Source organism: Lactuca virosa, chromosome 6 (genome assembly GCF_052849685.1).
Source record: "Lactuca virosa cultivar CGN04683 chromosome 6, Lactuca_virosa_CGN04683_v6, whole genome shotgun sequence".
NCBI lineage: Eukaryota > Viridiplantae > Streptophyta > Magnoliopsida > Asterales > Asteraceae > Lactuca > Lactuca virosa.
The window spans coordinates 224,376,275-224,448,363 of record NC_136431.1 but is presented as its reverse complement, the minus strand read 5'-3'; the positions used below and the strand labels follow the sequence as shown (position 1 = coordinate 224,448,363).

Genomic DNA, 72,089 nt, shown 5'->3' with positions numbered 1-72,089 from the left:
AGATTGGATATATTTCCTCCACAGAGCCTTCGGTTGTCTTCAGTTTCTTGACGTAGTTATCATCGAAGGTAACATAATAGGTATCCTCTATTTTCTTTGAACGCTTGTTGAGAACCCTATATGCTTTGGAGGTTAAGGAATAGCCCAGATAGATTCCTTCGTCTGCTTTGACATCAAACTTGTTTCGGTGCTCCTTTGAATTGAAGATGAAGCATCTTGAACCAAACACATGGAAAAACTTAACATTAGGCTTTCGGTTGTTCAAGATCTCATAGGGAGTGATGGAGAAACGTTTGTTAAGATAAGATCTGTTCTGTGTAAAACACGCAGTAGCAATGGCATCAGCCCAGAAATATAGAGGTAGAGATGCGAAGCTCAACATGGTTTGGGCTGCTTCACATAAAAATCGGTTTCGCCTTTCGACAATTCCATTCTGTTGTGGAGTATACGGAGCCGAGAGTTGTGAGTTGTTCCCTTCTCTGCAAGAAAATCATCAAAGTCTTTGTTCTTGAACTCCAACTCGTTGTCGCTTCTTATGTTGCAAACTACCTTTCGTAGTTGAAGTTCTATCTGCTTGATAAAGAGTTTAAGTTTGGGAGTGGCCTCTGATTTCTGCTTCAAAAAGAACACCCAAGTAAACCGAGAGAAGTCATCCACAATGACAAGTATATACTTGTTACCGCCAATGCTTTCGATTGAAGATGGACCACATAAATCAATGTGAAGTAATTCAAGTGGTTCAATAACTTTTGTGTTGACTCGAGAAGGATGACTTTGTCGACTTTGCTTTCCCATTTCACATGCAGCACACATGTGTTCTGTATCGAACTTCAGAACAGGAAGACTTCGAACATGATCCCCAAGCACCAGTTTGTTGATGTCTTCAAAATTGAGATGGGAGAGTCTTCGGTGCCAAAGCCAGCTTTCGTTTGAATGAGCCTTCGTTAGTAAGCAGATTGCTGGTTTCCCTCGTATGGGATTGAGATTCAGAGGGTACATCTCTCCTTTTCACTTCGATTTCAGCAGAATATTATTCGTCTTCTTTTCAATAATCTCTGAGCCATCGTCATCGAATGAAACTTTTAACCCGGTACCAACCACCAGTTGAGAAACACCGATAAGGTTGTGTTGTAAACCTTCAACGTACGCCACTTTTCATATCGAGAAATCGCCATTGGTGATCATACCATAACCTTTAATCGTGCCAAAAGAATTATTACCATACTTGACACTTCCACCATTTGTAAGGGACCGAAACTCCCTCAGCTCTTCCCTTCTTCCTGTCATGTGACGCGAGCAGCCACTGTCTATGTATCATTCATCGTCAAACTGATCGTCACGTATAACCTGCAAAAATTAAGCTGATTTAGGAACCCAAAGTTTCTTGGGTCCTTGTGAGCCTTTTACAGAACAGGGAATTGTAAGAGAAACATCAACTATAAAGGTTCTTTTTATTAAGGTTGTTTCATCTTTTCTTTTTATGGTGAAAAGTTTGATGTTATTTGAGTTGATTACTTTAGGTGGAGTTTTTGAATTTGAGAATTTGACGTTGGCAGACTTTCGGTTCTCAAAATCAGGTTTAAACGACGTCTTCTTTGCGTTTTCTGGAGAGAGCTTTCCTTTTCCCTTTCTATCATTCTGTGAGTGACAGTGAGAACGAGAGAGATGAGATTTGGGATCAGAGTTAAAATTTCGGTCATTGCTCTTACATGGTTGAGAGCCGAAACTACTTTCCCTTCGGTTCCTCTCACTGGTTGGTCTAGAACCGAAACCACCCTTTTGGTTTCTCTCATCTTGAGGACCAAAACTTCTTGTTTGGTTGCTGTGCCTTCGTGGACCGAAACTCTGTTTTCGGTTGTTTTGATTCTGAGGACTGAAACTCTTCTTTCGGTTGTTTTCATCATGTTGAGCACGAGAAGTGGAGTTTGCTTTTCCTTCCTCCTTTGACGTAGAAGGCTTTTCATAGCGAACGTAATTAGGGTTTTGAGATCGCCAGAACTGTTTCCTTTCAGTGAGATTCTTCTTGTACCTCAAGTTTCGTTGATGTTTTCGGTCTAATACCTGTTTTGGATTTTTGTGGATGTTGGCCTTTTTCTTTGGTCTTTGAGCATGAGGCTCGCTCTTTAGCGAAGAGGTTTCGCTAGATACCATGACCGGATCACCTGAAGGAATTTTTTTACCACTTGTGCTGGGCACATCAAAGCGTGTAGGATCATTAAGTGGTTCTGCCACATACCTTCCTTTTACTCTCCATGATGTTTTCTTAGACAGAACTTCTGTTTCATCAGCGTTATCAATCGGTGCTGACCAGAAAAACTCATCACAGCCATCAGCATTATCTTCTGCTACTAATGCTGTCAGTTCAGCTGTCTGTTGCTGAGTAACTCCATAAACTTTATAAACTTGATTTGGAGTCGTTTGGACCTTTTGATATACAATAACCTTTTCCTTGAGGACTTTGGTCTTTTCTTTGGATAAACGAGCGAACTCAACGGAATTTTCAGAAATAAGATTTTTGTTGGTTTCGGGTTCGCTCTTGACAAATTTGGAACAGTCAACCTCATCTTCCACAGATATTATACTCATATAATCATGCTCATTGAATTCAGAAGTGTTTTCAATATCAATTTTATTTTCTGAACTCAACTTGGCATTCAAAGAGTCAAATTTCTGTACAGTTTCGGTTTTGATTTTTAATTTGTCATTTTCATCCAACAAATTTTTGAGCATGTCCTTATGGTCTTTTGACTTTATGAAGGACTCTATTTTGTCAAGACTAATTTTGTAAGCGGGAGAAATATCATCAGAAGAAACAACGTTTTCACAGTTATATGCATCGGCATCGATTTCATCCTCCTTTAACTCAGGAAAGGGTAAAATCATACGATGTATCTTCTTCCCTATTTCACAATCAAGATGCAATTGAGTAATGTTGGAATATAATCGTTTAGCAATTAAACAAAAAAAAATTTCGTTGTTTTAAAAGCTTTAAATTATCTCTTTGCAAATAAATTGTTTCATCCCTAGACCTAATCAACTCCTCCTTCTACTCAATCCACATACGCCTCTCCTCACTCTTCGATGATACCCTGCTGATTTGATCAGTTAGGTTAGAGTTTGTGACGCGAATTTGAGTTAAACTACCACTTATACTAGAAAATTTAGATTTTAATCCATTTAGTTCTTTTTCATAGTTTGTGATGGGAATTTGTAAGGAAACAAGAATAGATTGTACCTTCTTGATCAACTCATCGCATTCGTTGATCTGCTCATTGACAGGTTTCGCTGCAAAACACCTGTCTTGTTGCTCCTTTGCTTCATCCAGTCCCCCATCAGTGGTACAGCCTCTCATTTGTGACACCCCAGAAGTGACCATTAGACACTTTCCTGCAACGTCCTCTTCTTTCACCAACAAAGCCCTGCCATGAGTAGGCTTCCTCACTTCTTCATCTTCTGAATCAGTGGACCAAACTTCAACACCTACGAACTCATCGTCAACAATATTTCCCTGTACAATAAGAGAATTCATAGTGTTATTAGATCCAACTTTCTTCTTCTTGATTTCTTCCAATCGTCGTGTGAGGTTCGCTTCCTCGTCCTCATCTTCATTCTTTTCTGATATCTTTCTCAGCATACAATCTTTGGCGAAGTGATTTTTGCCTCCGCAGTAGTGACAATTAATGTCCGAGTCACCTCCAAGTTTTACTTCCTTCTTTGGTTCTTCGGTCTGAGAAACACTCTTCGGTTCCTCCTTTGCTTTCACGTCACTGTAGCTACCTTGCCAGTTTCGGTTCTTATTTGTTGGGAACCTTCTTTTGATGAACTTCTTGGGATTTGACACCATCAAATCATACTCTTCACTTGTTAGATCATATTCAAAAAGATCCAAATCTTCTTCTTCTTCAGCAGCATTCTTTCCTTTGGAGATTAGGGCCAAGGAACCCATGCTAGAAACCACATTCGTTTCTTTAGTCACGGCACTCTCATGTGACTTTAATATTCCCACTAGTTTTTCTTGAGAATAAGTCTTGAATTGTTCATGTGCCTTCACAGTAGACAACACAGCCATCCATTCGGGTCTAAGGCCATTCATGAATGTCACCTTCTGTTCAATGACTTTCCTTTTAAATCCCATGCTTTATCATCTTACTAAGGAGATGATTGAAGCGATCGAAGGCTTGAATAAGCTTCTCTTCAGGCTTCTGCTTGAAGTCACCAAATTCTGAGAGCAACAATGTTTGGATTGAATGCTCAAGATCTTCATCCGTAGAATACAATTCTTTCAATCTGTCCCATATTTCTTTTGCCGTTGTGCATGAGCTTACTAACCGAAACACGTGTTCGATTGTAAAGCAAACATAATCATTCTTAAAGCTTTGATGTTGCACTGAAACTTTTCCTTCTCATCTTGGGGAATGTCTTTCACATCATTGACGAGTTGATTGTACTCCTTTTGAGTTTTAACAATTCTTGAAGTGCTTGAGTGAGCGAATGGACCTACAGGAATCGCCTCCCAGATCAAGTATCCATTGTCTTCTGAGCAAATCACGTAGTCTTAAAAGTGATGTGTCCAGACCTCATAATCCTGAGTGTACAATATAGGAATCCTTGTCATCGATCCTATGTTGTTGGAAATATTGATTGGGTTTGACTGAGAATCATCCATGGACATGACGATGTTTGTTCAAAAACCTACTTAAGATCAGACTTGTAAATAATGTTTAGGTAAGATCGAATATTTAAAGAACTACATCAATAGCAAATGACGGCTCTAATAATATCAATCAAAGCGGAAAAACCCTAAGATCTTCTTGAACATAAGAGATGTGTATGAATTACACAGTCTCCTGCTCTGATACCAATTGATGAGTTGAAAAACTCTTAGATCGATTAGATCTTCAACAGGCTAAACAATAAAAGCAAACAAACATAGTAAACACGATATAGAATCAAGTAATGCTTAATGATTCAAATGCAGAGAGCCCAAAACCCGGAAAAGGTAAGCTTGGTTTTGTTTTCCTTTGGGTTCTCCTTAGGGATGTACTGAAGAAAAATCATCCCAAAGGATATGACCGTAGTTTACATCGTGGTCAGTGAAGATGCTCCATACGAGCTCAAGTAGTTTGAGGCCCATGTTGTCGATGCCTCTGGTTCGTCCTGAAAGGCTACGGATCACGTAGTGGCACACAAACTGCCATACCACAAGCAACTGGTTCTTTTTGAATTCCCCAATGCCCTTAATCTGCTTCTGGTATCCCATTTGATACAATTTGGAGGTGATGTCTGTAACACTGGGTGAGAAGAACTTCGTTGAGAGATGTACCAGTAGATTGATTGATGCAAGAAACTTATCTTTGGTGAAGATGACCAAAGAATCATATATTAACTTCAGATGAACTTCTTGAAGGTTGGTGAGGGGACGATGTGTAGAAAAGGCACACTTGAACAAAGTCGAGATGGGAACTACGTCAGTGAAAGCGTCGAATGGTCCAAACAAAGGATGATTGGAGATGAACTTGATCATGAGGCGAATTGAGTCATTGTATGAAGAGTGATCATCGAAGATTGCCCTAAAATTTCTAGACGCAATGATAGGCGATTGGTTCCGAGTAGCAGAATCAGAACCGGTGGGTTGAACAGAGGCTGAAGCTTTTGATTGCTTCTTGGAGATTCCTGATTTCACCATTTTGGAAAGAAAAAAAATTAAGGATCTTGCAGAGAAAGCTTTGAGTTGCAAGGGAGAAGAAGATGTTCGTCTTGAGAGATTTGAGAGCGTAAAGTTCTCTTGGAGAAGAAAAAGGTGTTTTATAGTGGCAGATTCCAAAAGTTATTGTTTTTACCCTAAAAAGTGATTAAGGGTAAAAAATTATCAGTCACAAAATCGAAAGGTTTTTTTTTCTTTTGTTCATTTTCGAAAAAGAGCATTTAATGAACTGTCAGACTCGACACCCCATGTCTGCTGAACGTGTGGTGAGGGGTGACAAATCGTTGAATAAAGGTGGAATTTGTAACAGATGTGACAATTTGGGGGTAAGTTGAAAAGACAGTTTAAGGAAAAGATTTTCTAAAGGATTTCTTTTATTGGAAATCGTTTTATTTTGGCATCATACCTAAAATAGGTCTGACAAAAGGTTTATTTGAAAAGAGAAGCTGAAACAATCATATGCGACAAAACGAATATTTTTTTATAATGTTTTTCTTATTTAATGAAGGAGCATTAAATAGCACACAATGTTTCAAGAGTTTATGAAAAAGAAACTGAAAGTCCAATCACTGAGATTGCGGTTTGAAACTTCATTGCGGATTGAGACCTCATTGCGGATGAAGAGATCATTGCGGATGAGTGGTAAGACAACTACAGTAGGAGAAACTGAGAAGAACACTTGAACACTATTAGAAATAACAATCAGTAAGGATCCTTGAAATATAAGTATGATATATGGTTACGGTATATGTGGTATATTACGGTACAACAGGTGTACTGTAGTATACAAGATATACCATAACTATGTAAGATAGATATATTTAGTTAGAACCGTAATGGTGACCAGGAGTAGTCTGCGGTACCTATCAATTCAAGAAGAATTGAGGATCCAGATTCATCATTCCTAACATTTGTAAGAAACTGTTGAGTTTTGTAGAGTCAAGTGCCTTTGTGAACACATCAGCAATCTCTTCATGAGTATGGACAAAAATTAGTTCGATGTTACCTTTCAGGATGTGATCTTTAATGAAATGGTACCGTAGCTCAATATGCTTTGTTTTGGAGTGATGAATAGGATTATGAGAAATCGATATAGCACTCTCTGAGTCACAGTAAATCGGTATCCGTAGCATCCTGTATCTGTAGTCCATAAGTTGCGTTTTCATCCACAAGACTTGTGAGCAACAGCTGGCTGCTGCCACATATTCAGCTTCTGCGGTAGATAGTGAGACACAACTTTGTTTCCTTGATGACCAGCTAACGAGTCTTTCACCGAGAAATTGACATCCACCAGAAGTGCTTTTTCTGTCCAATCTACATCCAGCATGATCCACATCAGTGAATGCTTGTAGGCTGAAGTCGTTCCCTGTGGGATACCAGAGGCCTAGAGATTTGCGGCCCGTTAAGTATCTAAGAATCTGCTTGGCTGCGGTCATGTGAGATACTTTAGGATCGGCTTGGTATCTTGCGCATACTCCTGTTGCAAAGACAATGTCTGGTCGGCTTGCGGTGAGGCACATCAAAGAGCCAATTATACCTCTATAAGTCTTCTGATCCACTGATTCGCCGGAAGGATCAACAGATATCTTATATCCCAAAGCCATGGGTACCTTGGCCGAAGAGCAGTTGTCCATTGAGTATTTCTTTAGTAGTTCAGTGGTGTATTTCTCCTGATGAATGAATATCCCTTGAGGGACTTGTTTCACTTGAAGTCCTAGAAAGATGTTAATCTCTCTATTCATGCTCATTTGGAACTTGTTGGTCATGAGCTTAGCAAATTCATCCACCATCCCCTGATCAGTTGATCCGAAGATGATATCATCCACATATATTTGTACAAGCATAAGGTGATTACCATTTGCCTTTCTAAATAAGGTGGGATCAATCACTCCTCTTTTGTATCCGGACGAGACAAGAAATTCAGAGAGAGTCTCGTACCACGCTCTTGGGGCTTGCTTTAGACCGTAGACTGCTTTTTCAAGTTTGTAGCAGTAAACTGGGAATTCAAGACTTTCGAAGCCCGGAGGTTGTTGAAGATAAACCTCCTCTTTTAATTCACCATTGAGAAAATCACTCTTCACATCCATTTGATGTACTTTAATGTTCTTGTGAGCGACGTATGCTAAGAAAATGCGGATGGCTTCCATTCGGGCTACTGGTGCGTATGTTTCATCATAATCAACACCTTCGAGTTGACTATACCCTTTAGCGACTAATCTCGATTTGTTTCGGACTACCGCACCAGATTCATCCAGTTTGTTCTTGTACACCCATCTAGTACCAACAACAGTGTGACCTTTTGGCTTCGGAATGAGCTGCCACACTTTGTTCCTTTTAAACTCTTCCAGTTCTTCTTGCATTGCTCCTATCCAATCAGGCTCCATTAATGCTTCTTTGATGGTTCTGGGTTAGACTGAAGACATGAACGCTGCATAGTGACAATGATCAGATAAGTCTTGTGAAGATCAAGTTTGGATGCCTGCTGATGGGTTTTTGATGATTTGTCCTGGTGGGTGGTCCTTCGTCCAGACGTGTAGACGAGGTTGAAGATGGTCAGCGGCTGCGGAGGAAGGAATATCTACAATATCTGAAGATTCTGCGATTGGAGACGGCAGTTCCCCCTGGACATGTGAACAACCCGCTGAATTGTCTTGAATTGGAAAGGTGGGATTGGAATTCTATTGGGCACATGATGGAGGTTCCCCCTGTATTGCGGACGGGAGTTCCCTTTGAACCTGAGAAGGTTCCCCCTGGATTGATGGAAGTGTGATAATCCTTGGATCAATTCTTGTGTCAATGTTCTCTATATCTTCATCATCTGAGTCAGAAGAAGCATTTGATGGTATGGATTCTCTGCGGATAGGGACTGGAACTACATCATCAAGTACTCAAACCTCGATGCTTGTTACTTGATCCGGAGTAGAGTTTTCCCCCTCAACTGGCGAGGTGGAAGTATCAAGTGATACTGCATCGGATAGAGATGGACCAGATACGTCAGCATGCTGCTGTTGAGCTTCCGGGGACACAAGGAGTTCAGATAACTTGGCTGTTTCTATGGGGTCGAAAAGATCGTCATAGTTAACTTTAACTATGTTTAGTGGACCCGAAGAGGCAGGAATACCACTTTCTAGGATTGCTTTGGTTTCGGTTGATGGAGCGGTGTTGCGGACGTAATAGTCATCGAATTTGACATCGAAGCTTTCAACTATTAGCCTTGTGCGTCTGATGAGAACCCTATAGGCAACTTTGTTTGTTGAGTAGCCAAGAAATATGCCTTCATCATACTTCGGTGCGAATTTGTTAAGATGATATCTGTTGTTGATCACAAAACATCTACACCCAAAGATATGGAAGAATCGGACATTTGGTTTGCGGTTGTTGAGGCCCTCATAAGGAGTTTTACTGAGACGCTTGCAGATGATCTTCCGGTTTTGAACAAAGCAAGCTGTGGGCACTACTTCGGCCCAGAAGTAGAGAGGAAGGTGTGCAAAGTTAAGCATAGATCGGGCTGCTTCTACCAGAGTTCGGTTTCTTCGCTCTACTACACCATTTTTTTGCGGTGTGTAGGGAGCTGAGAAATTGTGAGTAATACCCTTGGAAACCAAGAAACTGTTTAAGAGATGGTTGGTAAACTCGGTTCCATTATCACTCCGGATGCGGCGTACTGGTAACTTGATCTGAAGTTCAATTTCTTTGATAAAATTGATCAATATCTGCGGAGTTTTGGATTTGAGTCTTAGGAAGAAGACCCAAGTGAAATGAGTGAAGTCATCGACTATAACCAGTATGTATTTCTTGTGATGAAGACTGGCTATGGTAGAAGGACCGCAAAGATCAATGTGAAGAAGTTTCAGTGGTTCAGAAATGGAGGAATCAAATACCATTGGGTGACTTGCTTTAGATTGCTTGCCACATTCACATGCAGGACAGATTGTATCATTGCTGAATTTGAGAATTGGAAGACCTCAGACGAGTACTCCAGTGACCAGATTGTTGATGTATCTGAAGTTAAGATGAGCTAGCTTGCGGTGCCATAGCCAGCTGACTTCAGATACTGCTTTGGATAGAAAGCATTGTTGCGGTTTCCCAATGATCAGAGAGACGTCCAGAGGATACATGGTTCCTTCGGACTTGGATTTGATCAAACAAGTGCTTCTATCGCTGCTCATTACATAGCAGTACTCATTGTCAAATTCAACCCTGTGGCCCGCTTTACATAGTTGGCCTACACTGATGATATTGTGTTTAAGGCTTTCTACATAAGAAACCTTCTGAATAGAGAAGTTTCCCGTAGTAAGAACACCATAACCTCGGATTATCCCATTTGCATTGTTGCCGAAAGTGATGTTTCCACCGTTGCAAATAGGCCTGAAATCCCGAAGGTATTCTAACCTTCTGGTCATGTGCAAGGAGTAGGCACTGTCGATTAACCATTCTTCTTCTTGTTCCTCCTTGCACAAAGCCTGAGAATTACACGATTAGTTTAGGCATCCAAACTAGTTTGGAGCCTAGGATTAAAGATGACTTTCTGATTGATGCATGACCCATGGTTGCAGGGACAGGTTTCCTGTCAACTATTAGGCCTAGTCCTGGGTGTTTGTGAGTTTTTGGAGTATTGTGAGATTTAGAAAAGTTACGAGGTTTCTGAGGAGTATGAGATTTGACATGAGATAAATTTCTCTGACAATAACACTGACATACGAAAGATTTGTCATTTACCCTGACACTTTGTTTGGTCAACGGTTTAACGACGAGGTAGGCTTGTGACCAGTCCGAGAGTGGTATGAACTGACAATAGTGGTGTTGGTATTTGAAAAAGTACGTTTTGCAGGAGTGAGAGCACGAAAGGATTTCTTGGAAAGTGATTTCTGAAAACTGTGATGTGATTTTAAAAGTGTTGGAGTTGGTAAAATCCCTTTCCATTTTGGGTCATCTAAGGAATAGATTTGAAGACCATTGCTTCGAAAAGACTGTACTCTCTTTTGGGTTGTGTGAAAGGACTGTACTCTCTTTTGGGTTGTGTGAGATGTTTTTGTAATTGCTGTTGAAATTATACATTCCTTTTTGTATGTTTTCCTAACTGGAGAGTTTTTTGAAAAATAATGTGAGAAAACAAACTTTTCTGGACTCTTAGATTTAGGAAATCTGACGTGTTTTTTGTTTTATGAAAAAGTTTCTCGATTTTTGCTTTGGGATCGAATTTCCTCTTTGAAAGCCTTTTTAGCCTCGATTTTTGGAGAACCGCAGTCATTGGTATTCAGCTGCGGTTTCATGGAAACTTTTGATAATTTTTTAAAACGAGGGATAGATTCATCCGAACTAGAAGATTCAGGATTTTGAGAGCATTGACCCACTTCAAAGTTTTCTATGGGTAATTCAAGATGAATTGGCTGAAGAGACACATATCGCTTGACTGGGGACTGCGGTAAGGATGATTTGACTACCGCAGAATAAGACTGAGTTGGGACTTCTGTAGGATTCCTCTGCGATCCATGACTGCAGTGAGAGATACCGCGGTCTGAGGGCAGGAATGCAAAGTCCTTTGAGACATCGGGACTTTCTATGATAATTTCCTCATCAACAACTGATGAAGTCTGAGAATTGGGAATCTGATTACTTGAGTGACCCGGAAATTCAGGCAAAATTTCCTCAATGACACAGTTGTTACTTAGATTATGAAGTCTACCGAAGTGAGTTTTGATGTCTTCGGGAAAGGTTTTGTCATTGACTGGGAAATGGAATTCTCGCTCAGGAGGGACATAAAGTCGGTCATTGTTAATCCGGGGTGAGGAATCCTTTGCGGTAGGATATCCATTGGACCAACCCCAATTATAAGTATTATCTACGGTTCCAATGTTCACCAAATTCTCAATAGCTTCACTCTCATTGAACAGTTTTTCTATTAATAGATTTAGTCGTACAATTTCACTCTGAGCTAAATCTCTTTGGTTCAAAGCTATCTCTAGTTGTGTTTCACTCAACATTCTTGCATCTTTCTCTAACTCTAAGTCCTTTTATAACAAAGCTACTTTGAGTCTTTTGTTATCTAGTCGTCCTCTTACATGAAACATCTCTTGGGACGCTATGTTCTTCTAATCTAGAGCTTTGTTATAGCCTGTAAGGACGGCAGCACATGTGTCATTAAGGTTATCTATGAAGGGTTGACAGTCATGCATGCTATAGTTTAGAGTTTGAATCATAAGTTTTACCTGTTCAACGATGCGTAGAGTTCCATCCTTTGCCATGTAGCAGTAGTTCTTTTCAAGCTTTGTAGACCCATCGTCATCCGCAGTTGCCAACATGCAGATCTTGCCTTTTCCTTTGATGTTGCTGATGACTTCGTCTTCATCTCCGGATGACCAAACTTGATGGTCTCTTTTTACATGGGCTACGTATGCCCTTGCCTTTTCCTTTTCCTCCAATTATTGAGCCATTCTAAGGTAGAATGCTCTGTCTTTCACTATGTTAGCCTTGCAATCTTTTGCAAAATGATTCTCCTTGTTGAACTTGTGACAAATTACAACATCACTTTTATCTTCTGAAGAGGTACCGGAGTCAGTAGGATTGATGGGCTTCGGTGCCTCTTTGGGTTGAGTAGTCTGAGGTTGCGGTGGTGGGTGAGAACTTTTGGGATATCGAGAGTGGTTATTCTGCTAGTTGAAGTTGCAGTTGAATGGAGGTTTGTTGAACTGCTGATTCTTATGAAAAGTAGGAGGTGGTAGCCGGTTGAACTGTTGGCTAACAAGAGAAATAACCTTTTGAAATTCTTCTTCATCATCATACTCTGAATCAGCTTCGTTTGACTGCGGAGAATTGTCATACGAGGGAGAGTAAGATTGATTATGTGGTGCTTGTGCTATAAGAGCAAGTGGTCCTCCGAAGTCAGCACAATCTTTGAGTACAATGGATTCTTGTGCTTCCAGTTCTCCGTAGAGTTTGTAGAGAGATAAAGAATGAATCTTTCTATTTCCTTGGACTATCATCTTAGCAGTAGTCCAGTGTCTTCCCAAACCATTGAGAAATTGAAGATTTGTTTCATGGTTACTGCAGATGGTGCCAGCATTAGATAACTTGGTGACTATCAGGTTAAACCTTTTGAAGGAGTCTTCCAAACTTTCACCAGCATGAGCTTTGAAGTTGTTAAACTCATTGAGTGCGGTTGTGAGCTTCTTATCTTGAGCTTGTTCTGAACCCTCATACAAGTTTTTGAGAACATCCCAGATCTCTTTTGCTGATCTGCAGTTTATGATAATGTCGAAGTTGTCAGGAGCAACTCCACAAGAAATCTCATAAAATGCAACAACATCATTTTCCATTTTATCGAGATCGTCTTTGGTGGGACGATTCAGGGCTGGTTGACCTCCTCCTAGTCTGGTTGTGGTGCCGTCGGTTTGAACTGGTGTAAGAACAGGGACATGTGGTCCTTCTTCTACAGATCGGCATACATCTCTACCAAGTCTCCTTAAGTATCTTTCCATTCTCTGGGACCAGTGATGATATTCATTTGCCACCAATATTGGGGCTCTATTAGAACCACCAACACTGTTGGAAACATTGAGAGATAATGCTTGTGCCATATTTCCTTGTTTTTTAAAAGTTTTTTTTATTAAGAAATGAGCTTCAGTGGTATAGAAGGCCTTTTGAAAATCAGAGTTTTGCTTCAAAAAGCAACCACTTTAGCTCTGATACCAATTGTTGAGAGAAAAACTTGAGAAACACACTTGAACAAACGTTAGAACAAGTTTATATTGCGGAAATTAAAGTTAATCTCAAAGGATCATAAAGATCAACAATAATATAAGTTATAGTTAGATAGTTAGATGATTAGTTGCGGAAATATAAGGAAATATAAAAGACAACAAGTATTATATCAAGTAAACACTTAAGTTGATTCTTAACAAGGAATGCAATCAGACCAAGTTAATGAGTGAGATCAAACTTAGTGATTAAGTCTAGAAAGGACTTGCTCTTAGAGAGAGAGATTACAAGGAGTTACGATTATAATTAGATGATAAGGTAGTAGAGAGAAAGATAAGTGATAAGATTCAAGATGCGTAAGAAAGAGATGTGTTTTCATTGAGAAGTTGAGAACTCTATTTATAGAGTCTCGAAGATTACATACAGTCTAATTTGTTTAAAAGTTGCCACACAGGGCTCTATGGATAAAAGAAAGTACTTATACAAAGAACAGATAAAAGACTGCATCTAAGAACTGATGACAATGACTGCGTTTGCTGATCTGACTGCGGGGAGAGGTTGACCGCGGTTCTTGAATCAACTTCGGATCTCTTTTAAGTTTAAGAGGGTCACTTTAATGTTTCAACATTGTTGGCCACCACGATATAGGCTTTCTCCAACGAGCACTACAGATGTCACGCTGCACATAATTGACAAAGTTGTGTTAGAAAGCCTTACTGGGGAGTGGACCCCGGTACTACTCTCTGATGCCTAAGTTAGATGTCATATTTTGGATCTAGTTTTCAGTGGAACTGCTAAAGATTACTTACCCCCTTCCGGAGAGGTTGAGCTTCGTCTAATAATTGGGACTTTAACCATTCTGTGATCTTTTCTTTCGAGTCTTGCTTTGGTCCTAAGGTTGTAAGGGTAAGACCCTTTTAATAAAATAAGCTTTATCGGTTGAATACAGAAGGTAAGACGTTTTCGGGTGTATGTGGTCGATATATCTTGGTAGGCTAAATATCGACCTACACATATTTATGGGTTATGGCTCTTCATCAGATTGGGTTCTTTTGTCGGTCTGGCTTTACGTGGGTTGGCGCCCGTACCCCATTACAACCCATATCTGCTTTCTTCTTCACGTCCCTTATTCTTCTTCACGATTCATCCTCCTCACCACTAAAAAATTCTTCCAAACCACCAACTTCGAATATGCAACCAAGCTTCTCCATGTTCTAAATCGTTGTTGCTATATCCACGATGTCGATGGGTAATTACTAAGAGAATGTGAAGCTATAAACAATGTCAATGGGTTCCTGATTGTGAGCGTGAAGCTGATACCAGAAGGTAGGAAAACGCGGATTGCCTTGCTTTAAAACCGGACTACCCTGATATGTGTTTATGTGTTTTGATGAAGACATGCTTGAGAAGAACACAATATTTTTTTACGTAGAAGGTGTTTGTGAAAATGCCTCAAAGAAGAAGGCATGTGATTTCGTTTCAATGATGATATTAATTCGCTCTTGTGGTGACCTAATGTCGTTTCCTTTGTTTTTTTTTTTTCAAGTAAAAAGACAAAAACCAAACTAAACTTTGTTCTAAAGAAAGGAAAAGAACAAGGACCAAGTTGTTTACGACGTTTGTTGGAAAGAGCTTGGGCATGAGATGACTTTAGACATGAAAATCAGCGTCCACCTACTTGCGATTTGAAAAACAAGGTGATTCTAGATTTGAAAAATGATTTCTGTAGTTTGGATGAACGATTTGTCACAAGAGTTCATGGTCTTAAATAAAGAACCCAAATTTGGTAATTGTTATGATCAAATTGGGTTCTTTTTTTCAATATTATTTATGTATTTTATTTAGCATTATGTGTTGTTCTTTACAAGAGAAAAAAAAGTAGAATTTTTATGATCTAGTTAGTTACTTTAGCCAATTAATACAAAGAGACTTGGGTTCATGAAGAACATGAGATTTGGTTTTAGAATTTAAAAAAAATAATTAACCTGGAATTCTACGTGGACGCCATGTCAGCACCACGTGGACCACCTCAGTTGACTAACATGTCACCTTGATCTAACTCATCTAGACAACCAGATGTCCCTTTTCTCTTATTTAACTCGTAAATTGAAAGTTTAAGGAGTTGCAATGTTTTTCTCTTATTTAACTCGTAACATGTCACCTTGATCTAACTCATCTAGACAAACAATATAATAACCTTTTCAAACTAATAGATAACAAAATCACTAAAAAATCCAAACTTTGACAATTAATGCAACATCAATTTTTAAATTTTTTTTTTACTGAAACCATATAATTTTGACAAGCAGAGAGCAGTTTTGTAATTTTACTGACGTTTATTGAGAATAAAAAAAATTAAGGACGGAATTCGACCGTTGTTTTTAATAAAATAAAAAAAGTTGGTTACTAAACGACCAACTGCATCAAACAAACCATTTTTATGTATATTACTCTAAATAAATACCACAAACGTGTTCCTAGTTTTAAATATATATTCTAAATAATAATTGAAGATGATATATATCGAGAATTTGAATTACCAAAAAAGGAGGGTTACAATTTCTTCTTTTTTGTTTGCCTATAAAATAGTTAGATTTATAGTTGTAGTCTTGCATTCAAATAAAAAACAAGGAGAAAGCTTCCATGGATTTTATTCTAAAGAAACCACATGCGTTGTGCATACCAACCCCATTTCAAGGCCATATTAACCCAATGCTAAAACTTGCTAAAATCCTCCACTCCAGAGGGTTTCATATTACCTTCGTTAACACTGAGTTCTACCATCAACGCCTCCTTCGATCTCAGGGATCGGACGCCCTAAATGGCCTCCCTTCCTTTTGCTTTGAAGCCATTCCAGATGGCCTTCCGCCACCAGAAAACCCTGGTGCCACCCCAGATGCTCTTTCCTTTTGCATGTCCGTTGATGAAATTTGTTTGGGTCCCTTAAAAAGCCTCCTTTCCAAACTGAATGCTTCATCTCCACCGGTGACTTGCATGGTTGCTGACATATTCATGGGCTTCACCCACGATGCAGCCAGAGAATTTGATATCCCCGAGATAGTTCTATGGACCAGTGATGTTGGTTCTCTAATGTGTCTTCATGAGTATCCGAATCTTTTGGAGAGAGATTTGGTTCCACGTAAAGGTAATATACTCTCAGTTTGTTTAGGACATGGAATATATGTATACACTGTAGTTCCTTATTTGAAGGTGATTTTATCATTTATTTTCTACAGATTCCACTTTTTTATCAAATGAGTATTTAAATACCATGATTGATTGTATACCAACTATGCCTGGTCTGCGTCTAAAAGACCTGCCTTCATTCACTAGAAGGACCAGCCCTGGTGATGAATACATGCTTCAATATTTGCGTTTACAAACAGAGAGAGCAAAAAGCGCTTCTGCCATCATCTTCAATACCTTTCATGAACTAGACAGTGATCTTTTGGACACACTTTCTTCAGTCTTTGCTCCATGCTATGCTGTTGGTCCGTTTCACTTACTAGAGAAGGAAATTGATGAATCATTACCGTTCGTCAAATCAAGTCTTTGGAAGGAAGATAACAACTGTTTGAAGTGGCTAGAATCTAAACCACCTTCTTCAGTTATTTATGTGAATTTTGGTAGCATTACAGTGATGAAATATCAACATCTACTTGAGTTTTGTTGGGGACTTGCAAATAGCAATTATCCGTTCTTATGGATAATACGTCCGGACCTGGTGATTGGCCAATCTGTAGTACAGCTTCCATCAGAGTTTTTGGAAGAGACAAGCAGTAGAGGGATGTTGGCTAGTTGGTGCCCACAAGAACAAGTTCTAAATCACCCATCAATTGGAGGGTTTTTGACACACAGTGGATGGAATTCGACAATTGAAAGTATTTCCAGTGGAGTCCCAATGATTTGTTGTCCATTTTCTGGTGACCAACAAACCAATTGCTGGTCGTGTTGTAACAGGTGGGGGGTTGGCATGGATATTGAGAAAGATGTAAAGAGAGAAGAAGTTGCCAAGCTAGTCATTGAGTTGATGAATGGAGAAAAAGGGAAAGAGATGAGAAAGAATGCAACCGACTTGAAGAACATGGCCGAAAAAGCATGTTCATCTCCTTTTGGTTCATCCACTGTTAATTTGGAGAAAGTGATTCAGCTGCTACAAGCAACTCCAAATAATTCATTATCTGTTTAAGATGCATGTGCGTTTATGATGATATTCTGCTAGGTACCGTTTGTTTGCTCAAAATAATCGATGTTTTGTTGTTGATCTAGTTTCAATATTATATCTCCTTAATAAATTAATATTCATGCCATAATCATTAATGCTACATTATCTAATTCAATATTATCTATACAACTTTATTTTTACAGCCCGCAACACATTAAACATGTGTTTAATCCAAATAATCATTTTAATTGAACATTTGAATAATCATTCAGTTTCTCCATTAAACTCCATTCCATGTCATCACCCACACACTTCTTTAATCATTTATTTAATCCTAATTACCACTTTATTTAACCCCTATACAACTTGACTTGTGGATGCCCTAAGTCCCTAAGTTCATAGCCAATTTCAATTATTTGTAACTAAATATGGTCAAGAGTTGATTTTGATCTTTAACATATAGAATAGTGTACAAAAAAATAAACTTGGATTGTGTGGAGTAATGTAATGAAAAGCAAAGCTAAAGGGAGGCTGGAAATTGGCAGCCTTAGAGCTCTCAGCCTCTCTTTGCTTTGGAAATGGTGGTGGACCTCGAGAAGTGATAATAAGGGGCTTTGGATTGAGATGATTACAACGTTTCATCGAGCTAATAGCAGCCGTGCACGGACAGCTCAACCTTATACTTTTCTAAGGTAGGGTTTAGGGCGTCCAATTCTAAAAGGTCTCATATTCTCCAAACTTATCTCAATATTAATATATCTCAAATATCAATTAGTCCATTACCAATTAAAAACTAAAATGTTGCATTTATCTTCTATTGTTCTCTCTAGATTCTCAATTGTTCAAATCCTCAACGTCAAAAGGTATGTGTTTCACTTCTTTTCCGGTTTTCCATCATCCAAAGGGTCCTATATTTTTGGTTCGCTTAGAGCCCCTGAAATGGTTGAGCCACCCTGCAGCCTTGGCTGCATCGCTCTGATGCCCACAAGGGTGAGGGGGGGGGGGGTGTTGGGGTGTCATTATTAGGGGTGAGCAAAAACCGCACCGCAACTAAAATTAACCGCATAAACCGATGGTGAGGTTTTCTGTTTTTCAAAAACCGCAAATTTGCGGTGCGGTGCGGTTATTAGTTTTCAAAAAACCGCACCGCACCGTATATATTATATACAATTTTTTTTATTAATTATTTATATACTTAATATTAAAAATAAGACAAGTTTCATGGATGAAAGATTGATAAAATACTAGAAGACAAAAGTGTTGGTTTTTTGTGATGTTTAACTTTGAAAAATGGTGAAATTAGACAATTTTAAGATATTTATTGTTAATTACTATTGATTTGACGTTTTTAAGATATTAGTTGTTTGTGATTTAAGTTAATTGTCTTATACTTTATGGTTTTTTTTATTACAAGTAATATGTTTGAACCCTTAAAGCGGTTTGAGCTCCAAACTATGGTTAAAAACCACACCAAATCCATTAACCGCAACACAGAAAAAACAAAACCGCACCACAAAAATAACCACCTAACCGCACCGCAAAAATAACCGCACCAAGCGGTTTTGAAAATGGATTAACCGCATTTGCGGTTAGTGGTGAGGTTTTGGCTAATAACTGCACCGAACCGCACCACGCTCACCCCTAGTCATTATATTAGCCACCTTAATCGGGCCCATGATTTCTATAAGATTGATTTAGGTAACATATTTGCTTAAGGTCGTGCTGACTGGAAATGGGAAGTTATAGGATGATGGCAGGTTCACTATGAGATCCCTTCATATACTCACTGATGATAGGTTTCTGGAGCACGGTGACATACCTACTCAGCCACTCATTGGTGTAAACTTGTTCCTATGAAGGTCAACTTTCTCTTTTGGAGAACTAGGCTCGAACGCCTTCCCACTCGATGCAACCTAGATCACAAAGGCATTCTTTTACCACCCTGGCTTGTCCCTTTCCAAATACCGTCCAAGAATCTAATACATGTCTCTTGCTATGTTGCTCTATTAGCTTGGACTTTCATGCCACAGTTCAGTTGTGGTGCCTTATTTTTCCAGCCAATGCAGCCCATTGATGCGGGGATGAAGACGAGAATGATTGGTCGTGTAATTATGCAAGCTTATGTGCGAGTTTGGTGGGGTTACAGATATGGAAAAGTCTTTAATGGTATTGTTAATACTTAAAAGAAATATATAGTTTCCAACTCACTGAGGTGTAAGTTGTGAGTGGATCAAAAATAAGATTAAAAATGGTAAATTTATGGAATCGAACCGGTGTACAAGTCCTAATGTAACATCCCAAAATTTTCTTCAGAACGAACCTTTTACTTAATAAAGATGTTTACAAAATTAGTGTTCTCAAAACATTATTTAAAAATCAATGCCTCCCTAGATCAATGACATAAAATCAAGATGTGTACGGTCACGTCTTTGACTTGCCACGATTCTCTGAAATACCTGAAACCATAAACGAAAAACTATAAGTACAAAGCTTAGTGATTTCCCCCAAAGTATCAACACAGATAAGATAACATATACGTCAAACAACATACAAACAAGGCCTTCAGCATGACTGAAACTCCCCACCGGCCTACAGTCTATCTGGTATGCCCACAGAGCCTTCTGTCTGGAACGCCCTACCGACCTACAGTGTATCTGGTATGCTCACAGAACCTTCAGCATGACTGGTACGCCTCACCGGGCCTTCGGCCTATCTGGAATGTTCTCCGTGCCTTCGGCCTGACTGGTACGCCCTACTGGCCTTCAGTCTATCTGGGACACCCTGGGTCTGTTAGCCTTCAGCACATAGCAGGACCGCTTCAACCCAACCACACACAACATGTCAACATATACACACCCAAAACACATATACTCCCAACAAATAATAACAACATATCGATATAAACATTACCGGGTTTGTTGACTGACGACACAAAGCAGTACAATCTTAACCCACCCACATCACGACAACATATAACCAGTCAATAGACTATCAGGCAGATCTTACAAACCACTAAGCATAGCATCATCCTATCTACTAGGATACTAATCTAATAGATCACTACAATACTCAATCATACGATAACCAGGATAATAATCCAAAGGGTCAGCCTTGGTGCCTTTGTCCCATAAGTACAGTGAGGAAAAACTCACCTCGACAGCTGAACCCACGAATAAAATCTGACAGCAGATCTGCTACAAACTCCACGCTAGCATACATGAAAAACATTCAATTATCATTTGGGTTCCAATTTAAATCCAATAATCCGTTCATGGGGTAAAACTACCACCTTTACCCCTCACCTTGTTTGGTCCAAAACTGAGGCCCAAACTCCCAATAAAAAGGCCCACAAACCAAATAATCATTCAAAGCCCACTTATGGGCTAATTTTCCCAATTGGGTCCCCAAACTCATCATGGGCCTAACCCGAGAAGGCCCAAAATCCTAAAAGGATCAAATTAACCAATGGTAAACTCTAGTCCACTTCTGGTCAATGGTCCAATGTCTGAAAGTCAACAATTCAAGAAAACCCAACCTGGCCAAGTACGCCCCGCGTACTCAGCTGGTACACCCAGCGTACACCCTTTGGGGCTAGTACGCGCGGCGTACCATATGGGTACGCCCAACGTACTCCTCTGAACCCCAACCAACTCGAAAAAGCACTTAATCCCTTAATCCCTTGCTCCAAAATCTCAAATCTGATTCCTATAGATGACTTATCTAGTAAAGTTGGTAACTTTACTTGCATGCATGGCTTAAAGGAGCTCTAAAGCTCGAAAGAGCTTAATAAAAGATCTTAACACATGCATGCGATCAAATACACCATAAAGCTTGTATCTTTATCCTTAAGGGGCCTCTTAAATTACCGGATCTACAAGATTAAGCTTCTGAAACAATCCAAGCTCACAAGGACCAACCAATAGGGACTAAAATGATTCTACAAGCCCAGAAGAAGATCTATTGAATGAGTAAGCAAGATGGAGAATTGATACCTTCAAAGTCACGAAATGATGATGCAAATATTGGATCTCTAAGCTCCTCTCCAAATATCGAGCCTTCAACATTCTCCTTCTCTTGCATAAACCACTACCAACATTCTTCCAAGCTTCAACACTCACTCCAAGCACTCTTAGGTATTAATGAATGATAAGAGGGGTGGAGGGTGACCCAAAATGACCAGAGGAAGGTTAATATGTTGCTTATATAGGGTAAAACCTCAAAAATCAGGGTTTGTTGTTGAAGGGAGTACGCCTTGCGTACCCCTTAGTACGCTCGGTGCACTGTTGGACCACCCGCGATCGTTTTATTCGGTACGCCCCGCGTACTAATTGACCTTCCAAAACTCTAAAGCTTTACATGGCCAAAACTCTTTCATCCTAAGTCCATTCCCGATGAACTTTATATCCATGGAAAGGTGACGAGAAGCCCTACACTTATAACAATTCACCTTAGCCTTATAACTTCTCGAACAAAACCCAAATTTCATAATGGCCCGAACTGCCAAAATATGATCATGCCCTTGCGCTATGAAACACCATCGAACACTCGAATCACTTAGAATTTAACACCCTCATACAAAAAGGGCCAAATCCTTTCTTCCCCACGACCCCAAGCCTTATGATAAGTGATGATCGGGCCACAACCCCGAATAATGAAGCGATTCAAAATCCCAAAATACCCTTAAGGCGAAACTTGGTCAAACTTGGATTTGTTCAAAGTCAAAGTCAAATCAACCGGTCAAACCCATTAATTCAACTAAGTCAACCCAGCTAAGTCAACCCACCGAGTCAACTCATCCGAGCTGACCTTGTGTGAGTACGCGGGGCGTACTCCGGAGGTATGATGAGCATACTCCAAACCCTCGTAGTTGACCACCATCGGGGTGGTTGACCTCGTACGCAGAGTGTACTCCGAGTACGTATGGCGTACTCTCGCATCCTTCAAAACTCAATAAGTGCTTAATGGCTTAAGCACTTATGTCCATATTTTGGATCAAGGGCTAAAATACACTATAGAGTCATAAAGTTTCCAACTGTATGACTTTATGTGCCCATTAAGTGCTTAACTCCGAGTATTAATCCATTAAAACCTTCTACAGGATGGCATGGAGCAGCACTAACCATTGGGACTTCATTTTTATGACTTATGACCCATCCTAGGGTCTGAAAGGACAACTCAAATCGTCAAGAACATGTCATGCTCAAGATAAGACATTTGGGACCAAAAAGTATCACTAAAACACCCATTTCTAGATCTACATGATTGAAAGATCAAGTTGCAAGATTTATACCTTAGAAAGGTTGCAAATGAAGAATAAGTTTTAGATCCATAATGCTTCACTCCTCTAAGATGAGCTTGGCTTCCTTCCTTCTTCTTCTAAGCACACAAACCGACACTTTAAGGCTTGAAATGGATTCATTCGGTGGTTCTAGGGTTACAACACGAATGAGAGGGTGGAGGCTGATTAAGTTAAGGGAAATGAGGCCATAAGGATGCTTAAATACCTGCCAAACCCTAAAAATTAGGGTTTCCTCATTTTGCAAGTACGCCGAGTGCACAATTATGTACGCCCAGCGTACTAGGGTGCGCCCTAGTACGGTCAATGTACACCGTGTATGCATGGCGTACTCTGAAGCCTTAATTTACCAAAATGCCATTAAGGCCCTTTCTGCATACATTTCATGAACTTTGGTACCAAATGCAATATAAATGAATTAAAAGAATTGAAATTAGAAGTACCTTAACATCGGGATGTTACAACATGTATGGCAGAGTGTTCTGTTGGGTAATTGCTGTATTTGTAAGGTGTTGTTGTAACAAAGTTGGTAATTTTTTTGCCGTCAAGTCGTTGTTTCTAGGGGTTGGTCTTGTAGGTCTCCCAGACATATTTCTCTTGGTCGTGCTCAAACTACTACTAGTTTCCATCGCGACTAAAAGGTCCAGTGGTTGGATTTGTTATGTTGGCTGGTGTAGAGGCTGAAATTAGGTTGATCGGGCTAAAAAGTGTATCAGAATGAGGGTATGAGGTGTGCTGCTTGTCTTGCAAGATTGTAGACGAATGTTACTAATGCTGCTACATGAAATCTTGGTGTATTGTTGGCCACCTCAGTGTAGGCTTCCTCCAGTGAGCACTACAGATGTCACGATGCATAGAATTGACAAAGTTATGTTAGAAAGCCTTACTGGGGAGTGGACCCTGGTACTACTCTTTAATGCCTAAGTTAGATGCCATATTTTGGATCTAGTTTTCAGTGGAACTGCTAAAGATTACTTACCCCCTTCCGGAGAGGTTAAGCTTCGTCTTATAGTTGAGACTTTAACCATTCTATGATCTTTTCTTTCGAGTCTTGCTTTGGTCCTAAGGTTGTAAGGGTAGGACCCTTTTAAAAAAAATAAGCTTTCCTTTTCTGTATTTCCTGGATTATTGCTTTATATGTTGAGTACAGAAGGTAAGACGATTTCGGGTGTATGTGGTCGATATATCTTGATAGGCTAAATATCGACCTACACTTATTTATTAGTTACGGCTCTTCATCAGATCGAGTTCTTTTTTCGTCTTGGCTTTACGTAGGTTGGCGCCCGTACCCCATTACAACCCATATTTGCTTTCTTCTTCACGCCCCCTCTTCTTCTTCTTCATGATTCATTCTCCTCAGCACTAAAAAATTCTTTCAAACCACCAAATTTGATTATGCAACCAAGCTTCTCCATGTTGTAAATCGTTGTTGCTATATCAACGATGTCGATGGGTAATTACTAAGAGAATGTGAAGCTATCAACGATGTCGATGGGTTCCTGATTGAGACCGTGAAGCTGATACCAGAAGGTAGGAAAACTCAGATTGCCTTGCTTTAAAACCGGACTACCCGTTAGACGAAGCAATAAAGCATCAATGAAAAGCCCTGATATGTATTTATGTGTTTTGATGAAGACATGCTTGAGAAGAACATAATATTTTTTTTACCTAGAAGGTGTTTGTGAAAATGCCTCAAAGAAGAAGACATGTGATTTCATTTCAATGATGATGTTAATTTGCTCTTGTGGTGACGTAATGTCGTTTCCTTTGGTTTTTTTTCAAGAAAAAAGACAAGAACCAAACTAAACTTTGTTCTAAAGAAAGGAAAAGAACAAGGACCAAGTTGTTTACGACGTTTGTTGGAACGAGCTTGGGCATGAGATGACTCTAGACATGAAAATCAGCGTCCACCTACTTGCGATTTGAAAAACAAGATGATTCTAGATTTGAAAAATGATTTTTGTAGTTTGGATGAACGATTTGTCACAAGAGTTCATGGTCTTAAATAAAGAACCCAAATTAGGAAATTGTTATGATCAAATTGGGTTCTTTTTTTCAAATATTATTTATGTATTTTATTTAGCATTATGTGTTGTTCTTTACAAGAGAAAAAAAAATAGAATTTTTATGATCTAGTTAGTTACTTTAGCCAATTGATACAAAGAGACTTGGGTTCATGAAGAACATGAGATTTGGTTTTAGAATTTAAAAACAATTTAAAAAAAAATTAATTAACCAGGAATTCTACGTGGACGCCATGTCAGCACCACGTGGACCACCTCAGATGACTAACATGTCACCTTGATCTAACTCATCTAGACAACCAGATGTCCCTTTTCTCTTATTTAACTCGTAACTTGAAAGTTTAAGGAGTTGCAATTCTTTTCTCTTATTTAACTCGTAACATGTCACCTTGATCTAACTCATCTAGACAACCATATAATAACCTTTTCAAATTAATAGATAACAAAATCACTAAAAAATCCAAACTTTAACCATTAATGCACCATCAATTTTTTATATTTTTTTTACTGAAACTATATAATTTTGACAAGCAGAGAGCAGTTTTGTAATTTTATTGACGTTTATTGAGAATAAAAAAAATTAAGGACGGAATTCGACCGTTGTTTTTAATAAAATAAAAAAAGTTGGTTACTAAACGACCAACTGCATCAAACAAACCATTTTTATGTATATTACTCTAAATAAATACCACAAACGTGTTCCTAGTTTTAAATATATATTCTAAATAATAATTGAAGATGCTATATATCGAGAATTTGAATTACCAAAAAGGAGGGTTACAATTTCTTCTTTTTTGTTTGCCTATAAAATAGTTAGATTTATAGTTGTAGTCTTGCATTCAAATAAAAAACAAGGAGAAAGCTTCCATGGATTTTATTCTAAAGAAACCACATGCGTTGTGCATACCAACCCCATTTCAAGGCCATATTAACCCAATGCTAAAACTTGCTAAAATCCTCCACTCCAGAGGGTTTCATATTACCTTCGTTAACACTGAGTTCTACCATCAACGCCTCCTTCGATCTCAGGGATCCGACGCCCTAAATGGCCTCCCTTCCTTTTGCTTTGAAGCCATTCCAGATGGCCTTCCGCCACCAGAAAACCCTGGTGCCACCCCAGATGCTCTTTCCTTTTGCATGTCCGTTGATGAAATTTGTTTGGGTCCCTTAAAAAGCCTCCTTTCCAAACTGAATGCTTCATCTCCACCGGTGACTTGCATGGTTGCTGACATATTCATGGGCTTCACCCACGATGCAGCCAGAGAATTTGATATCCCCGAGATAGTTCTATGGACCAGTGATGTTGGTTCTCTAATGTGTCTTCATGAGTATCCGAATCTTTTGGAGAGAGATTTGGTTCCACGTAAAGGTAATATACTCTCAGTTTGTTTAGGACATGGAATATATGTATACACTGTAGTTCCTTATTTGAAGGTGATTTTATCATTTATTTTCTACAGATTCCACTTTTTTATCAAATGAGTATTTAAATACCATGATTGATTGTATACCAACTATGCCTGGTCTACGTCTAAAAGACCTGCCTTCATTCACTAGAAGGACCAGCCCTGGTGATGAATACATGCTTCAATATTTGCGTTTACAAACAGAGAGAGCAAAAAGCGCTTCTGCCATCATCTTCAATACCTTTCATGAACTAGACAGTGATCTTTTGGACACACTTTCTTCAGTCTTTGCTCCATGCTATGCTGTTGGTCCGTTTCACTTACTAGAGAAGGAAATTGATGAATCATTACCGTTCGTCAAATCAAGTCTTTGGAAGGAAGATAACAACTGTTTGAAGTGGCTAGAATCTAAACCACCTTCTTCAGTTATTTATGTGAATTTTGGTAGCATTACAGTGATGAAATATCAACATCTACTTGAGTTTTGTTGGGGACTTGCAAATAGCAATTATCCGTTCTTATGGATAATACGTCCGGACCTGGTGATTGGCCAATCTGCAGTACAGCTTCCATCAGAGTTTTTGGAAGAGACAAGCAGTAGAGGGATGTTGGCTAGTTGGTGCCCACAAGAACAAGTTCTAAATCACCCATCAATTGGAGGGTTTTTGACACACAGTGGATGGAATTCGACAATTGAAAGTATTTCCAGTGGAGTCCCAATGATTTGTTGTCCATTTTCTGGTGACCAACAAACCAATTGCTGGTCGTGTTGTAACAGGTGGGGGGTTGGCATGGAGATTGAGAAAGATGTAAAGAGAGAAGAAGTTGCCAAGCTAGTCATTGAGTTGATGAATGGAGAAAAAGGGAAAGAGATGAGAAAGAATGCAACCGACTTGAAGAACATGGCCGAAAAAGCATGTTCATCTCCTTTTGGTTCATCCACTGTTAATTTGGAGAAAGTGATTCAGCTGCTACAAGCAACTCCAAATAATTCATTATCTGTTTAAGATGCATGTGCGTTTATGATGATATTCTGCTAGGTACCGTTTGTTTGCTCAAAATAATCGATGTTTTGTTGTTGATCTAGTTTCAATATTATATCTCCTTAATAAATTAATATTCATGCCAAAATCATTAATGCTACATTATCTAATTCAATATTATCTATACAACTTTATTTTTACTGCCCGCAACACATTAAACATGTGTTTAATCCAAATAATCATTTTAATTGAACATTTGAATAATCATTCAGCTTCTCCATTAAACTTCATTCCATGTCATCACCCACACACTTCTTTAATCATTTATTTAATCCTAATTACCACCTTATTTAACCCCTTTACAACTTGACTTGTGGATGCCCTAAGTCCCTAAGTTCATAGCCAATTTCAATTATTTGTAACTAAATATGGTCAAGAGTTGATTTTGATCTTTAACATATAGAATAGTGTACAAAAAAATAAACTTGGATTGTGTGGAGTAATGTAATGAAAAGCAAAGCTAAAGGGAGGCTGGAAATTGGCAGCCTTAGAGCTCTCAGCCTCTCTTTGCTTTGGAAATGGTGGTGGACCTCGAGAAGTGATAATAAGGGGCTTTGGATTGAGATGATTACAACGTTTCATCGAGCTAATAGCAGCCTTGCACGGACATCTCAACCTTATACATTTCTAAGGTAGGGTTTAGGGCGTCCAATTCTAAAAGCTCTCATATTCTCCAAACTTATCTCAATATTAATATATCTCAAATATCAATTAGTCCATTACCAATTAAAAACTAAAATGTTGCATTTATCTTCTATTGTTCTCTCTAGATTCTCAATTGTTCAAATCTTCAACGTCAAAAGGTATGTGTTTAACTTCTTTTCCGGTTTTCCATCATCCAAAGGGTCCTATATTTTTGGTTCGCTTAGAGCCCCTGAAATGGTTGAGCCACCCTGCAGCCTTGGCTGCATCGCTCTGATGCCCACAAGGGTGAGGGGGGGGGGGGGGTATTGGGGTGTCATTATTAGGGGTGAGCAAAAACCACACCGCAACTAAAACTAACCGCAAAAACCGCATAAACCGCAACCGATTAACCTCAACCGCAATAAAAACCGATGGTGAGGTTTTATGTTTTTCAAAAACCGCAAATTTGCGGTGCGGTGCGGTTATTAGTTTTCAAAAAACCGCACCGCACCGCATATATTATATACAATTTTTTTATTAATTATTTATATATTTAATATTAAAAATAAGACAAGTTTCATGGATGAAAGATTGATAAAATACTAGAAGACAAAAGTGTTGGTTTTTTGTGATGTTTAACTTTGAAAAATGGTGAAATTAGATAATTTTAAGATATTTATTGTTAATTACTATTGATTTGACGTTTTTAAGATATTAGTTGTTTGTGATTTAAGTTAATTGTCTTATACTTTATGGTTTTTTTTTATTACAAGTAATATGTTTGAACTCTTAAAGTCGTTTGAGCTCCAAACTGTGGTTAAAAACCACACCAAATACATTAACCGCAACACAGAAAAAACAAAACCGTACGGCAAAAATAACCGCCTAACCGCACCGCAAAAATAACCGCACCAAGCAGTTTTGAAAATGGATTAACCGCATTTGCGGTTAGTGGTGAGGTTTTGGCTAATAACTGCACCGAACCGCACCACGCTCACCCCTAGTCATTATATTAAACACCTTAATCGGGCCCATGATTTCTATAAGATTGATTTAGGTAACATATTTGCTTAAGGTCGTGCTGACTGGAAATGGGAAGTTATAGGATGATGGCAGGTTCACTATGAGATCCCTTCATATACTCACTGATGATAGCTTTCTGGAGCACGGTGACATACCTACTCAGCCACTCATTGGTGTAAACTTGTTCCTATGAAGGTCAACTTTCTCTTTTGGAGAACTAGGCTCGAACGCCTTCCCACTCGATGCAACCTAGATCACAAAGGCATTCATTTACCACCCTGGCTTGTCCCTTTCCAAATACCTTCCAAGAATCTAATACTCGTCTCTTGCTATGTTGCTCTATTAGCTTGGACTTTCATGCCACAGTTCAGTTGTGGTGCCTTATTTTTCCAGCCAATGCAGCCCATTGATGCGGGGATGAAGACGAGAATGATTGGTCGTGTAATTATGCAAGCTTATGTGCGAGTTTGGTGGGGTTACAGATATGGAAAAGTCTTTAATGGTATTGTTAATACTTAAAAGAAATATATAGTTTCCAACTCACTGAGGTGTAAGTTGTGAGTGGATCAAAAATAAGATTAAAAATGGTAAATTTATGGAATCGAACCGGTGTACAAGTCCTAATGTAACATCCCAAAATTTTCTTTAAAACGAACCTTTTACTTAATAAAGATGTTTACAAAATTAGTGTTCTCAAAACATTATTTAAAAATCAGTGCCTCCCAAGATCAATGACATAAAATCAAGATGTGTACGGTCACGTCTTTGACTTGCCACGATTCTCTGAAATACCTGAAACCATAAACGAAAAACTATAAGTACAAAGCCTAGTGATTTCCCCCAAAGTATCAACACAGATAATATAACATATACGTCAAACAACATACACACAAGGCCTTCATCATGACTGAAACCCCTCACCGGCCTACAGTCTATCTGGTATGCCCACAGAGCCTTCTGTCTGGAACACCCTACCGGCCTACAGTGTATCTGGTATGCTCATAGAACCTTCAGCATGACTGGTACGCCTCACCGGCCTTCGGCCTATCTGGAATGTTCTCCGTGCGTTCGGCCTGACTGGTACGCCCTACTGGCCTTCAGTCTATCCGGGACGCCCTGGGTCTGTTAGCCTTCAGCACATAGCAGGACCGCTTCAACCCAACCACACACAACATGTCAACATATACACACCCAAAACACATATACTCCCAGCAAATAATAACAACATATCGATATAAACATTACCGGTTTTGTTGACTGACGACACAAAGCAGTACAATCTCAACCCACCCACATCACGACAACATATAACCAGTCAATAGACTATCAGGCAGATCTTACAAACCACTAAGCATAGCATCATCCTATCTACTAGGATACTAATCTAATAGATCAATACAATACTCAATCATACGATAACCAGGATAATAATCCAAAGGGTCAGCCTTGGTGCCTTCGTCCCATAAGTACACTGAGGAAAAACTCACCTCGACAGCTGAACCCACGAATAAAATCTGACAGCAGATCTGCTACAAACTCCACGCTAGCATACATGAAAAACATTCCATTATCATTTGGGTTCCAATTCAAATCCAATAATCCGTTCATGGGGTAAAACTACCACCTTTACCCCTCACCTTGTTTGGTCCAAAACTGAGGCCCAAACTCCCAATAAAAAGGCCCACAAACCAAATAATCATTCAAATCCCACTTATGGGCTAATTTTCCCAATTGGGCCCAAACGCATCATGGGCCTAACCCGAGAAGGCCCAAAATCCTAAAAGGATCAAATTAACGAATGTTAAACTCTAGTCCACTTCTGGTCAATGGTCCAATGTCCGAAAGTCAACAATTCAAGAAAACCCAACCTGGCCAAGTATGCCCCGCGTACTCAACTGGTACACCCAGCGTACACCCTTTGGGGCTAGTACGCGCGGCGTACCATATGGGTACGCCCAACGTACTCCTCTGAACCCCAACCAACTCGAAAAAGCACTTAATCCCTTAATCCCTTGCTCTAAAATCTCAAATCTGATTCCTATAGATGACTTATCTAGTAAAGTTGGTAACTTTACTTGCATGCATGGCTTAAAGGAGCTCTAAAGCTCGAAAGAGCTTAATAAAAGATCTTAACACATGCATGCGATCAAATAAACCATAAAGCTTGTATCTTTATGCTTAAGGGACCTCTTAAATTACCGGATCAACAAGATTAAGCTTCTGAAACAATCCAAGCTCACAAGGACCAACCAATAGGGACTAAAATGATTCTACAAGCCCACAAGAAGATCTATTGAATGAGTAAGCAAGACGGAGAATTGATACCTTCAAAGTCACGAAATGATGATGCAAATATTGGATCTCTAAGCTCCTCTCCAAATATCGAGCCTTCAACATTCTCCTTCTCTTGCATAAACAACTACCAACATTCTTCCAAGCTTCAACACTCACTCCAAGCACTCTTAGGTATCAATGAATGATAAGAGGGGTGGAGGGTGACCCAAAATGACCAGAGGAAGGTTAATATGTTGCTTATATAGGGTAAAACCTCAAAAATCAGGGTTTGTTGTTGAAGGGAGTACGCCTTGCGTACCCCTTAGTACGCTCGGTGCACTGTTGGACCACCCGCGATCATTTAACTCGGTACGCCCCGCGTACTAGTTGACCTTCCAAAACTCTAAAGCTTTACATGGCCAAAACTCTTTCATCCTAAGTCCATTCCAGATGAACTTTATATCCATGGAAAGGTGACGAGAAGCCCTACACTTATAACAATTCACCTTAGCCTTATAACTTCTCGAACAAAACCCAAATTTCATAATGGCCCGACCAAAATATGATCATGCCCTTGGGCTATGAAACACCATCGAACACTCGAATCACTTAGAATTTAACACCCTCATACAAAAAGGGACAAATCCTTTCTTCCCCACGACCCCAAGCCTTATGATAAGTGATGATCGGGCCACAACCCCGAATAATGAAGCGATTCGAAATCCCAAAATACCCTTAAGGTGAAACTTGGTCAAACTTGGATTTGTTCAAAGTCAAAGTCAAAGTTAACCGGTCAAACCCATTAATTCAACTGAGTCAACCCAGCCAAGTCAACCCACCGAGTCAACTCATCCGGGCTGACCTTGTGTGAGTACGCGGGGCGTATTCCGGAGGTATGATGAGCATACTCCAAACCCTCGTAGTTGACCACCATCGGGGTGGTTGACCTCGTACGCAGAGTGTACTCGGAGTACGTATGGCGTACTCTCGCATCCTTCAAAACTCAATAAGTGCTTAATGGCTTAAGCACTTATGTCCATATTTTGGATCAAGGGCTAAAATACACTATAGAGTCATAAAGTTTCCAACTGTATGACTTTATGTGCCCATTAAGTGCTTAACTCCGAGTATTAATCCAATGAAACCTTCTACAGGATGGCATGGAGCAACACTAACCATTGGGACTTCATTTTTATGACTTATGACCCATCCTAGGGTCTGAAAGGACAACTCAAATCGTCAAGAACATGTCATGCTCAAGATAAGACATTTGGGACCAAAAAGTATCACTAAAACACCCATTTCTGGATCTACATGATTGAAAGATCAAGTTGCAAGATTTATACCTTAGAAAGGTTGCAAATGAAGAATAAGTTTTAGATCCATAATGCTTCACTCCTCTAAGATGAGCTTGGCTTCCTTCCTTCTTCTTCTAAGCACACAAACCGACACTTTAAGGCTTGAAATGGATTCATTCGGTGGTTCTAGGGTTACAACACGAATGAGAGGGTGGAGGCTGATTAAGTTAAGGGAAATGAGGCCATAAGGATGCTTAAATACCTGCCAAACCCTAAAAATTAGGGTTTCCTCATTTTGCAAGTACGCCCAGTGCACAATTATGTACGCCCATCGTACTAGGGTGCGCCCTAGTACGCTCAACGTGCACCATGTATGCATGGCGTACTCTGAAGCCTTAATTTACCAAATTGCCATTAAGGCCCTTTCTGCATACATTTCATGAACTTTGGTACCAAATGCAATATAAATGAACTAAAAGAATTGAAATTAGAAGTACCTTAACATCGGGATGTTACAACATGTATGGCAGAGTGTTCTGTTGGGTAATTGTGGTATTTGTAAGGTGTTGTTGTAACAAAGTTGGTAATTTTTTTGCCGTCAAGTCGTTGTTTCTAGGGGTTGGTCTTGTAGGTCTCCCAAACATATTTCTCTTGGTCGTGCTCAAACTACTACTAGTTTCCATCGCGACTAAAAGGTCCAGTGGTTGGATTTGTTATGTTGGCTGGTGTAGAGGCTGAAATTAGGTTGATCGGGCTAAAAAGTGTATCAGAATGAGGGTATGAGGTGTGCTGCTTGTCTTGCAAGATTGTAGACGAATGTTACTAATGCTGCTACATGAAATCTTGGTGTATTGTTGGCCACCTAAGTGTAGGCTTCCTCCAGTGAGCACTACAGATGTCACGATGCATAGAATTGACAAAGTTGTGTTAGAAAGCCTTACTGGGGAGTGGACCCTGGTACTACTCTTTGATGCCTAAGTTAGATGCCATATTTTGGATCTAGTTTTCAGTGGAACTGCTAAAGATTACTTACCCCCTTCCGGAGAGGTTAAGCTTCGTCTTATAGTTGAGACTTTAACCATTCTATGATCTTTTCTTTCGAGTCTTGCTTTGGTCCTAAGGTTGTAAGGGTAGGACCCTTTTAAAAAAAATAAGCTTTCCTTTTCTGTATTTCCTGGACTATTGCTTTATAGGTTGAGTACAGAAGGTAAGACGATTTCGGGTGTATGTGGTCGATATATCTTGATAGGCTAAATATCGACCTACACTTATTTATTAGTTATGGCTCTTCATCAGATCGAGTTCTTTTTTCGTCCTGGCTTTATGTAGGTTGGCGCCCGTACCCCATTACAACCCATATTTGCTTTCTTCTTCACGCCCCCTCTTCTTCTTCATGATTCATCCTCGTCAGCACTAAAAAATTCTTCCAAACCACCAAATTTGAATATGCAACCAAGCTTCTCCATGTTGTAAATCGTTGTTGCTATATCAACGATGTCGATGGGTAATTACTAAGAGAATGTGAAGCTATCAACGATGTCGATGGGTTCCTGATTGAGACCGTGAAGCTGATACCAGAAGGTAGGAAAACTCAGATTACCTTGCTTTAAAACCGGACTACCCATTAGACGAAGCAATAAAACATCAATGAAAAGCCCTGATATGTATTTATGTGTTTTGATGAAGACATGCTTGAGAAGAACATAATATTTTTTTTACCTAGAAGGTGTTTGTGAAAATGCCTCAAAGAAGAAGACATGTGATTTCATTTCAATGATGATATTAATTTGCTCTTGTGGTGACCTAATGTCGTTTCCTTTGGTTTTTTTCAAGAAAAAAGACAAGAACCAAACTAAACTTTGTTCTAAAGAAAGGAAAAGAACAAGGACCAAGTTGTTTACGACGTTTGTTGGAACGAGCTTGGGCATGAGATGACTCTAGACATGAAAATCAGCGTCCACCTACTTGCGATTTGAAAAACAAGATGATTCTAGATTTGAAAAAATGATTTTTGTAGTTTGTATGAACGATTTGTCACAAGAGTTCATGGTCTTAAATAAAGAACCCAAATTAGGAAATTGTTATGATGAAATTTGGTTCTTTTTTTCAAATATTATTTATGTATTTTATTTAGCATTATGTGTTGTTCTTTACAAGAGAAAAAAAAGTAGAATTTTTATGATCTAGTTAGTTACTTTAGCCAATTGATACAAAGAGACTTGGGTTCATGAAGAACATGAGATTTGGTTTTAGAATTTAAAAACAATTTAAAAAAAAAATTAATTAACCAGGAATTCTACGTGGACGCCATGTTAGCACCACGTGGACCACCTCAGTTGACTAACATGTCACCTTGATCTAACTCATCTAGACAACTAGATGTCCCTTTTCTCTTATTTAACTGGTAACTTGAAAGTTTAAGGAGTTGCAATTCTTTTCTCTTATTTAACTCGTAACATGTCACCTTGATCTAACTCATCTAGACAACCATATAATAACCTTTTCAAACTAATAGATAACAAAATCACTAAAAAATCCAAACTTTGACCATTAATGCACCATCAATTTTTTATATATTTTTTTACTGAAACTATATAATTTTGACAAGCAGAGAGTAGTTTTGTAATTTTATTGACGTTTATTGAGAATAAAAAAAATTAAGGACGGAATTCGACAGTTTTTTTTTATAAAATAAAAAAAGTTGGTTACTAAACGACCAACTGCATCAAACAAACCATTTTTATGTATATTACTCTAAATAAATACCACAAACGTGTTCCTATTTTAAATATATATTCTAAATAATAATTGAAGATGCTATATATCGAGAATTTGAATTACCAAAAAAGGAGGGTTACAATTTCTTCTTTTTTGTTTGTCTATAAAATAGTTAGATTTATAGTTGTAGTCTTGCATTCAAATAAAAAACAAGGAGAAAGCTTCCATGGATTTTATTCTAAAGAAACCACATGCGTTGTGCATACCAACCCCATTTCAAGGCCATATTAACCCAATGCTAAAACTTGCTAAAATCCTCCACTCCAGAGGGTTTCATATTACCTTCGTTAACACTGAGTTCTACCATCAACGCCTCCTTCGATCTCAGGGATCGGACGCCCTAAATGGCCTCCCTTCCTTTTGCTTTGAAGCCATTCCAGATGGCCTTCCGCCACCAGAAAACCCTGGTGCCACCCCAGATGCTCTTTCCTTTTGCATGTCCGTTGATGAAATTTGTTTGGGTCCCTTAAAAAGCCTCCTTTCCAAACTGAATGCTTCATCTCCACCGGTGACTTGCATGGTTGCTGACATATTCATGGGCTTCACCCACGATGCAGCCAGAGAATTTGATATCCCCGAGATAGTTCTATGGACCAGTGATGTTGGTTCTCTAATGTGTCTTCATGAGTATCCGAATCTTTTGGAGAGAGATTTGGTTCCACGTAAAGGTAATATGCTCTCAGTTTGTTTAGGACATGGAATATATGTATACACTGTAGTTCCTTATTTGAAGGTGATTTTATCATTTATTTTCTACAGATTCCACTTTTTTATCAAATGAGTATTTAAATACCATGATTGACTGTATACCAACTATGCCTGGTCTGCGTCTAAAAGACCTGCCTTCATTCACTAGAAGGACCAGCCCTGCTGATGAATACATGCTTCAATATTTGCGTTTACAAACAGAGAGAGCAAAAAGCGCTTCTGCCATCATCTTCAATACCTTTCATGAACTAGACAGTGATCTTTTGGACACACTTTCTTCAGTCTTTGCTCCATGCTATGCTGTTGGTCCGTTTCACTTACTAGAGAAGGAAATTGATGAATCATTACCGTTCGTCAAATCAAGTCTTTGGAAGGAAGATAACAACTGTTTGAAGTGGCTAGAATCTAAACCACCTTCTTCAGTTATTTATGTGAATTTTGGTAGCATTACAGTGATGAAATATCAACATCTACTTGAGTTTTGTTGGGGACTTGCAAATAGCAATTATCCGTTCTTATGGATAATACGTCCGGACCTGGTGATTGGCCAATCTGCAGTACAGCTTCCATCAGAGTTTTTTGAAGAGACAAGCAGTAGAGGGATGTTGGCTAGTTGGTGCCCACAAGAACAAGTTCTAAATCACCCATCAATTGGAGGGTTTTTAACACACAGTGGATGGAATTCGACAATTGAATGTATTTCCAGTGGAGTCCCAATGATTTGTTGTCCATTTTCTGGTGACCAACAAACCAATTGCTGGTCGTGTTGTAACAGGTGGGGGGTTGGCATGGAGATTGAGAAAGATGTAAAGAGAGAAGAAGTTGCCAAGCTAGTCATTGAGTTGATGAATGGAGAAAAAGGGAAAGAGATGAGAAAGAATGCAACCGACTTGAAGAACATGGCCGAAAAAGCATGTTCATCTCCTTTTGGTTCATCCACTGTTAATTTGGAGAAAGTGATTCAGCTGCTACAAGCAACTCCAAATAATTCATTATCTGTTTAAGATGCATGTGCGTTTATGATGATATTCTGCTAGGTACCGTTTGTTTGCTCAAAATAATCGATGTTTTGTTGTTGATCTAGTTTCAATATTATATCTCCTTAATAAATTAATATTCATGCCAAAATCATTAATGCTACATTATCTAATTCAATATTATCTATACAACTTTATTTTTACTGCCCGCAACACATTAAACATGTGTTTAATCCAAATAATCATTTTAATTGAACATTTGAATAATCATTCAGCTTCTCCATTAAACTCCATTCCATGTCATCACCCACACACTTCTTTAAACATTTATTTAATCCTAATTACCACCTTATTTAACCCCAATACAGCTTGCCTTGTGGATGCCCTAAGTCCCTAAGTTCATAGCCAATTTCAATTATTTGTAACAAAATAGGGTCATGAGTTGATTTTGATCTTTAACATATAGAATAGTGTACAAAAAAATAAACTTGGATTGTGTGGAGGGATGTAATGAAAAGCAAAGTTAAAGGGAGGCTGGAAATTGGTAGCCTTAAAGCTCTCAGCCTCACTTTGCTTTACAAATGGTGGTGGACCTCGAGAAGTGATAATGGTGGTGGACCTCGAGAAGTGATAATACGGGTCTTTGGATTGAGATGATTACAACTTTTCATCGAGCTAATGGCAACCTTGCATAGACAACTCAACCTTATATTTTTCCAAGGTAGAGTTTAGGGCGTCCGATTCTAAATGGTTTAATATTCTCCAAACTTAACTCAATATTAATATATTTCAAATATCAATTAGTCCATTACCAATTAAAAACTAAAATGCCGCATTTATCTTCTATTAATCTATCTAGATTCTCAATTGTTCAAATTCTCAACGTCAAAAGTTTTGTGTTTCACTGCTTTTCCAGTTTTCCATCATCCAAAGGGCCCCATATTTTTGGTTCACTTAGAGCCCCTAAAATGGTTGAGCCACCCTGCAGCCTTTTTTGCATCGCTCTGATGGCCACGGGGGGGGGGGGGGGGTTGGGGTGTCATTACATTAGCGACCTTAATCGGGCCCATGGTTTCTATAAGATTGATTTAGATAATATATTTTGTTAAGGTCGTGCTGACTGGAAATGAGAAGTTACAGTGACTGGAAATGAGAAGTTACAGGATGATGGCATGTTCACTATGAGATACCTTCATTTACTCACTGATGACAGGTTTCTAGAGCACGGTGACATACCTACTCGACCACTCATTGGTGTAAACTTGTTCCTATAAAGGTCAACTTACTCTTTTGGAGAACTAGGCTCGAACACCTTCCCACTCGATGCAACCTAGATCACAAAGGCATTCATTTACCATCCCTGGCTTGTCCCTTTTCAAATACCGTCTAATAATTTAAGACACATCTATTGTTATGTTGCTCTATTAACCTGGAGTTTCATGCCACAGTTCAGTTGTGGTGCTTTATTTTTCCAGCCAATGCAACCCATTGATGTGGGGTTGAAGACGAGAATGATTGGCCGTGTAATTCTTATGCTAGCTTATACGCGAGTTTGGTGGGGTTACAGAATTGGAAAAGTCTTTAATGGTATTGTTAAAACTTAAAAGAAATATATAGTTTCCTTGTCATTGAGGTGTAAGCTGTGAGTAGATAAAAAATAAGATAAAAAATGGTAAATTTATGGAGTGTAATCGGTGTACAAGTCTTAACCTTTGTAATAATTTTGTAAGTTGCTATCCCCTCTCTAGATTCATAATAAAAATTGTTTGTTATTTAAAAGTTATAGAATAGGTATATGAATTTAATATTCTATCCTTATTTACTTCTGTATATTACCCGTATTTAGTTCCTGATTTTTCGACTCCTATTACTCCTAATTCTTGGCCTTCTCGTTGTATTGTGTTTGTATATAACCCCTTTCCTTGTACGCTGTATTTGTGTGATCAAAATAATAAATAAAGATTCAAATTCTTTATGGTATCAGAGCAGAGCAGTACTACACTACTACTGCTCAGTTGATCAACTCTAACAAACTGATCGTGATCAGTTCATGGCCGACGACAAGAACAACAACAGTAAAAAGAGTGAAGGGAGCGAACCTGATGTTAGCACTGCCTCCTATCTTGATCAATCAGATTATCCACGAAAAATGCACCTGAATGATGCCTTGACGGGTAACAATTATAACGAATGGGTTTAAGAGATTGAAGATTTCTTATTTTCCAAGAACAAGATTGGGTTCATTGATGAATCGATAATAAAACAAGAAAAGACGGAAGCAGACTACATGGCATGAATGAGGTGTGATGCGGTGATAAAAGGGTGTCTCACCACTGCCATGGAAAAAAAGATCCGCACCGGCGTCAAATAGGCTAACAGTGTTGTTGAGATATGGTTAGATCTCCGTGAGAGGTTTGGAAAAGAAAGTGTGTCACGCGCATACGAACTGAAACAAGTAATCTCAAATACTCGACACAATGGGTTAACTGTTTCAGCATACTACACAAACCTTCGATGACTAAGGGATGAGATTTAATCAGTCCTCCCTACTCCTCGTTGTACCTGTGACAATTGTGACTGTGGTTTGGGAAAATCACTTGTTGAATTGAAGGAGAAAGAAATGTAATATGAGTTTCATAGTGAGTTCTCGATTATGAGAACACAAATACTAGCTTTGAAACCGACACGTTCTCTTGGATTTGCTTCACATCTTGTTGCTGAGTATGAAAAACAAAGGTTCATCACCAACACCAAGAGACCTACTGTTGAAGCAGCAACTTTCCAGGCCTATACCAAGACTAATACAAATAAACATGGGAGCAAGGCAGTGAAGAAACTCACAAAGCAAGGAGAACATTGAAGCTTTTGTGACAAAGATGGTCACACCCGTGATAGGTGATTCAAGCGAATTGGCTATCTGGATTGGTGGTCGGGAAAGAACAAACAAGACAAAGGGAAACCAAGGGATGTGTATATAGAGAATGAATCAAGCTCAATAGAAGGTTTAAATAAAGTTTAATATGAACAATTCCTAAAGCATTTCACACCAAAAGAGTCCACAAATAAGAATGATGGCTGACCAGCAGCCAACATGACATAAAACTAGTCCAATTGACTCGTGGATTGTTGATATAGGAGCCACCAAACACATGACCAAAAAAATCAATATTCTTGAGAATGTAATGCCTTCCATTGATAAGGATCTTGTGATCATAACTAATAGAGAATCCATTTCTGTCGAGGGAAGAGGAAATCACACTCTATCTAACGGGACAAAAGTGAAAGAGGTTTTGCACATTCCCATTTTTAATTATAATCTTTTATCCGTTAGCAAACTTTCAAATGAGTTAAAGTGTGTTGTAACTTTCTTTTCGCATTTTTTTTTGCCATGCAGGACCTAACTTCGAGGAGTTTGTTTGGAGCGGGTAAATGCAAGAATGGTCTATATCGGATGGGAATGCTTGGAATGGAGAGGAATGCTTTGACGTCGAAAGGTGATATATGGCACAAGAGGTTGGGGAATGCTGGTGAAAAAAAAGTTGAACAACATAATAAGATGGTCAAAACTCAATTTGACAAGAATGTTAAAAGAATAAGGTGTGATAACACTGGTGAATTCACATCGAACAAGATGGTAAGTTTTTATGCCGATAATGGAATTCTCCTAGAACTACTTGTCCACAAACCCCTCAACAAAACGGGGTTGTGGAACGGAAGCACGTACACTTACTTGCAGTTGCTCGGACTTTAATGGCCGAGGCCAATCTTCAATCAAGGTTCTAGGGTGAGTGGATATTGATGGCCACTTATGTCATAGATAGGCTACCTTCGGAAGTGATAGAGGATAAAATACCATACGAGTTGTTGTATGGTCATAAACAAAATTATGTTTAGATGAGGATTTTTGGATGTTTGGTTTACTATCGCAGCGCATAAACAAAAAGTGACAAATTCAAAATAAGAGGAAGACCATGAGTGTTTATGGGTTATCTACATGGAACGAAAGGTTACAAAGTCTATGACTAAAGCCACAACAAAATCATTGTTTCAATGGATTTCAAGTTTGCTGAAAATGCTTTCCCTTTTCATACCACTGTAAATACAAATAAAAAAGAAAGTAATAGTGAGATAGAGGTTCCCTATGATGTTGGAGAAATATGGATTGAACCAAGTGAAAAGAATGACGAATCAGTCAATGAAGAAGGACTAAATTTCGATGAGCCATCAATTGACTTCACAAATGAAGAAGAAAGAAAAAATGAGGAGGAAATTCATATCAAAAGTAAAAATGAGCATGTCGAAACCAACTAGAATCCTTATGTTAATGAAGGGGATGTAAATTTGACCAGGTAAGAGAAAAGGGAAATAGGTCGAGACCCAACCACATGGAAGATTATGAAGTGAAGCTCCCTCCATATATAGACCATTCGCAACCCGCTCCAAGTCAAGAACACTCCACAGTATATCCCTTGTCCAACTGTGTTTATGATGAAAAGTTTTCAAAATCTCACAAAGCCTTTATGGCGGCCATCACTTCTAACGATGAGCCAAAGACTTTCAATCAAGTTGTGAAGGACCCGAATGGGAGAGCTGAAATGCAAAGGGAAATAAGAGCTTTAGAAGAAAATGAAAGATGGTACATTGATGAATTACCAAGTGGAAAGAAACCTATTGATTCAAAGTGGTTTTACAAGATAATATACAAGTCAAATGGTAAGATAGAAAGATACAAGGCCTGACTTGTAGTAAAAGATTTCACCTAAATGGAAAGTGTCGATTATTAGACCACTTTTGCACCGGTTGAAAAGTTGGTTGCTTTAAGGACTCTCTTTGCTATTGTTGTTAAAAGAGAATAGATCATCCACCAATTAGATGTTAACAATCCATTCTTACATGGTGAGCTTAACGAGGATGTTTACATGAAGATACCGGAGGGTTACGATAAAAGGGGAGTGAACAAAGCATGCAAGTTAAAGAAGTCACTTTACGGTCTGAAACAAGCTTCATGAAGCTGGTACCAAAAACTTATAATCGCTATCCTCATGCAGATCATTCTATCTTCATATACAAACACAACAAAGTCTTTAGTGATATCCTTCTATACGTTGATGACATTATCATCGTGGGAAATTACCTGGATAAAATTGAAGAAGCTATAGTTTTCCTTGATAGGGAATTCAACATAAAGGATCTTCGACCTCTGAAATATGTTTTTGGTATAAAGGTGGCTAGTACAAAGGATGGTTTACTTTTGAGTAAGAAAAAAATATATTCTGGACATTCTTGAAGACATCAGAATGTTGGGATGTAAACCCTGTTCCTTCCCGATGCAACGAAACTTGAGACTTGGCAAAGAAAATGAAGAACCACATGTCGATGCAAGTAAATATCGTCGATTGGTTGGTAGGTTGTTGTATCTACAAGCTACTAGACCCGATCTCACGTATGTCGTGAGCATTCTAAGTCAATTTGTATTGGATCCACGACAAGGTCACTTAGGTGCGGAAATGAGGGTCTTGATATATCTAAAAGCTACTCCCACACAAACTGTCATGTTTCCTAAGCAAGGAGGAACTAATCTCATTGCATATTACGATGCGAATTGGCTTGGATGCCTATATACTCGATGGTCTTGAATGGTATATGTTCTGCTTTTAGGAGGAACTCCAATCTCGTGGAAATCAAAGAAGCATATGTTTGTTTCTCGATCTTCTGCTGAAGCAGAATACCAAGCAATGGCTTCTAAACAAACTTGATGTAAAACAAATTAGGCCCACACCTATATACTGCGATAATCAAGTTGCTTGCAACATTGCCACCAATCCAATCGTTCATGAAAGAACTAAACATGTTGAAATGGATTGTTACTTTGTGTGTGAACGAGTTGATTCACAAGAAGTTGTTCGTTTTCTGATTCACACAAAGATGCAAGTAGCATACCTCTTCACTAAGGCTTTGGGTCTACATCAATTCGAGACCTTAGTTGGCAAGTTAGGCATGCAAAATGTAACATCCCAAAAATTATTGAGTAAAATTTTCATTTTAGAACTAACAAAAACATCATTCCTTCATTTCAAAAACCCACCAAAACATGATAATGTATAAAATAGTTATTAGAGTACAAATAATGTCATAAAATGCAGAATGCTAGTGGATGTGGTGCGATCATGTCTGACCTTTCCCTTTCGAACTAGACGTACCTAAAACCATAAAACTAAAACTGTAAGCACAAAGATTATTGAGTTTCCCCAAAATACCCCATACCATACATACGTAACACTTCAAAACTAAACTAGGTTTATTTCACCCCCTTCGGTATCCTTCAACCGGTACTAGGTCTGTTTCATGCCCCTTCGGTATCTTTGAACTAGTATTAGGTCTGTTTCACCCCTTTCGGTATCTTTCAACCGATAGTGGGTCTATTTCACCCCTTCGATCTCATTCAACCGATAATAGGTCTCTTTGACCCCTACAATTAAACACACAATCATGTCAGCAAGAGTTCGAAAGGCAACAAGCACATACAGACATATCAGTAAGTGTCACAGAGACAAATATCATCCTACAAACATAATCCCATGGGCCAACATTGGTGCCTTCGACCCCCGAGTATAGTAAAGAGACTCACCTAAAACACGGTGATCAACTGGTAATCCTCCTACTGCCACGAATACAGATACTACAAGCCACCTATTCAGTACTATAAACTACAACCTTAGCATCCCTTCCAAAACTACAGGTTTGACCAAAAGTCAACGCAATTCAAAACTGAAAGTCAACGGTCAATGTTGACCCTCCATGTCGTGGCCATCCTTGGCCACATCGTGGCCTTCAAACGACAAAACAGACACGTTTTACCCAGTCACCACATTGTTGCAACCTAGGCCACACCGTGGGCACTAGGTTCAAAATGTCTTAATGGTTTAAGTAGAATCCTCCAATTCCAAAGTTTCCAAAGTCCAAATCTGATCATTTCTAATGTCCAAATGGATAAAGTTTCCACCTTTATCCCTCGAGACCAATCAAGAGGTCTAGATCTCAAGTCTTAGATCCAAAAAGGCTAAAATGGCAACGAAATAATCAAGAAGTACTTAATCCCTTAAGCATTAAGCTCATTTGCTCCAAGCTTATGACACTAAAAATAACCTAATGATTAGGTCTTTTTAGACATGCATGTCCAATGCATGTATTAGACTTAACTTAGGTCAAAATGCGGTTTTATGACTAAAATCTTATGCATGGCTCAAATTCATTACATAATGTTGCTTACAATTAACATGCTTGGATGGTGGTAGTGGCTTCGTGAATGGGTCCGCTACGTTTTGATCTATATGAACTTTGCGAATACAAGAATCACCCTCTTCAACTGTATTTCGAATGTTGTTGAATCTTTGTTGGACGTGCCTAGTTTTCTTCTGTGATTTGGGTTCCTTAGATAAAGCGATGGCACCCTAATTATCACAAAATATCTTTAGGGGATCCTGAATGGAAGGGATAACCCCTAGATCTTTAATGAATTCTTTCATCCAGGCTACTTGTTGTGCTGCTTCTAAAGCACCAATATATTCTGATTCTGTAGTAGATTGTGTGACTATGCGTTTCTTGGTGCTCTTCCAAGAAATTGTCCCTCCATTCATAATGAATACAAAACCAGATTGCGATTTAGAATCATCTGCACATTTTTGGAAACTAGCATCAGTGTAGCACTTTACACTAGGATCTTCTTCTAAACCTCCATAGATGTGGAACATTTCTTTAGTTCTTTGTAAGTACTTCAAAATGTTCTTAACAACAATCCAATAACCTTCTCCCGAATTTTGTTGGTATCTACTCATCATGCTCAAAGCATATGATATATACGGTCTTGTGCATAACATGACATACATGATGGATTCAATTATAGAAGCATATGTGATTCCATTCATTCTCTCTAGCATAACTTTTGTTCTAGGGCATTGTGATGAGCTCAATATAGTTCCATGTGATATTGGAAAAAATCCTTTCTTAAAATTCTCCATATTGAACCTTTTCAATATTTTGTTAATGTATGCACTGTGACTTAAACCTATAAGTCTCCCTGATCTATCTCTACAGATCTTTATACCACGAATTAATATAACATGCTTCACCCAAATCTTTCAGTGAGTAACATTTCTTAAGCCTTGTTTTAACTCCGTTCAAAGAAGGAATGTCATTGACAATAAGAAATATGTCATCCACATTTAGAAGTAGGAATATGACATTGCTCCCACTAGTTTTCTTATAAACACACTGCTCATCTTCATTTCATATAAAACCATACTCTTTGATTTTCTCATTGAAACGAATGTTCCAGCTTCGAGATGATTTCTTCAACTCATAAATGAGACTTTTAAGTGTACACACTTTCTTAGGATACTTTTGGTAAAAAAAACCCTCAGGTTGAGCCAAATAGATATCTTCTGACAAGTGTCCATATAGAACAGATGTTTTGACATCCATTTTCCATATCGCGTAGTCATAATATGATACTATGGCAAGTACTATCCTTATAGACTTGATCGTAGTCACTGGAGAGAAGTGTTCCTCTTAGTTAATACCTTGAGTTTGTGTATAAACTTTCACCACAAGTCTGGCTTTGTAGGTTGTGACAACCCGAAATCTTTATCTGTAAATCAAATTCATCCAATAAAAGTCAGACTCGTTTCTATTATCACTTTATTGTATTCAGGGTCAGTTTGAGAGTCTTTAAGCCTACTACACTCAAGGGTTGAATGTTGGGAAGCGTTATCTTGGAAACTGTAGTTTGCAATCGAGCCTGGAACACCTTCAAAGGGAGTTCACGACCGCAAACTAGGTTCACGGCCGCAAACTATGTTCACGGCCGTGAACCCATGCTTGGGCCGTGAACCACCCTCTCTCTCTATATATATATATATATATATATATATATATATATATATATATATATATATATATATATATATATATATATATATATATATGTGATTCACACATTTTTCTCCTCATTTCTTCAAGCTCCAACCGTGAACATCCCCATTCTCTCTTAACTATCTTCAACCGTGAACACTCTTAAAGGCCTCAAAACGTAAGTATTCCATCCCTTACTTGTTCATGCTTGGAAACCCCTCGATTCTAGACTTGATTCATCACTTTTTCATCACCATCTTCATGGTCTTCAAGAGTTCACGGCCGTGAACCCTTCATAGGCCCGTGAACCCTTCTTCATGGGCCGTGAACCCTTCATAATGGGCCGAAAACCCTTCAAGTATTCATGTGTTCTTGGGCCGTGAACACATCTTGGGCCATAAACCCTTCATGTGTTCATGGGCCGTGAACACCCCTTGGGACGTGAACCCATGGAGGTTTGGCCGTGAACATTTCCTTGTCCTTCATTCTTGATTCTAACACTTCATTGTGAGTGTTTCCTACATCCTAAGGGTGTTTCCTATGATTGTTAGTGGTTTTAGACACTAATTGTAGGCCTATACATGTTAATATGTTCTTAATATGACCGTACTGTGCTCGGGACTTCACTTAGCATACCAAGCATCTTGTTGTTGTTATTCATCCAAGTCACACCTAATCAAGTGAGTTCATACCCCTATTTTATTTACAGTTTTAACATTTTCAGGGGGGAATACAAGCCAAACATCATTGATCTTGTGAAACTATACAAAACGGATTTCAATACACTTAGAACTGATACAATTGACACAACCACACAGTTTTCATACTTTTATCAAATATTCAGATATTTCATCCCTTTTGCATATTGTTGAGCATAAGGAAGGTTTTCAACACAAATCATAGAGTTTTTCAGTGTTTAACATGAAGCAATAATAGGTATAGCTTATGGAACAATTGACGTATCAATGTACAAACATAGATTCAATGTGATCAAACATATAAGCTATATAGAGTATAGCTTATGATACATATATTCAACTAGTTAAATTGAAGGATTCATTTTATTCTACATGTAATCGTTAGTATAGCATTTTATGAGTGAGCATTCTTCGTGTACTTACTTAAGTACTAACAAAAGTTCTGAGATTATAACCAAAGTCTCCTTGTGGGAGAACGTGAGTGTGTGTATAGATCTATACGGGATTGACAATCCCGCACCATAACTGTTAGCTACAGTTTGGCCGGCAGGCCTGGGTGTCAAAGTTACTTCGATTCCGACACCTGAAGAACGTCGTTCAGGCAATTCAATGGTCAAGTATGGTTATAACAAGTCATAAATTTAGTACTAAGAATATATGATTAATCAATGAATGGTAATAACTTCAACTACTTTTATTATAAACTAATAGAACTACTATACATATTAGAGTTTTCAGAGTTTTTCCGAACTTACTATACATACTGGTGATAGCCAGGGTTTTTCATGTAAAAGGGGATTTCTCATTCAAACAAATAATGCACAACACATTCAATGGTAACTAGACATATGAAATAATACATTAGGAGATTCAGTAACAAAATACACTTGTTTGAAAATAAAGGATTTTCTTGGAAACATACAAATACTTTCATTGATTCATTAACCGATTTTCCTTAGAAAAACATGCTTATGAACTCACCAACTCTATGCTGATACTCTTTCGAAACTGCTTGTATTCTCAGGAAATCAGTAAACAGGTATAACACACAGATTTTGAGAAGACGGAGCGTATAGAGTCTCGTCTTTTACTTTTGTTATACTTTTGATGTATATAAATATGAATCAAACAGATGTAAATGTTTTACTTAATCAATGTAATGGTTGTGTTTACTTTGATTACTATGATGCAATTGTTGTGATACTATACATGACGTCCTCCACCCCCGAACGTTTCTGCCATTCCGGTTTGGGGATGTGATAGATTGGTATCAGAGCTCTTGCTTATAGTGAACTAAGTATACCGAACCTTACATGGTATACAACTATAAACACTAAAGGGGCCGAAGTGCTCTGAAACTAAAAGTATACTTTAGAATATACAAGTATTTTTACAAGAAGTATACAAGTATACATACGTACAAGAAGCTATAACATAGTAAGAACTACATAAAAGTATTAAGGGCAAGTTGGACGCTACAGTTAAACCTGGGCAGTTATGTAGTCATATGTGGGGCCAATATAACCTGATCAACTATATTTGTCCGAGATATGACCAACATGTGTTTGGGAGTGACTACGGTGTTGCTACAAGTCTAAAACTCACCAAATCTTCTATTAATGAAAACACATAGTTAAAATACTATAGGAGTATTTTATGGTACTATAACACTGCACAAAGTCATCACTATTAGTACAAAATCCTTATAACGAAAGACATGCAATTCCTTGTTATTGTTAATAACTATCATTATAGGTCTTTATTAATCTTTGTAGGATTTAGATATATCTTGCCCGAAAATATCCAATTCATGATCAGCATAGAAGACTTATCGTCATTTTTCCCTTTTATCTTTTAGAGAAAAGATGCCTCCCAGAAAGAGACCCAACAAGTAGAACAACAATCCTCCGCCGCCACCACCTCCTCAGTTCGATACCGTCATGTTCCAGGCAGCAGTTACAGCTGTTGTGGCTGCTGCAATGTCTCAAATGAATCCGGGTGGCTCTGGCGGATCAGGAGGTGGACCCGATCCCTGTAACCTTGATGGCGGTCAGGGACATCAAAATGAGTGTTCCTATAAGGATTTCATGAATGCAAAACCCAAATCTTTCGACGGAAATGGAGGAGTCATTGCCCTAACCCGATGGTTTGAGAAGATCGAATCGATTTTCGAAATTTGTGCTTGTTCGGAGGCCAGAAAGGTGAATTTTGCATCCTGCACCTTCACTGACAGAGCATTGACCTGGTAGAATGGCCGAGTCAAATCCTTAACCCTACATGTAGCAAATGCAATGGGTTAGGAGAGTTTAAAGGAACTCATGCTTGCTGAATACTGCCTAAGGGGCGAGATGCAGAAATTGGAACACGAGCTTTGGAACCTAAAGATGAAGGGTTCCGACATTGCCTCCTATACAGCTAGATTCTGCGATCTGGCTCTTCTCTATCCGGGGATGGTCACCTCGGAAACCAAGAAAATAGAAAGATACATCTGGGGATTGACGCCCCCAACTCAAGGAAATGTCTTGGCTACTAAACCTTCCACTTTCGACAGTGCCAAGTGTTTAGCACAAACTCTTATAGATCACGGGGTTGATCTTGATGCTGTAACAACCGTTCCCGAAGCATCAAAGGAGATTGGTGGGAAGAAGAAATTTTGGAACAAGCGTAAGGGCCAGTCTTCGCAGGAGCCCTCCAAGAAACAGCAGGTAGTGGCAGTTCATGCCGCTACCATCCCTGCTGTTGTACCCACTACTCCAACAACTCCTAGTCGCTACGCTGGAAATTTGCCCTTGTGCAACAAATGCAACTTTCATCATTTGGGAGTTTGTAGAGAGATGCAATGCGATAAATGTGGCTGAAAGGGGCACACAGCTCGATTTTGCAAGACACCAGCTCAACCGACCAATCAAGCTTCTAGAGTGGGCATGGGTCAAGCCTGTTATGGCTGTGGGGAGGTTGGGCACTTCAAGAGAAATTGCCCCAAGGCAACAACAGGGGGTAACACAGGTAAGGTGCTAGCGATGGGCCAAGAGGAGGGAGTTTCTGATCCCACTGTTGTTACGGGTATGCTCCTCCTCGACGACTCTTATGCATGCATTCTTTTCAATTCGGGTGCGGAGAGAAGTTTTGTTAGTCATGTATTTACACATCCACTCAAACATAAACTCCAACGTTTAACTGAAACATTCACCGTCGAGATGGCTAACGGAAAGAAAGAAAGTACTAACAACATATTCATAGGATGTACCCTTACTTTAAACGATCATTCTTTTCCAATTGACCTCATGCCAGTTTCCATAAAAAGCTTCGATGTCATCATTGGCATGGACTGGTTGAGCCCCAATCGTGCTGATATTCTTTGTTACGAAAAATCCATACGACTTAATCTGCCATCCGGCGAAGCCCTTATTATATATGGCGACAAACTCAGCTCGAACCTCCATATCATTTCATGCATCAAGGCTCAGAAATATCTGCGAAAGGAGTGCCATGGATTCCTAGCCCAAGTCGTTAACGAGAAACAGGAAGTTAAAGACCTCGAGAGCATCCCCGAAGTCTGCAACTTTCCTGATGTCTTCCCCAAAGATCTCCCCAGAATCCCTCCTGAGCTCCAAGTCGAGTTCCGTATCGACTTAATTCCCGGAGCTACTCCTGTAGCTAAATCCCCATACCGTGTAGCGCCGGCAGAAATGCAAGAGTTATCCAGCCAGCTCAATGAACTGCTCAACAAGGGATTCATCAGACTGAGTTCCTCACCCTGGGGAGCCCCGGTCTTGTTTGTAAAGAAGAAAGATGGATCCTTTCGGATGTGCATAGACTATCGTGAACTGAACAAACATACCATAAAAAACCGTTATCCCCTACCCAGAATTGATGACCTCTTTGATCAACTCCAAGGAGCCAGCTATTTCTCAAAGATAGACCTGAGATCAGGGTACCACCAGTTGCGAGTCCATGAGAATGATGTTCCTAAGACAGCTTTTCGGACTCGGTATGGTCTTGCTGGCTACTATCGCAGATTCATCCAGAATTTCTCCCGAATTGCTAAACCTCTTACCACCCTGACACAAAAGGGTGTAACTTTTAGCTGGGTAGAGAAACAAGAAACAACGTTCCAAACGTTGAAGCGAGCTCTTTGCAGTGCACCGATCCTGTCTCTTCCTAAAGGGACATAGGATTTTGTAGTATACTGTGATGCTTCTAATCAAGGGCTTGGGTGTGTTCTTATGCAAAGAGGAAAGGTTATATCCTACGCCTCAAGACAACTTAAGACATATGAGGTCAACTATACAACACATGAACTTGAACTAGGAGCGATGGTATTTGCTCTGAAGATCTGGAGACATTATTTATATGTCACGAAATGCACAATATTCACGGACCATAAAAGTCTCCAGCATATCTTCATTCAGAAAGAGCTGAACATGAGACAACGACGGTGGGTGGAGCTACTGAATGACTGCGAATGTGAGATTCTTTATCACCCTGGTAAAGCTAACGTAGTAGCTGACGCTCTTAGCAGAAAAGAATACTTGGGACCCCGTGTAAAGTCGTTAACCATGACAATCCATTCACATCTATCCACACAGATCAGAGAGGCTCAACTTGAGGCCTTAAAACCCGAAAATGTGGCAGGTGAAACCCTGAGAGGAATGGATAAGAACTTAGAAGTCAGTGATGATGGAGTCTATTGTTTCATGAACCGGATCTGGAAACCAAAGTTTGGTGGTTACAGACACGTAAAACATTTGGACTTCTAGAAAGCAATACCTATTGACTTCCAAGGTTCATATTTCCAATATGATATGCTTCGATAAGCCTTTATCTAAGCTTCTCAAACTCATACACCTTTCCTTTGACAGCTCACATGTGTGTCTAAACAATTCTAGAACTTATAGCAATAAGTCTTGAATGTTCAAATTAATTGCCAAATCTCACAATTCGAACTATGAAGAGGGATGCTGTAATCATAATCGAATTTCAGAATGCAATTTACACAATTGCTATCTTCTTAAAATCTCTCTCAGTGAAAGCGTTTCCTCACAATCATTTTCATGAAGGAGAGAAACCTTATGTCACTTAGATTTTATGGTGTATGTGTTCCTATCCACGTGAATTTATCATAACCATAATCATAAGATAATGTTTCCGACAAATACAAACTCTTATGGACATAACTTGTTCATTCTTAATTTCTTGCCATCAAGGGTCCCACCATTTCTTCCAAGTTATTGAGCAGCTCACCCTACATATCAATGTACTTTCCATTGATCAAGGTGCTTTACCTTATGCAATCTATTGAGAACTCGTAGAACTCACATGCATAGTTAAGTTACCTGGAATGGCATAGAAACAAGAATATTTTAACACGATAGGTCACAAACCTCAAGTTGTGAGCTAGTGTCTAATAAGTTTACTCTTGATTAGTTCTTGAACCTTTTCAAGATCATTTAGACTCCCACCGACCTCTTGACATATAAGATTCTCTTGTCAAGAAACATTTCTTGACAAACAAATACTCAAGAGTTAGTGTGGATTCTCATCAAGACAAACACTACACACATTGGTCTTAATTGGTCTTTGTCTTGTCCAAGACATCACAACGTACCAATTTCAAATGTACAAGAGTAAGAAACTTTTCTACTCTATATTTGATGAGTGTTATAAACCTATTCAAGACGTGTTACTTACTTAAGACATATCACTTAATACACAATCTTGGAGTACAACTCTAAGACTTGATTTTGGAACGAAGTATGACTCATCCTTTGATTTAACCACTTCAATAATTCTTGATTCCTCTTCTTAGCCACACTAGTGCACTAAGATTTACTTAGAGGATCAATTGAGATATGGTCTCACAATCAATGAGATGATCATAAAACATGATACTAAAGTACTCTCCCATCTTTTCAGATTGGAGAACCTTTTATCTTTCTGCCTAATTGATTCTTCTTATTCGCTCTACCAAACATTTGAAACCTTTCCAATGTTTCGGAATTACACTTAATCTTATAAGAATAACCATATTCACTAAACTTTTAGTAAAATATGACGAATAGCTTTCATTGTTATTTAAGGTGGACCCGACCAGTACACAACATTGTGTACCAGAGCCTTTAGTCCTTCACTTAAATCACATGCTTATGTGAACAATGATTTAGTCTTGATTACTTAAGTATCAAGATTTCCATACATCACACAATACAAGTTGTATGATTCCAAATTTCTGTCCAATTGAAACTTGGGTGACGGGAATCTTTCCTTACTTAGATAAATTTCGACACTTCCATAATATATTTAAGAATCACATGCATTATAGAAATACACAAACATCAATTTTCACAACAATTTCATTGAAAGGATATATTTATAAATAAAACAAAACAAAACTTATTTTTTTCATAAAAGGTGTGGAAAACTTGTCCTTACAATGCAAAATCAACTAAAACAATGTAATCTAATATTACTAACAAATTTATCATAACTCTCTAAGTGATAGATCAAAATCTGATCTTCGAATCCATGCGATCGTAATCCATTTCATCGTGATCAGACCCATCTTGCTTTTCCATCAAGGTTCCTCTCTTTTCTTCAATCCTGCAAAACATCAAAATGTAATCTTATCACATCATGTATTAAGAATCAATGAATGGGAACTTAACAGAGTTAGATAACGGATTTTACCTGAAGTAGAGCCATATATCTTGACTCTCCCATATCTTAGATTCTTCAAGTGACCAGGGCAGCTTCGTATCCAACACCCTTTTTCTTGGCAACATAAACAGGTGGATTCCTTAGGAGCGTCCACAGAAGCATGGTAGGTTGAATTACCAGACAAATCTGCCTTACCACTTTTCCAAATCATTTCTGATTCAGCAGGAATAAACATATAAGTCAAGTCGATGAGGGTTGCGTCAAGATTCATCATATAGTACTCTCTTATGAATTTACTATATGATTCTGGAAGTGACTGAAGAACCCAGTCAACAGCCAACTTCCTTGGGAAAGTGGCACCCAACATCCTCAACCTATCGATGTGCGCTTACATCTCTAGGACTTGAGCACACACGTGCTTACCATCATCATGTTTCATTGCTAACAGGGCTTCAGTAATCTTGAACCTTTTGTGACAACCGTCAAAATTCAAGTCAGTTCTAGATTTGATAAACTTAGTTGCACATGTAGGCACGACACATACTAGACTTAGTAAGTAGAAGCTAAGTTATAACCTACTAGAAACTTGGAAACAATTAGAAACAATGGATAGTGTACTTAGATTTCACATTCATACGTGACTTCTATAGTTACTTTAACTGTAGTGACTACCCATATTCGGGTCACTCTTTGACTCGAACACCTTTTCATGAATCATATACACACATCATTCATTTGAACTAGTAGTAGAATTTAGGTCCGAGTCTCGTTGGAACTTAAGTCAAAGTTGATAAGTAGGACTAGTATACTAGATTCCTCAATCTGGCTTGAATCTCGGAATCACTACATAGAATGCCAATAAACCGGTAAAAATGAATTACAAACATTATTTTTAACTAGAAAAGAGTTATGAAACTCAATCATAATTTGAAATCTCAAATAATTCAATTTATTTTGATATCCAAATATTTATTAAATCTCAAGACCCTAAAAGCCCTAAAATCTCAAATTTATAAACTTTAACACCTAAAAATCCATAAAATTTAGTATGTTCTTTATGATATCAATTTAAAATAACTAAATTTAGTAAAATACAACCAAGGAGAAATAGAATTTAAGTCACTAGTATTTAACCTTATTTTCTAAGCCAAAAATCAAGGTTTTGGGAATGAAAACTAGGATATGATGCATATTTTATAAAAACTTTATATTTTTATAAAATAAATCTATATTTTATAGAATTTAAAAGAGGGAGACCCTCTCTCCATTCAAAATTTCGAACCTCTCTCCTCTCTCCCCTCTCTTTCTCTCTCTCTCTCTCTCTCTCTCTCTCTCTCTCTCTCTCTCTTACTTGAAAACCCTAATACACCATTTCCCCATATCAAGAATCACTTTCACTTTTTCACTCTACCTCTCATTCTCTCTCACACTCTTCATCACCACCACCATTTTCTCTCACCCTCACCCTAAGTCACGAAATTTTTCCAGAAAAATGAACCCTAGAACACTCCTCAAACTCGAAATCTTCATCATATTGTGGTGTTCTTGAAGGTATAATCGATTTCTACTCATTTTTCCTTCAAGTTTTGCTATTTGCTTACACTTTCTCCTTCTTCTACTTCTTCATCTTCTTCAAACTTGTTTTCTTTTTCTTAAAATGGTTTTTAGAACATCATGGATGTGTTTTAACACCATGCATGTATGTTAAACAAGGTTGCATGTTCATGATCTTAGTGCAAAAAACGATTTTAAGGATCAATACATCAAACTCATTTTTAAGAGTTCTTGAGAAATAAGATTTTTGTATTTTAATGCATGTATGTAAATTGTGATTTTTAAATATATTTTATCTCTGGAAACATGACCATAACATGCATGGATCATGATATCTTTAAAATATTTCAAAAGATTTACTCAAAGAAATGATGAAAACTCACTTTTCTAACCAATCATCATGCATGCAATCTGCAAGATTTCTTTACCTGAATTTAAACTGCCATATCTCACTCATTTCTTAACGAAGATTCGCGATTCATTTTCTGAAATATAATATTTTGAGTTAGCTTTCGAACTCATCTGACCTCACTAGAAAATTACAATATTTCGATTTTTAGCATTTTTTACAAAATTGTTGCTCAATCAGCACCTTTTTGTGAATACTAGTTTTGTATTGCATGTTCAAAGGTCTTATTCCTCACTAAAAATCTAGGAAAAATTACTTTGAGCACTTAACATCATCTATTAAGAGGTACAAAAAGATGTTGATTCAAAAGTTTTTGGAACATTTTGCAAAAATTCTCAAAGCAACATCAATAATCTTTACCAAAATCACAAGTATCAAGTTTTCTCTATAATTTATTGAGCCTTTACGCATGTTTTTCGACATCAAAAATAAGAAACCAATTTTCATTGATATTAAATTGTATGAAGATACATTTTGGAAATTTTCAGCTCAATATATATTTTCTTTATTTTTACATGAAAATAATAAGAAAATAGAGTGTTAAAGAATACAAAATACTTATACTTGTAAATAAATTCTGGAAATATTTGTGGATGACTCTTTAAGTTAATAAACATCTCTCATTAAGTTTCATCGATTTTTGTTACTGTTTAGTATGGTGTTGAATTTTCTTTTTGTTTAGCTCAAATAAATCTTAAAACCACTTTAGAGAATATGAAAAGGCTATCTAATAATTTTCCCAGCTTCTACTTATGTGGACGACTCAAAAACATATTTTTGAAAATTTTAAAAATGTATATCTATTTTTCATGATTTTTGTGTTTATAATGGACTAAAATCAGGAAAATTAGTTTTAGCCATCCAAAATTCATGAAAATTTACCAGAACACCTTATAATATATTAGGATGCTACATAAAAGTATGGATGATTTTTCTATTCATTATGCTATTTTTATTCTATTTTCTAAGATTAAATACACTTAAATCCACAAAATCGGATTCCAGTAGATAAAAACCACATTTGGTATTTTTCTCAGATTATTTACACTGTAAATGAATTTTACAAAAATTTTGGTAATTTACTTTAACTGTTTATTAATTATTCTCAAATTAATGATTATTTAAAAGGATAAAACAAAGAAAAATAGAAAGACTAATTGAAAAATATCTTTCATATTTTTCACAGCTTCTACATGTATAATAACAGTGTTACAAAAAGTTTGGACAATTTTGGAAACACTTTTCTATTTATTTTAATTTTTATTAGAATAAATGAACAAAAATCATAAAATCAGGTTAAACAGTTTAGAAATACATTTTTATATTTTTCAAAACTTAACAATGTTTAATAACAATAATACAAAAATTTTGGGTAATTTTGGAAACTGTTTTCTATTTATTTCAATTTTTATTAGAATAAAAGCACAAAACTCATAAAAATGGGTTAAAATGTTTAGAAACCGAATTTTATATTTTTACCAGCTTAAGTTTGTTTATTGGCAGTAATATAAAAACTTTGGGAATTTTTATTATCTATATACTATTTTTCACGAATTTATATTGATATGAAGACTTAAACATTTGGAAAAATAGTTAATCACATCCAAAATTCAAGGGAAAATTTCTCGAAGACCTCTACTGTATTTGGAACAAAAATGTAAAATTTGATGAATTTTGGAAATGTTTGATAATATTTTTGGATTTTAGGATTTTAAAACACATTTAAATGTAGTGAAATAGCCTCAATTAATATTACAAAAATATGGAAAATAATATCCAAAATTATATTAATCACATGAGTTATAAAATTTCACCATTTCAGAAAAATGTTTGTAACTTAACAATATTAAATTTTGACACAATATTGACATAATTCTGTAGTAGTAGTAAGTATTTAACTTTTGATTAAAGACTCACTAGCGAATATCATTATTGTAGGAATCGATAGTGGTATGAGTGGAGCATAGTTCAAGGCACCATTTGCATCATCTCAATGCATTGTGAGTATTCATGACTCCCTTATTTTCGGTTTTTATGTTTTGGGGTGGAAATGCATGTCCGAATAACTATTTATTGTTCGTTGTATTTAAATTGATTTGTATCAAACTTGATTGCTATATTTTGCTATATCTCTCTATGCATGTCTATGCAACACGGAACATGAGAACTTATTGTCTTAAGTCCGTTCCCTTACACTTTTCTCCAACCATTAACTCTTTGAGCCAATGGTCATTATGGATAGCGCTATTAGGAATTGACAACTCCTCACTCGCCCGATTGCTGGAGTGCATGATACCATATAATCTATGGAACGATAAGCATAGATCTTGATAGGGAATCAGTCATAGGCTTGGTTTGGGACTCATTGTTTGCTCATACACATACAAACTCGTTACTTATTATAGCAATGAACTTTTTATCTCATTATAACAACGAACTTTTGTTACTAAATACTTATTTACTTGTTTTAGCAACAAACTTGGTTGCTTCTTATAGTAACAAACTTGTTTGCTCCTTGTAGCAATGAAACTTGTTTACTCATTTAATAACAAACTTTATTTCCCATGAGGATATGAACGTTGCATCTCTTTTGGGCAACATACTTTATTTCTCATGATGACAATGAACTTTGTTTATACAAACTTATTTACTCATTTTAGCAATATATTTTTATCAATGGAAATTATATCAAAATTTTGATTTCGATTAATGAAACCAATATTATTTTTAACTTGTGAACTCACCAACTATTTTTATAGTTGACGCTCGTTTTACATGCTTTTTCAGGAATCATCGAGTAAGTGGCACTTAGGGACACATCACTGTTAGGAGCATTCGCATGTGTTGTATTTCAATTTACATTGTAATTTACTTTAAAATTTGTTCAAACCCATTGTAAATTTGTAATGATTTTTAATACTATGGTTGGTGTTGTCTTTTAACTTTTGCTATGAAACCCTTTATACTGTCACGCCTCGTGTTTCCGCTTTAGTGGGGTATGACACCTTTCAAGTCTTCGATCTTGTGGGTTGGGGAGAAAAGTTTTAGGAGGTGGAGGAAGTACGGTCCTACTAGTCCACAACGAAGGGATTGATCTTTCACCTTGATTATTGAGCAGACCTTCACTTGGATCAGGAAAGCCTTTTCCTTGGGATTTGGGAAGACCATAGTTAGAATCAGACATCTTCAAAATGGGAGAAGTTCAAGTTAGTTGATTGGAATCCATAATATAACACCTAAATGAAATATCAAGGCTAGGACCCAACCCAACATTCAACAATATGGAAGAGGGATGCCGTAATCCAAATTGCAGAACATTTGAAGGTAGGTAAATGACGATTTACCAATTTCCACCATGAAAACGAAAAAAAATTAAGTTTTAAATGAATTGAAACTCCTAGTTTTAAATGCCGTAATCCAAATCTCGATATGCCCTCAAGTTTGTGACTGGGATGCCGAGGATCACAAAGCGGGTGTGAATAACCATGCAAATGTACATGGTGCCCTTAATGTTATAGTCACATATTCGATGTGCCGGTTAACCACACACGCTCCATCGAACTATGCCAAAATTGAGTCACCCTTTGCTACCTTTTCTTGGAACCTAATTAGTGTGTCGGTTAACCACACATGCTCCACTAACGTCTTAGCAAGGGTACAAAGTGTATTTTCATGGAATTGCATCAATTCACTTTGGCCTAAAGTAACTAAGATTGGGAATTTTTTGAAAAACATTTAGTTTCTTTTCTAATTTCATTATACTTTTAATGAGGAAAGGGTTGCCCTATCCTACCCGTTCGACTAACGACCCTCCACCAATCAAGGAAGCGGTGGGTGAGAGTGGACACCCATTAAACGTCCATTTTATAGGCCATAACCTTATACCCCCTTATAGATCAGCTTCATGAATGAGGCCTACTAACGGTAAGACTAGCATTTAATTTATACATATACATATATATATATATATATATATATATATATATATATATATATATATATATATATATATATATATATATATATATATTAATATTATAATAAATATAGTATAAGTTTGAATTTTAAACTTGTAAAATTCTAGGGTTTGAAATTTAAATAATTCAAGTTAAACTTTTTATTAAAAATTTAAATTTCAAAACTTGAGGGCAAGTTTTGAACTTTTTCAAAACACATAGCATCAAATAGCAAATAATATAAATTAAACATTTAATTAAATGATTATCTAAATTTGATCTATTATATTTTAATCACAAGATAATTCATCAAATAAATTAAACAATCAAATTTTTATCACATGAGGAATATATTATTCAATTAAATGGTAACTATCTTTTATTTTGGTAAGGATAATCTCATAATAATGATAAAATCGGATTTTATTAGTCAAAAACAGTTTTGGTAATTATCCTATAGCAAAACAGCAAGAAAATCTCGAGATATCCTCTCTTGACAGCTAAACTCGCCGAGTTCTCAATGTGGACTCGTCGAGTTCATCCAACTAGTCGAGTTCCTCATTGGGACTCGACGAGTTCATCCGTCAGAGGGCCAAAAAACGAATTTTAAAGCATGAATGAACATACAAGGCATCAATACAATAGAAACCAATCAAGGCTCTGATACAACTGATGGGTTTTATACAAAAGAACATCCTATGTGCTCATACAAACCCTAAAGCTTGGATATAGGTTTCTCTATTGTACATGCAATTCATCCAAGACTTAAGAACCCTAGATCTAGCATATATACTTCGAAATTAACATATGAGAATAGATCTAGATGATTACGTTTACAAGAATGGCTTGAATCTCTTCAAGAATGCTTGAATCTTCTTTCCTTGGAGCTTAGAGTCACAAATGTCACTCCTCTAGTGGCTTACAAACACCGCAAGCAAGAGGATCATCTTGGAAAGAGGGGAGGAGCTTCAAAAACATCTAAGATCTGCTAAGGAATCCTTAGCCTCGTTTTTTGGGAGCCTTAGGGGTCTATTTATACTTGTGTGGGCAGCTAGGGTTTCAGGAGCAACCCTAATTCTCTGCATAGGCCTTAAGCAACCAACGAAACCTTTCTAGAAGGCCCTTGGACGAAAATCATATGGGCTTCCCATAGATTTCGTCCAATCCCCTTCCCTTTAGAAATCCATAGCCCACAATGCAATTATTTTATAATTACAATATCAGTCCCCCAAGTTTAATTAATCTCTTTTAGCCACAAAATTAATTTCTAAATTAATTATTGTCTAATATTAATTAAACTATATGATTTCTCTTTTAATATATTATTCTCATAATATATTAATAAATCATAATAACCTCTTTCTTCATAAATCATCCTATCTAGTTGCTTTGGTGAAGGCAACCCAAAAGGACCATGCACAATCGGGTCAAATACTTACCAAAAATAGTTACGAGCTTAGACACTAATCCAAAATTTATAACCATGCTTGTTGTGGCTAACATGTCTGTCATGACGTTCTTCAGGCGTCGGTTTCGGTAAGATATTTATCACCCTAGACTGGCCCCGTCTAGCTGTAGCGAACAGCTCAGGTGTAGGGGTGTCAACCCCGTATAGATCTATACACAATTACCTCGCTATCCCTCCAGGAGACTCTGGTTATAACTACGGGACTTAAGGTGTATGCTAGGTAGGTACGGCGAAGGAAAGTCTCACAAAATCCTTAACAGATTTACGTGAAATATGACTCCCTTTTACTTCCAAAATAAGATAATTATGCCTTTAAATAATTATGTGTACCTTTGAAAAGTGTGGTTTGTGACCTCCAAAGTATACCGATTATAGTTTATTATGTTTGTTTGTCAATGCAATTTATATAATCATATATATAAATGCATATAAGTTAACATGTCTAGATGTTTTAAAAGAATATATCATATAAACTTACATCTAACACAAGTATAAGAACTTTTAATATGATAAAGACAATTTCTAGTTTTTGACTTTTTTGTCCATGTTTTAGAAAAATTATAGAAAAATCATCGTAAGTTGAAATTTGGATCCATAAACTCTGAGAGTTTAGAAAATGAGTCTACTTTGCTCATAATTTTTATTATAATTTTTAGTGGTCTCAAACCAGTGTGAAAATGTTAATATTCACAGACGGGTCCGAAATCATTTCTGAAATGATAGGCAGTTTTGTAAAAATCGCCAAAAATTGTAGAAATATCGTATGAACACGTGCGAGTAGTCTTTAGAAAGGTAGAAACTTAGCTATTTTCATGTTGAACATTTTTTAAAAATATTAAGTTTAAGATGGTCAAAACAGTCCGTGAACAGACCATAACTTTTCTGTTGAAAGCTGATGTTTAAGTTTAGATTATGTTTTGGTGTTGTAACTTGTATCCCCCCTGAAACTTGAAGAAAACATGAAAATGTAGGGGTATGAAGCTCACCTTGAGTGTTTTGTGGTGGGATAAGGAGATGATGGGGAAGATCTTCAAACTTAGAGCGCTTTGAAGATGGTTGAAGAACTCTTGGAGAGATGATCTTATCTTATGGATTTAACACATAATAATGTGTCTAAAGGAGATGAATCTAGAATACAAATGTGTGAAATCACTAGATGAACAAGGATCACTTACCAAAAACCTTAAGAACCAAGTTGAAGGTGAAGATCTTGGAATGATTTGAGGTTGTTCTTGAGAGAATATTGAAGAAAAGTGAAGAAGGTGAGAGGGAATAACCCTCTCGGCCACATGTTAAGGGTGGAGGGGGGTGGGGTGGGGGGAGGTGATATGCATGGTTACATGTTGGGTAATAGCATGGACGTTTATTGGTTATGGTATGTGTGGGAAAATGGGGGGGGGGGGGCATCAACTCACTAGGTCAACTCCTATATTTTTTCAATAAAATGGATGAATTTATATAAAAATGTTAGTTTTTTATAAAAACAAAATTGTATAGATTATGAATACTTACTAAATTCGAATTATACATTTCAAATTATAAAGAAAAGATCATTATTAGTAGAGATAATAACTTAGCTTGTTTAAAGTATTGTTTTTACTAAAATAATATGTATTGGTATTATTGAAATTAACGTTATAAGTCACAACTAGGGCTTTGATTTTAATAATTGACGAAATGAAGGACATTTCACATAAATACATGGAAATTGTACATTTGAGGACATCAAGATTCATCTGAAATTTTGATATAGGTTGAGTTGACTTTTGTTGAGTTGTTGACTTTTGTTGACTTATTGACTTTTGTCGACTTATTGACTTTTGTTGACTCCAAAATTTGCAGTTGGCACATCATCCCCCCGTTAGAAGGAATTTCGTCCCAAAATTAGTTGTAGAGTGGGTACTCATGAGTTGGGGAAAAGATGTGGGTATCTTGGTTTTATCTAGTCTCCTAGTTCCTAGGAGAATTTAGGTCCTTGCTTGGTGTTCCAGCGGACCTTCGCTATTGGTATTTGACCTTGCTCTTTTGGTTTCCCTGTCCTTGATTCTCACATGTTCCTCTTTGGGGTGTAGGTTCTTGTTTACTTGGATTTCACCGAGCGGGTTTACAAGAGCTTCGGCGATTAGATACTTATTAGGGTTGGACACTTGGAACGTGGGATATACGATGCTAAGTTCTTGTGGTAGCCGAAGCCCATAGGTTACTGGACCTAGCCTGGCGATGTCCTCGAATAGCCTAATGAAAACTACAGTCTCTAAAGTTAAGGTTGCATGTGGTACAACTGGCCCTAGGAATCTTAGGCTGTCTTGGGAGTTTCTTTTTACGGAGTTCTGAACTAGTGGTATGCCGAAATTTCTCGTTTCCTTAAGGTTGGTTGAACGAATCATCGGTTCGGAATGGAGGATATTGGTCCTTGGTGATGGGTTTTGTGACATCCCCATTTTCACGACCAGAAAAGACCGATTTTGTTTATGCTTTATAAAAATCAGAGTACCTCTTTTAATAAAAAATGTTGCGGAATTTGTTCCCAAAAAAACATGATAAATTCGTTATCAAAGCATTTCCAAAGAAATGTATTTTTGTTCATTTTAAAAATTTTGGGATGTCATCATCAATACAGAAACATAAGCATAAACAGAACTTACATTCATTTACACTAGTGATCTACATCTATTTAATCTCTCAGTGTAATGTAACTTCATATCGACACCTGTGATACAAATAAGCTTGAGTGGGTCAGGTTGGGAAACCTGGTGAGTACATAGGGTTTTCAACCCACAATAATTTAATTATTATGTTTAAACATCAAACAATCAACCCAATTACCCATCCCCATTATATTCCTTACTCTTAAGGATCTACCCTAAGAATCATCTATCCTGCATTCGTTCATTTCGAAGCCCATTGCTTCCAGGATTTATATGATAGGCACTAAGTCCATAGCTGCCAATGCTTGTTTGTAAAGCACTAATTCCATAGCTGCTAAAGTTCATTCACCGGGTACTAAATCCATAGCTACCAGTGTTCATCTAATAGGTACTAAATCCATAGCTACCAACGTTTATTTAACAGGTACTAAGTACATAGCGACCAATGTTTATTCTATAGGCACTAAGTCCATAGCTGCCGATGTTATTTGGTAGGCACTAAGTCTATAGCTGCCAATGTTCACTCATATCATCTTTCATCTCTCATCATTCATCTACCCATGTTTTACCCAACATATTCGTAGATATAAAATACATATACATTTTAAATTATTTAAAACATGTATAAAATCGTTCATCCAACATAGAAAGCAAGTATTCAAATAATATGCACACATACCACGTAATTTATATAAAATATTTCATATATATGTGTAAGATGAAAGTAACTATGCACTCACTTCATAAGGTGGTGACTCGATACTCGGACAACGCTTCGTTTACTTTAAAATAATTGCCTTCGACGAAACCTAGTATTATTACCACTAGATTTTAGTCTAATATTTACCGTGACTAATTATTAGTCTTATTATTATTATTATTATTATTATTATTATTATTATATAAGCGTTTAAACAATACTTTTCAACCACTATGTAGAGATAGGGGCCATACATAAAACACCGGAGGGCAGGACCATTTTGGCATATAGCACTTCTGAAATCCAACAACCGTATGCGGCCATACATAAAACACCGGAGTGCAGGACCATTTTGGCATATAGCACTTCTGAAATCCAACAACCGTATGCGGCCTTTTAAACCTGATTCCCCGTACCGCGAGTAGTTAAAAAGATATTATAACGACACTAATATAAGTCATAATAATAGCTCAAATATTTATTATAAGTTCATAATAACAATACTAATTTTAAATATAAGCTATATTAAAATAGGTAAGCATAACTAACTTACAAGGGGGTTTTAGCTAGGAGTCGGGCTCTGCAGGGGCAGAACTTCGTCGCTGAATCTTTCTAAAAAAGATTCGTGCAGCGCTTCAGCGCTCACCTTACTATACTAAAACTACAAAAAGAGAATTCGAATCACGAGGGACCGAAATGCTCGGGTGATAAGAAGAGAAAGACTCTTGAATCAAGCGAATGGTGTAAGAAATATGAGAGCCCAAGCCTCTTATTTATAGTAATTGAATTTACAAAAACTACCCTCCATAATTACTTAATGACCTTATAGTTATATAAACGACTAAACACCCCTCCATAATACTATTTTAAATAGATTTAACGATATTTGTACTAAACTAATGTCGAAAATACTCAACACTAGTCTTATAATAACCGCATCGTCGATACCTTTCTAATGATATATATATATATTTGTATATATATGATTTATACTTTATTTTAATACGTAAATATGCTATTATAATTTGTAACTCATTCATACGAACTCCATTTTTGATGTTCTTTATATCCACGCGTTGGTATTTACGAGTACTACAACTTTCATTTAGACGTCGTCAGCTAATTCTCATTCTATCTCAGATTTACAAAACTTTATCGAATTTATCGCGCTCGAAGAGTAGGGACCAAGTTTCGTCCATATATTTAACATACGAGCTCTACTCTCGACATTATTTATATCCACGCGTAGGTAAAAACAAGATCTAAAACTTTCATTTAGACTCCGTCGGCTAATTCTCGACCGATCTTAAATTTAACAGTAGGAGGAGATTATACTATTAAATGTCCGCGTAAAATTCATAACTTCGACATACGGACTCCGTTTTCGTCTGTCTTTTTACCGTTGAGTTCATATTAATGATATCTTCAACTCTCATTTAGGTCGCGTAGGCCAAAAACCACTCGAACTAAAATTCGAGTTTCGGGTCGTGCACTACTACGCCAAATCTTAGAAAATTCATAACTCCTCATACGAAGTCAGATTTGGGCGTTCTTTTTTTGTATGTTCTCGGTTTAACGTATACTAAAAACTTTTTTTAGATCACTAAGACTAAAAAGTCTTCTACCGTAAATTTACTATTTACGTCTCCCGGTGTCCTGCCGGTTTTGCCGTAAAACTTCGACGAGCCATAACTTCTTCGTTATAACTCGGATTTTGACGTTCTTTTTATGTACGGAACCCTTGTAACATATACTACAACTTGGTTAAGATTAATCCTTCTAAATAATCTTCCTTCAAAAACTCATTTTTATGCTCATCGTCTCTAAATTGACTAGCCCGGATCTGCGGGCGTTACAATTATCTCCCCCTTAGGATGATTACGTCCCGTAATCATCAACGAAACAGGGCTGTATAATGACTCCGTACGTTATCTCTTTATCCTAGGTAATAATCGTAACTTCTATGTTCCTTCGAATGAGTATCTAATTCTTGGACTTCTCGACTGCAGGCGGTGCTCGATCTTGCACTTGCTCCTTATCTCACGTTAGACTCCAAATTATGACCTTCAAGTCACAATCTCGATCGCCACTGGATATGAACTTAAGATAAGTTTTTTTTATTAGAATTTAACGATGTGTCATATTCTAATGACCTATCATCGTATGTTGCAACGCTTAGACTCAGGTCTCTTAGAGTCTTCCACAACAGACTATACTTTCGTTCATGTTCTAATCTCATCTTCAAATGTAGCATTTCTAGCTACAAGCAACTTTTCGCGATACCTCTACTGATCGCTTTTTATTTCAATCTTCCGTCTTAAGTCAGATGCTACATCGAACTTGATTCTCTGAACCACATAACATACTCAGCATAGTCGGACTCAATTTGATATGACCACTAGGGTCGGAATAACAATCATCTTCTTAGTCATTACCGAAACGATGGTAACGACATACTTGAATAAAACGAAATCGATTACTAGCTGCTTGTTAACCTTGTTACTTTCCTTGATCCAAGCGTGAGTCATGTGCTTCCGGTAGTATAGGCATCTACTACCATTCATACCTACTCATACTCGTCCCAAGTATTGTCTCGCAGCTTTCCAAGTTACTATCACAAAAACAATTTTAACACATAAAAATGTGTCCAATCAATCATAAAATTTTCCCTAGACTCTACTAGGACTTCTTCCATGCGTATCTTCAATCATCAATTCTAATTCAACTCGGTTGGTGATGGAAATGTCAGACGATGGGATAACTTCATGGATTATACCAAAAATCTTTCTTTCTGAAAATCGAAAGTTTACTTCTCCCGTACTAGACGTATTATTTATTAGATGCATTCTAAAGGCAAGATATCACTCTTATGGTATCTTCCGATAATTACCATTCAGTATCGTAAGCCTTCTCATTTCCTCTATTTACTCAATTCACTACAAGTCTTCACCATGATGTTCTGTACACCAAAGCAATCGTTTGGTGTATTGAGACGAGAATAAAGATAGATGAAGGTTTAGACGCGTATTCCTCCTTATTACCTCGAAAAATTATATGCCAGTTCTAATATCGTAATTAAACGTTTAGAAATCTGAACACATAAAATTTCCAGATCCGGTCGGTAACAGACCATAGATCCGATCAAACGATAGCATAAAGCATCACAAATTATTAAGCACATAAAAGCATCTTAGGCATCTTCCCTAATTAAGCTAGTTCTTATGTCTATTCAGGCGCACTTCCTAAAATATATTAGACACACTCCTCACGATCATCGCTTAGCATTCTAAGTTTAAGTCTAGAAATAAATCCTTATTCCTAGTTCGCTTAAACTAATGCTCTGATACCAACTGTGACATCTGTAACACTCGTGTTTCTAGCCTAGGCATTAATATTAATGTGATAGTCTAGGTTAACCTTTGTAACTCATTTTGAAGAAATGAAAAAGGAATTATGTGAATTCTATGTGTTTTATGTGTTTTATGCTTAATTACTAGGAGTTAATTAATTAAGAATAAAAATGAGTGTCAAAATTAAATTTTAGATAAAGCCGATATCTATTCAGAAAGTTGTAGTGGTCGTGACAAGGATTACGGATATATAAAGAATGCCGAAATCCGAGTTATAACGAAGAATTTATGACCTCTCGAAGTTTCACGACAAAACCGGCTCGGTGCTGAATGTCGTAAAAAGTGAGTTTTCGATAAACTACTTTTTAGCCTTAGTTATCTAAACGAAACTCATATTGTTCGTTAAACCGAGAAGTTCGATAAAAAGAACGCCCGAATCTGACTTCATATGAGGAAGTTATGATTTTTCGAAGTTTCAGCTTAGCAGTAGACAGCTAAAAACTCGAAATTTAGATTGAGTGAATTTTAGCCGATACGACCTAAACGAGAATCGAAGGTCTCGTAAATAGTAGCACAACGGTAAAAAGTCTGACGAAAACGGACGTCGGATGAAGAAGTTATGAATTTTTAACGGATTTCCTGTCCCGGTCTGTTAAAAATAATAATATAAAAATTAAATTCAAAATTAGCCGACGAAGTCTAAACGGAAGTTGTAGAGCATAATTTTACCTACGCGTGCATATAAAGAACGTCAAAAACAGATCTCGTATGCGAAAGTTATGGATTTTAGAAGTTTTTGCACAAAAACCGAGAAAATTCGCATAGTCACGATTTGCCACGTCACCCTCGCTTAGAACGTGCCACGTATCCGAGATTGGTGAGTCAAGCGAGCCACGTGTCCGAGCTGCTGAGTCATCCGAGCACCTGGCCTTATCCGAAGCGGTCCAGTAGCGATGCGACACGTACCTTCTTGCACGACACCGAACCCTCGCAAGCTACCAAGATGCCTCTACTTCGGACTAGTAGACCTCGGTCCAATCAGGAGAGGACAGCGAGGCCTTCACATGTGCAGCCTCGTGCGAGCCATCCCCTGCGAGGTTCGGATCTGCGACGCGTGGCTTCTTCTCAGCGGTTGGATCAGGAGGCTCGCCCCTATAAATAGAAGGGTGAGAGACCTCCCGGGGGTATTTAGAAAACTTGTCACTTTTAGCCCCTAAACCCATATTTCTTTCATATTAACATCCTTCGAAGCCCCGGTATCAATTTTAAGCCCCGGAATACGCCATGAAGTGCCCGTGAAGCCCGAAAAATTTATCTTTTCGGTTTCGAAGTCCGACTTTTGCAGAGCCCGGTTTTTCAATAAAACTCCCGGTTTTATTAGAAACGATCGTTTTAGGAAACGAATTGCTGCCCGATTTTCATCAAAACAAGTGAGTGTGTAGTTACTTTCAATTTACACATATATATGAAGTATTTACCTTAAAATATGTGTTATGTGTAAATATGTTAATTGTTTATTTGAGGTGACTGTTGAATTGATGTTTTATACAAGTTTTAAACTATATATGTATTTTATCTACAAATATGTTGGGTAGAACATGGGTAGACCAAATAGTCGGTGGGTGTTAAAATGATGAGAGGCCTCGGTATCGGTGTTGTTGTTGGTATTGTTGTAGTCGTCTAGCGGAGTATAGATGACGATCACAGACCTTTCTAGACAGTCTAGTGGTACACTAGCAAGTTCGCAACTTGTAGGTGTTGATGAACTAAATGTTCATTGGTGTACTCCAATCCCCCTCATGGTTGCCTTTAGGACATGTATGGCTGAGGAGTCCCCTTAGCAGTAGTGTCCAACCCGATGATATTCCTTAGGTTAAGTCCCTTGTGTTAGGTGTTTAGGGACGTAAAGTGAGGACAACGGGAATGGGTAATCAGGGTTATTGTTGATTGGTGAACTTAATATGTTATTATTATTATGGGTTGAAAACCCTATATGCTCACCAGGCTCCGCTTTTTATGATTACAGGTAGTGGACCCGGAGCATAGTCGGAGGACGATGAGAGAGTTTTGATTATAGGCCAGTAGTTGTAAATAACCGTAGTAAGGCTTATAATGTCTTGTTTATGCTTTTGATCTGTATCGAAACATGACATCCCGAGGTTTTGATATATATATGGAAAATATATACCTTCTTAAAGAAGGGTTTTGATAAACTTTTATCATGTTTTATTTTGGGGACCTATTCCGCAACATCTTTTGAAAAGATTTCTCTGATTTTATTTTAAAAAGCATAAATTAAATCGGTCTTTTCTGGCCGAGAAATTAGGGGATGTCACAGTTGGTATCAGAGCATTAGTTTAAGCGAACTAAGAAATTGTAGAATTTCTAGACTTAAACTTAGAATGCTAAGTGATGATTGTGAGGTGAGTGTCTACCATATTTTAGACACGAGCAATAGTTTATTTTAGGAAAGGTGCCTAAAATGCCTTTATGTGCTAAATGCTATATGTTGCCATATATGCCATTATTTGTTCGGATCTATGGTCTGTTGCCGACCGGATCTGGAAACCTTATGTGTGTAGGATTCTAAGCGTATGATTACGAGATTAGAACTAACATGTAAACGTTTCAGAGTGATAAGGGAATTGACATGTCTAACAAGGATAAAGAAATAAATTCGCCTTAGTCGGTATATAGATTGTAATGGCAAGAACCCGAAGTGGAGCAGAAAATGCAAATAGAAACCAACAACCTCAACCCCAAGTGGTGGAACAGGTGCCTATAGTAGGAGTTGCACCAGAACCCATCACTATGGCTGGAGTACGAACTATGATTCAGACCATGTTGGCTGATCAGAGGGAGGAGTTGAGGCAAATGTTGCTGAACAACAGGGATGAACCTTCAGTTCCTGTTGAACGATGTGAATTGAATGACGATCGATTTGAAGAACGGAACAACAGCAGATCGGTTGGTCATAGTGAACCGCTTGTGGTTGGGAGGAATAACCACGAGGGCAGAGTGGAGAGAAATGGGTGCAAGTATAAGGACTTTATGACTTGAAAGCCATCGACCTTCACTGGAAAAGAAGATCCTGCCGGAGTTATGGACTGGATCTCGGAAATGGAGTTCGCTTTCATGACTTGTGATTGCCAAGGCAAGTTACAAACCACCTTTGCAGTGCGTCAGTTCAGGGGTAGTGCTGCTCGTTGGTGGAACACATTGGGGAAAACCCGAAGCCCTAATGAGCCACTGCAAATGAATTGGGCAGAGTTCTTGGTGCACTTTAAGCGCAAGTACTGCTCGGCCCAAAACGTACTTGAGTTAGAAAACCAATTTCTAACGTTGCAGAAGGGGAGTATGACCGTTGACGAGTATACGAATAACTTCACAGACAAAATGGAGTTTGCTTTGCGTATTGTCCCAGATGAGCTGGCGAAAATTGACAGGTACGCAAAGGGACTTCAATGGGAGTATGCGGTGCCAGTACGTCAGGCACTTACTTTGGAGGCAGCTATCTGGGCTGCCAAGTTTGTTGAAGATATGATTAAGGGGAGAGCCGCTAGCAAGGTTGAAGTTGGCGAAAAGAGAAAGTTTGAAGGAACGTCAGGTTCCAACAAAAAGAACAAATTCTCGAAGTCTGGTTCGAGAAAATTCGGAGGAGGAGCCGAAGCCAAGTGGTGTGACAGGTGCAAGAAGAAACATGCTGGGAAGTGCAGCGTGGAACTCACTTGTTACAAGTGTGGAAAGCCAGGGCATTATGCCAATAATTTCACCTTCACTAATAACGTCTGTCATAGGTGCCATGAAGAAGGGTATATTTTGAGGGATTGCCCGAAGAGGAAGGACGCAGCAAAACCCAATCTGCCACCAAAGCCGAAGGCGAGAGCCTTTCAGATGGCACTCGAAGCTGCGAAAGAAGAAGCCGATGTCGCTTCAGGTACCTTTCTCGTAAACGAATTGCCTGCCCAAATTTTGTTTGATTCTGGAGCCAATTACTCCTTTATATCGCATGAATTTGGTAGAAAACTAGCTTTGCCTGTAGATAGACTAGTTAATGCCTTATTAGTCGAGATTGCTAGTGGTAAGTTTGTACATGTTAGCCATCGTATGAAAAACATCATCATTGACTTGGATGGGAATAAGTTCCACGAGGAATTATTGCCTATCGAGTTAAATGGTTTCGACATAGTTTTAGGAATGGATTGGCTTAGCGCCAATGATGCCGAAATAATGTGTAGGAAGAAGATAGTTAAAGTAAACCCGCCAGGGAAAGAGTCGTTTATGGTGTACGGAGACAAACGCAGAGTAAATTATGGAATCATTTCCCTAATGAAGGCCAGAAAGTGTTTGGCCAAGGGGTGTACATCATATCTAGCGTTTGTGATCGATGCTAAGAAGGAAAAGAAGGAGGTGCAAGATATTCCGGTGGTGTGTGATTATCCGGAAGTCTTTCCCGAAGATCTTCCCGGATTGCCCCCTGATCGACAAGTGGAGTTCCGTATCGACTTGTTACCAGGAACGACGCCGATAGCAAAAGCACCATATCGATTAGCACCAACCGAAATGAAAGAACTTATGACACAACTTCAGGAGTTATTGGACAAAGGTTTCATTCGACCTAGTTCATCACCCTGGGGAGCCCCTGTGTTATTTGTAAAGAAGAAAGACGGGAGCATGAGAATGTGCATCGATTACAGAGAGCTGAATAAAGCGACGATAAA

The 72,089-nt window shown here is 37.9% G+C and overlaps 4 protein-coding genes across 4 annotated transcripts; 3 read left to right on the top strand and 1 right to left on the bottom strand.

Annotated features, from left to right (window-relative positions):
- Positions 1 to 15,994: 15,994 nt before the first annotated feature.
- LOC145120180 (7-deoxyloganetin glucosyltransferase-like) lies at positions 15,995 to 17,701 on the top strand. Its single transcript, XM_079055992.1, has 2 exons — positions 15,995 to 16,547; positions 16,639 to 17,701. The coding sequence occupies exons 1-2, from the start codon at positions 16,046 to 16,048 to the stop codon at positions 17,589 to 17,591; spliced, it is 1,455 nt and encodes a 484-aa protein (XP_078912118.1). The 5' UTR covers positions 15,995 to 16,045; the 3' UTR covers positions 17,592 to 17,701.
- An 8,005-nt stretch (positions 17,702 to 25,706) lies between these two features.
- Positions 25,707 to 27,424, top strand: LOC145119910 (7-deoxyloganetin glucosyltransferase-like). Its single transcript, XM_079055677.1, has 2 exons — positions 25,707 to 26,256; positions 26,348 to 27,424. The coding sequence occupies exons 1-2, from the start codon at positions 25,755 to 25,757 to the stop codon at positions 27,298 to 27,300; spliced, it is 1,455 nt and encodes a 484-aa protein (XP_078911803.1). The 5' UTR covers positions 25,707 to 25,754; the 3' UTR covers positions 27,301 to 27,424.
- Positions 27,425 to 35,449: 8,025 nt separating this feature from the next.
- On the top strand, positions 35,450 to 37,169 carry LOC145120822 (7-deoxyloganetin glucosyltransferase-like). Its single transcript, XM_079056614.1, has 2 exons — positions 35,450 to 36,001; positions 36,093 to 37,169. Exons 1-2 carry the CDS (start codon positions 35,500 to 35,502, stop codon positions 37,043 to 37,045), a joined length of 1,455 nt encoding a protein of 484 aa, XP_078912740.1. The 5' UTR covers positions 35,450 to 35,499; the 3' UTR covers positions 37,046 to 37,169.
- A 7,300-nt stretch (positions 37,170 to 44,469) lies between these two features.
- On the bottom strand, positions 44,470 to 45,036 carry LOC145122342 (secreted RxLR effector protein 161-like). The gene has a single exon (XM_079057955.1). It carries the CDS (start codon positions 45,034 to 45,036, stop codon positions 44,470 to 44,472), a length of 567 nt encoding a protein of 188 aa, XP_078914081.1.
- Between the last annotated feature and the right edge of the window lie 27,053 nt (positions 45,037 to 72,089).

Coding starts and splice junctions, on each gene's coding strand:
- LOC145120180 (XM_079055992.1), top strand. CDS start 16,046: ATGGATTTTATTCTAAAGAAACCACATGCGTTGTGCATACCAACCCCA. Junction 16,548..16,638: donor AGATTTGGTTCCACGTAAAG/GTAATATACTCT, acceptor TATTTTCTACAG/ATTCCACTTTTTTATCAAAT.
- LOC145119910 (XM_079055677.1), top strand. CDS start 25,755: ATGGATTTTATTCTAAAGAAACCACATGCGTTGTGCATACCAACCCCA. Junction 26,257..26,347: donor AGATTTGGTTCCACGTAAAG/GTAATATACTCT, acceptor TATTTTCTACAG/ATTCCACTTTTTTATCAAAT.
- LOC145120822 (XM_079056614.1), top strand. CDS start 35,500: ATGGATTTTATTCTAAAGAAACCACATGCGTTGTGCATACCAACCCCA. Junction 36,002..36,092: donor AGATTTGGTTCCACGTAAAG/GTAATATGCTCT, acceptor TATTTTCTACAG/ATTCCACTTTTTTATCAAAT.
- LOC145122342 (XM_079057955.1), bottom strand. CDS start 45,036: ATGGAGAATTTTAAGAAAGGATTTTTTCCAATATCACATGGAACTATA.